The sequence below is a fragment of the Lolium perenne genome, chromosome 6, assembly GCF_019359855.2.
Source record: "Lolium perenne isolate Kyuss_39 chromosome 6, Kyuss_2.0, whole genome shotgun sequence".
In the NCBI taxonomy this organism is placed as follows: Eukaryota; Viridiplantae; Streptophyta; class Magnoliopsida; order Poales; family Poaceae; genus Lolium; species Lolium perenne.
Window position 1 is genome coordinate 218,895,518 of NC_067249.2, and position 72,089 is coordinate 218,967,606.

At 43.1% G+C, this 72,089-nt stretch overlaps 2 protein-coding genes and 1 long non-coding RNA gene across 17 annotated transcripts; 1 reads left to right on the forward strand and 2 right to left on the reverse strand.

Annotated features, from left to right (window-relative positions):
- Positions 1-27,177: 27,177 nt before the first annotated feature.
- Positions 27,178-36,730, reverse strand: LOC127306130 (uncharacterized). 11 transcript variants are annotated; one of them, XM_071822876.1, is made up of 7 exons: positions 29,948-30,260; positions 29,742-29,837; positions 29,532-29,655; positions 29,275-29,421; positions 28,849-28,936; positions 28,019-28,263; positions 27,178-27,686 (listed from the first exon to the last, which is right to left on the reverse strand). In XM_071822876.1, the coding sequence occupies exons 1-5, from the start codon at positions 29,974-29,976 to the stop codon at positions 28,862-28,864; spliced, it is 471 nt and encodes a 156-aa protein (XP_071678977.1). In that variant the 5' UTR covers positions 29,977-30,260; the 3' UTR covers positions 27,178-27,686; positions 28,019-28,263; positions 28,849-28,861. The 11 variants fall into 11 exon arrangements, 1 of the variants encoding a protein (XP_071678977.1); XR_007854475.2 differs by adding an exon at positions 36,444-36,730 and having other exon boundaries at positions 28,849-29,655; positions 29,948-30,068; XR_011747677.1 differs by adding an exon at positions 36,369-36,730 and having other exon boundaries at positions 28,849-29,655; positions 29,948-30,068.
- Positions 36,731-36,753: 23 nt separating this feature from the next.
- LOC127306131 (uncharacterized) lies at positions 36,754-41,863 on the forward strand. Of its 4 annotated transcripts, none has more exons than XR_007854482.1 (5): positions 36,754-38,431; positions 38,520-38,652; positions 38,760-40,428; positions 40,537-40,679; positions 41,571-41,863. It is a non-coding gene; the product is annotated as an uncharacterized lncRNA (long non-coding RNA). The 4 variants fall into 4 exon arrangements; XR_011747681.1 differs by having other exon boundaries at positions 38,760-39,668; positions 40,339-40,428; positions 40,537-41,863; XR_011747680.1 differs by having other exon boundaries at positions 38,760-38,961; positions 39,578-40,428; positions 40,537-41,863.
- A 3,599-nt stretch (positions 41,864-45,462) lies between these two features.
- LOC127306129 (RINT1-like protein MAG2) lies at positions 45,463-49,882 on the reverse strand. 2 transcript variants are annotated; one of them, XM_051336736.2, is made up of 4 exons: positions 49,456-49,882; positions 49,260-49,364; positions 47,518-47,615; positions 45,463-47,437 (listed from the first exon to the last, which is right to left on the reverse strand). In XM_051336736.2, the coding sequence occupies exons 1-4, from the start codon at positions 49,745-49,747 to the stop codon at positions 45,566-45,568; spliced, it is 2,367 nt and encodes a 788-aa protein (XP_051192696.1). In that variant the 5' UTR covers positions 49,748-49,882; the 3' UTR covers positions 45,463-45,565. The 2 variants fall into 2 exon arrangements, with proteins under 2 accessions (XP_051192696.1, XP_051192697.1); XM_051336737.1 differs by lacking the exon at positions 49,456-49,882 and having other exon boundaries at positions 47,518-47,629.
- Between the last annotated feature and the right edge of the window lie 22,207 nt (positions 49,883-72,089).

Below are 72,089 nucleotides of genomic sequence, written 5' to 3' on the forward strand. Positions count from 1 at the left end.
AACACATCATGTCCTAATTCAAGATAAAGTTCATAAAGATCTCTCATATTTTTGTTGTTTTCCATTATGCCTAACTAGTGTAAACAAGAAACAAAAAGTTGCAATTGCAGGGTCTAAAGGAAATAGCTTCGAATACTTACGGCACTGGAAAATAGCTTAGTAGCCGAGATCCGGAGTGTGAGTACCTTTTACCTTTCCTCCCCGGCAACGGCGCCAGAAAATAGCTTGATGTCTACGCCCCCTCCTTTTCCTGTAGACAGTGTTGGGCCTCCAAGAGCAGAGGTTTGTAGAACAGCAGCAAGTTTTCCCTTAAGTGGATCACCCAAGGTTTATCGAACTCAGGGAGGAAGAGGTCAAAGATATCCCTCTCATGCAACCCTGCAACCACAAAGCAAGAAGTCTCTTGTGTCCCCAACACACCTAATAGGTGCACTAGTTCGGCGAAGAGATAGTGAAATACAGGTGGTATGAATAAGTATGAGCAGTAGCAACGGTGCCAGAAAATAGCTTGCTGGCGTGTAGTTGATGGTGGTAGTATTGCAGCAGTAGTAACGCAGTAAAACAGTAAACAAGCAGCGATAGCAGTATTTAGGAACAAGGCCTAGGGATTACACTTTCACTAGTGGACACTCTCAACATTGATCGCATAATAAATAACTCTTTCTTATATGTGCTACATACACTCTTTTGTTGGATGATGAACACATTGCGTAGGATTACACGAACCCTCAATGCTGGAGTTAACAAGCTCCACAATTCAATGTTCATATTTAAATAACCTTAGAGCATAATAGATCATTGCAAAATAAACCAAGAACTAACATAGTGCACACACTGTCCACATTACACTATGAAGGAGGAATAGATCACATCAATACTATCATAATGATAATTAACTCCACAATCTACAAGAGATCATGATCATAGCCTACGACAAGAACCACATGGTGCACACACTAGTCACCTTTACACCATGCAGGAGGAATAGACTACTTTAATAACATCACATGAGTAGCACACAACTAGTAGCGATACAAAGCTCATCATATGGATCTCAATCATGTAAAGCAGCTCATGAGATCATTGTATTGAAGTACATAGGAGAGAGATTAACCACATAGCTACCGGTACAGCCCCGAGCCTCGATGGAGAACTACTCCCTCCTCATGGGAGCAGCAGCGGTGATGAAGATGGCGGTGGAGATGGCAGCGGTGTCGATGGAGAAGCCTTCCGGGGGCACTTCCCCATTCCGGCGGCGTGCCGGAACAGAGACTCCTGTCCCCCAGATCTTGGCTTTGCAATGGCGACGGCTCTGGAAGGTTTCTGTGGGTTTCGTCGAACGTGATAGGGTTTTCGCGACGGAGGCTTTAAATAGGCGGAAGGGCAGCCTCGGAGGGGGCCTGGGGCCACCACACCATAGGGCGGCGCGGCCCCCCCTCTGGCCGCGCCAGGGTGTGGTGTGGGGCCCCAGTGGCTTCCCTCGCGGCTCTCGGGTGTTCTGGATGCTTCCGGGCAAAATAGGAACCTGGGCGTTGATTTCGTCCGATTCCGAGAATATTTCGTTACTAGGATTTCTGAAACCAAAAACAGCAGAAACAAAGAATCGGCACTTCGGCATCTTGTTAATAGGTTAGTTCCAGAAAATGCACGAATATGACATAAAGTGTGCATAAAACATGTAGATAACATCAATAATGTGGCATGGAACATAAGAAATTATCGATACGTTGGAGACGTATCAAGGCGCCTCCTCGATTTTCGCACGACGTGGGAATAATGGGCCGCCGGTTCCACTCCTTCTTCAAGCGCCACGTGTACAGTCAGATCTGCCTCACCCCCCACGACGCTTTGTGGAGTTATGGCCACGATTGGGCACAAATTCTTACGGGATAAATAGGGAGCCTCCTCTCTTTTTTATCTTTTACCCCACTTACTGCTCATCTTCTTCCTCAAGCCTCCTTGTTCCTCTACCTCTTCAGCAGAAGCTCCGCTCACCATGGGCAGGCAACACCTCGGAGGCGGTCAAAGTTAGCCGTGATTGGAGCGCCTCCGCCATTTCCAATCGCGGTATCAACAAGCTTCGCGCCCTTGGCTTCATCTCCGCATCTGAGGAAGACATTTGTCTCCCAGGTTCGGTTACTCGCCCAAAGCCCCCGAAGGGTTTCACCGTCATGTTTGCTGCTTTCCTGTTTCGTGGTCTTTCTCTTCCGGCTCATGAGTTTCTTCGCTCCCTCCTTTTCTTCTATGGGATTCAGCTCTGGCAGCTGACCCCAAATTCTATCCTTCACCTTTCCATATTTATCACCGTCTGCGAGGCCTTCCTCGGCATTGAGCCTCACTGGGGCCTTTGGGGGAAGATCTTTTATGTGAAGCGTCACAATGACAGCAATGGCCCCCCTGTCGTCGGTGGCGTCGGCTTTGTCGTCAGGAAGGAGGTCGACTACTTCGACTATCCGATGAAGGAATCCGTCCAAGGCTGGCGCAACAAGTGGTTCTACCTGCGAGATCCCGCTGTTTCTGGGCGGCGTTCAAATCTCCCTCCTTTTGACGATGTCTTGGTGGCTCACAAGAAGAAGTCTTGGAACAACGCCCTTTCTCCCGAAGAAAAGGCGACAGCCGACGAGCTTTTCAAGCAAATTGTCACTTTGAAGAATTCAGGAGGCATGACGATGCGTGGTACTGAAGTAGTTTCAGTTTTCCTACAACGTCGAGTGCAGCCGCTGATGTCTCGCCCTCACCAGCTGTGGCTTTTCACTGGCAAAAACGACAAGTCGAGGGTCAACTCTGCCGACCTGTCGGCAGAAGAACTCCAGAACGAAGTTCGTCGCCTGACATGCCTCAGCAGCAAGGACACCATTATCTTGACATCGGCGCGCCCTCCTTATGATTTCAAGCATCTTCCGTCTGAGGTAACCTTATCGTTCTTCGTTTACTGTCATTACTTCTTTTTTCTTGTTTGTGCCTTACGTGTTTTCCATCCTTCCGCAGGTCCCCGCTGTCGCCCAATGTTATCCTCCCTCACCCGAGAGCGGAGTGGTATTAGAGGACGACGATGACGATTCTGAGGGAACCGAAGATGCTCCGCACGCCCTTGAGGACAGCGATGTCCAAGAAGAGGAAACTGCTGAAGATGACGCCTTCCTCAAGAGCAGACGTCGCAAGCAGGTACATGATGATCTTATCGCTTCGGCTGAATCAAGTTCTACAGGAGGAGATAATGATGCCGACGAAGCTGCTTCGCCTCCTCCTGCTAAGAAGGGTTCAACAAGTTTCTTCGTGGACGAAGATGATCTAGACCTGTGAGAATTTATACTCTTTGTTACTTTTATTTCTTGTCACCTTATATGCTAACTGCTCGCCGTACTTGAACAGCTCTACCGATGACGATGACGATGTTCCTCTCGCAAAGAGGGCTAAACTGGCCTCTGAAAGAGTAGCATCGGCTAAGGAATCGAACCCTTCTCCTGCCAAGTCGACACCTCCATCCCGAACGGGTGTAGGGAAGGTCCCATTATCGAGAGTTATTCCTTCTGATGATGCTCCCACCCCGCCGACTGGCCGCGATCATGTAAGTACTTAAACTGTCTGGCTTTGCTGAATCTCCATCACCTGACTCCTCTTGTTTTTTCCTGGCTGCAGCCGATTTACGCTACAGTCGATGCTGTGGCGGATTTTGCTGAACAATTTACTCGCCTAGAGGCCGAAAATGCCCAACTTCGGAAGGCTGTCAAGTCTTCGGCTGATCAAGCGATCGAAGCCAGCAGGATCGCTGCCGATGCCAAGAGTGAGAACGCCTTGTTGAAGGAGGAGGTAACGAGGCTGAAGCGTCAGATAAAAGATGATCAAGATGCCAGGCGTGCAGCGGCGGCTGCAATTGATAAGAAGGAAGGTGTCCTCCGCGAATCCGTCAAGGATTTACTGGGTAGAAAATCCTTATGGTGTTCCGCTCCTTTCTTGATGCTTTCTCCATTGATTACTGATACATCCCTTTTTCAGAGGCCGCCAATTTAACTGTCAGTCGACGTCATCAGCTTCGGGAGGATTCTACAGCCGACGCCTTGTCACTTGCTGCTGAGTCAAATGTCCAGATCCTCAGGTTGCTGCAGAAGTCCAAGGGAGCACTGTCGAAGTTATATTCGATGATCTTCCCTAAGGCGAAGCTGGACAAGACTCTCGACGAGATGGCTGAAGCCTTCCTTGTCGATCCCTCCGATCCTGTAGAGGTACTGAAATGTCGCAGCCGCTTGATTGGTGCGGTTCTTACTTTCCAGTTGCTTATGGGCCACGGGATGGGGTCGGAATTGGAAGAGTTCTCTAAGGCGTTGCCTGTTAATGATGAAAATCATCTGGTCAACCTTGAGCCTTTCAAAAGATCGGCAATCACTTGCGCCAACCGGCTTCTGAAGTTGGTGGATGAAGCACAAGCCGAGCCTCGCTCCCCGAGTCAGCCCCTGGTTCAACGTCGGCTAATCCTTGAACTGTTATTTGATTTGTTGTACATAATATTTTCGTAACACTTTTTAAATTCGGCTCTGTTGCCAAACATCCTTTTGCCTGTATGATGTGCACTCAATGCTCCCGATGGGAGTTTCTTTTTTATATTAATGCTTGGTCTGAAGTGAGGACGTGCTGCAGATTCCCTCATCTTCTTCTCGTGCCGAGCTCTTTTCGAATCCTTCGGGTAATGATGAATCAGGCCTCGTTCGTCAGTTACGTGACCAGGTGTCTAGTCTAAATAAAGACATTACTTCCCTTCGTGCGATGGCTGCCTTGGTGAAGAAAAAGGGAGAAATAGCGACTGCCATTGAACAATACGCTCTTGATGGTCTTCATATTGCTACCGAAAGTTTGAACTGTGAGTGTTAGCCCGCCTTCTGATTCTAGGTATAGCTTGAATGTTCTAACATTCGTTCCTTTTCCAGTCGTGGCTTCGGATGCAGCTGAGGAGAACAAAAAGATTCATGAAGAGTTTGAGGCAATGACTGACGTTGCGCACCCGAATCATGGTTTGTGGCTGCATCGTCCGAAGGCTGTCGTCATGGCGAAGTTTAAGTATCGGGTGGGAAAGGCGCATTATTATTTTGATAAGTTCCATGCTCATCTTACGATGGTTTGGAACACCCTGTTTCCTCTGGACCAGGCACCCGAAACCTTATCTGCCTTGTTCACCCAATTCAAGTCTCCCGAAAGGATTCGGCTGTTGGTGCGGAAGGAACTCCTGGCTGGTGCGGAGCTTGCTTTTGCTTCAATATTGGCATGTCATCCATCTCTAGATTTGGGAGCCGTGGCGAACACTGAGAGGAGCTTAGGCCAGTATTATGATGCTGCTAGAGGTCCTGCTTACACCATTGTTTCTCGGATGGAGTCGTGCCTTGAGAAGGATCTGAAGTCGCATTGGGACCGGGGAGCTCGACTATGAATGTAATAGCCTTATTTCCTGCATAAGATTACTTTGTGTAAATTTATTGCATACGTTGTATGCTATGTTAATTCAATTGATATTTTATTTGTCGGGGGCGGCTGAGTGATCAGTTCAACCTGCTCTCCCGACGACTTCGTTGGATTATGCAATGTTATTGCGAAGCCTCTGTGTAAGTTTTGTAAGAGCGAGACCCATCAACTTAGTCGAGGGAATTAGACGCTTGGCATCGTCACGCGGTGCACCGGTTTGAGCCTTGTTTTGTGATAATGTAACCATCGACTGCAGCACTCGCGTATTTTCTCGAGGCTTGGATTGGTTGTTTTCTTTTTGTGTGTCACTAATCTTAGCTCTCGTTGAGAGTATTTAATTAATGACACTGCGTGTTTCCTGGGCCAACGCTCCCGATGGGAGTAAGAGCCGAAGGTAGGGGCCCCAGTCGACCTGTTCAAGTGGTGGGGCCTAAATTGAAGAAAGGAGGCAGAAAACCTGATTAAAACTTTATTTATAAGGAAAAGCAACCTTAAGGGCTGTAAAAAGTAAAAACAATCGCGCCCTATGTATAGAACCGTCGCAGGTGTGCGACATTCCATGGATTTCCGACATCTTTTCCTGAAGTTGGATTTTTGAGCCTGTACGCTCCTCCTGGTATCACTTCGGTGATGATGTAGGGTCCCTCCCATGGAGACTCGAGTTTCGAGGGTCTTTTTTGCTTTAGCCGAAGTACCATATATCCAACGCTAAAGCATCGGTTGCGTATTCGTCGACTGTGGTAGTTCCTCAGCGCCTGCTGGTATACCGTGGTTCTGGCTAAAGCAATGTCTCGGGCTTCATCTAGTAGGTCTACAACATCTTGCAGTGCGATGTTGGAAGAGGGTTCTGTGTATGCCGTCACTCGAGGTGCTTCGAATTGAACGTCAGCTGGCAGGACTGCCTCGGCCCCATGTACCAGAAAGAATGGGGTGTAATGAGTCGACCTGTTCAGCGTGGTACGCAAACTCCAAAGTACTGATGGTAACTCTTCGACCCAAGCTCCTTCTGCGCCTGTAAGGCGTTTCTTGAGGCCGTCCCCTATTAGACCGTTGATCCTTTCCACCTGACCATTTGTTTGCGGGTGAGCCACTGATGCAAATTTCAATTTTATTCCTCTGTCGTCACAAAATTCTCGGAACTCTTTGGAATCGAAGTTAGTCCCATTATCTGTGATGATACTGTGAGGTACGCCGAATCGACATGTTATTTCCTTGAAGAATTGGACTGCTGTTTTTGCCTTCTGGTTTCGTACTGGCATTGCCTCGATCCACTTTGTGAATTTATCGACTGCGACTAATAAGTACGTGTGTCCCCCAGGCGATGATCTCGGCAGTGGCCCAACTTGATCGAGTCCCCATTGGGCGAACGACCACGCCAAGGGTATCGTCATTAGATCTGTTGCAGGAGCGTGTGGTTTTGGGGAAAACCGTTGGCAAGGGTCGCACCTCATGACCAGATCTCGAGCGTCCGCTGCCGCCGTTGGCCAGTAAAATCCTGCCCTGAAGGCTTTTGCGACAAGAGCCCTACTTCCTGCATGATGCCCACAGGTTCCCTCGTGTATCTCGCGCAGCAGTGCCCTTCCGTCGTCGATGGCGATGCACCTTTGGAAGATACCGGATATGCTACGCTTGTAGAGTTCACCGTTTACTATGGTGAAAGCTTTCGATCGCCTGACGATTCGTTTTGCTTCTACTGGATCCGCCGGCAGTTCCTGCCTTGTAAGATACGCCAGGAACAGTTTAGTCCATAACGGTTCAAGGAGGAGGACTTGTTTGGCTGAGAGAGCTGGAACTTCGTTGATAACTTGTTGCAGGTTTGCCTCTGCATCCTCAGTCGATGGTTTCAAGGGCGCCGATGTCTTCTCTTTTATTGATCGCTGAGTAATTACTTCGTAAAATACCCCGTCTGGGATGGGGGAGCACATGGAGCCGATGTTTGCTAAGGTGTCGGCTTCCTCGTTGCTGGCTCTGCAGATATGTTTGAGCTCACACCCCTCGAACTTGGCTTCCATATTTTGATACAGTTGCCGATAGGCGATCATGTTGTCGCTAACTGCGTCGCACAGATTCATCGACTGTTGTGCTACCAAGTTTGAGTCCCCGTAGATTTCCAGGCGAGTCGCTCCACACGCCTTTGCCATCTTCATTCCGTGCAGCAGTGCTTCGTATTCTGCTTCATTATTTGTCGGCAGAGAGAAGTTCATACGTAGTATGTATTTCATCTTATCTCCTTGTGGTGATATCAGTACTACTCCTGCTGCAGCGCCTGTGCTTCGCTTTGACCCGTCGAAATACATTATCCATGATCCCGACATGTCGCGTGCCGCCGGTGTCTGGGATTGGATCCAGTCTGCCACAAAGTCTGGGAGGATTTGGGATTTTATGGCCGTCCGGTTAACGTAAGTTATGTCGTGAGGTGCTATCTCGATAGCCCATTGAGACACTCGACCTGTGGCCTCTGGATTGGTCATTATATTTTTCAACGGCGCTTCACTCACGACGACGATCGGATGCTCTGTGAAGTAGTGCCGTAGCTTGCGGGCTGACCTCCATACTGCATATGCCAGCTTCTGATGATGAGGGTACCTCTGTCTTGCGGGTGTGAGTACTTCGCTGAGATAGTAAACGGGCCTTTGTACGCCATGAACTCTTCCTGCCTCTTCTCGTTCGACGACCAAGACGCTGCTGAAGACTTGGGCTGTCGCAGCTATGTACATGAGCAGCGTTTCCTTCTCGCGGGGGGTTACAAGGACTGGAGACGTCGACAAGATCTTCTTCAGATTGTCGAAGGATTCCTGTGCCTCCTTTGTCCACTCGAACTTTTCCGATTTTTTCATCAAATTGTAGAAAGGCAGAGCTTTTTTTTCCTAACTTGGCGATGAACCTGCTGAGTGCTGCCAAACGTCCTGCCAACTACTGCACTTGATGCAGATTCTTTGGCGGCTTCATGTCGAGAATAGCTTTGATTTTCAAAGGATTAGCTTCGATTCCCCTGGCCGAGATGAAGTACCCTAGTACTTGCCCCCCTGGTACTCCGAAGAAGCATTTTTTGGGATTTAGCTTGATCTTGTACCTGTCTAGGTTATCGAAAGTCTCCCGCAAATCGTCGACGAGGGTGGCAGTGTGCTTCGTTTTTACCACGATATCGTCGATGTAGACTTCGATGTTTCGCCCGATCTGCTCTCCAAGGCAAGCTTGCATGCAACGTTGGTAAGTTGCTCCCGCATTTTTCAGCCCGAAGGTCATGACGTTGTAACAAAAAACGCCGTGTGGGGTGATGAACGCGGTTAGCTCCTGGTCTTCCTTCTTTAATTTGATCTGGTTATACCCAGAGTAGGCATCGAGAAAGGAGAGGCGATCGCATCCGGCTGTGGAATCGACTATCTGATCAATCCGAGGCAGCGGGAAGTGATCTTTTGGACAGTGCTTGTTGAGGCCAGTGTAGTCGATACACATACGCAGAGCGGTGGTGTCCTTCTTGGGTACCATGACAGGGTTAGCCACCCATTCTGATTCCTTGAGCTCTCGGATGAATCCTGCTTTGCGAAGTCGATTGATTTCCTCACCAATTGCTCTCCTCTTGGGTTCAGAGAATCGACGCATCAACTGCTGCACTGGTTTGGCTGTCGGGTCAACATTAAGGGCGTGCTCAGCGAGTTCCCTGGGGATACCTGGCATGTCGGATGGTTCCCATGCAAATATCTCCCAGCGCTCACGGAGGAACTCGATGAGCGCGCCTTCCTATGCGACCGTGAGGTCAGCCGATATATTGACCGTTTTCTTCGGGTCAGTGGGATGCACCTGTAGCTTCTTGGCTTCCTTTGTAGCATCGAACTCGTCGGATCTTACGTTTCGGTTGTTGGCTGGTGGTTGCGTATGATCCACAGCTGCGTCGATCGCGTTGAGTTCCTCCTTAGCGCCGAATTTTGAAGCGATCTTCTGAAACTCCCTGTCACAGTTGTCTGATCGAGCAAAACTCCCGTGAACGGTTATTGGGGTCCCGTTGTTGCCTGGCATCTTTAGTTTTAGGTACGCATAATGAGGCACGGCCATAAACTTGGCAAACGCTGGCCTGCCGAGGATGGCGTGGTACTGGGACTCCCAGTCGACGACTTCGAACTCAATCTTCTCTTTCCTGAAATTGGTGGGCGTGCCGAAGACTACATCCAACGACGTTTTCCCAAGAGAGTAAGCGGGTCGAGTCGGTATAATGCCATGGAATCCTGTGTCGGATTCCCTCAGCATATCGACTGTTAAACCCATTGCTTTCATTGTGTTGGCGAATAGTAGGTTTAGGCCGCTTCCTCCGTCCATGAATACTTTGCTCATGTTGTACCCTCCAATCTGCGCCTCAAGGACTAGAGCTGCATGGCCGGGTCTAGGGACGGCTTTCGGGTGATCTGTCCTGTCGAAGGAGATACTTTGTTCTGACCAATCGATGAATTCGGGTGTGTCGATCATAGCGACTTCCGCGTACTTCACTTCTCGCGAGAATTTCTTAATTTCCCTTTTTGAAAAGCTGGTTTTATGAATCATGCTGACCTGCCCACGCGGTTCTGGGAATACCTCGGCTGGTACATATTCGTCCTTCTCCATTGGTTCGTATGGCTTCGGCACGTATGGCTCTGGTACGTACGGCTCTGCCCGATAGCTATAGGATCTCGCCCTCTTCTCCATCATGTGGACTCTTGATATAGCTTCACTCCTGAGGTCATCACAGAACTGTCGAATCTCCAAGAAGTGTCGGCAGTTCCTCAATAGGTGACTGGATTTCTCTCGACCGTCCTTTGGGTCGATATAGGAGTGGAGGTAGCACGGTGCATCGAGTTGGTCCGTGGCCGACAGGTGTGGTGAACGAGCGCGGCCATGGATCGATTGCATGCCCTCCTGTTCCCGTTCGGACTGGCGAGGGTGAGGCGCTGCACGTTCTTCTTCTTCATAGCACAAGTCCCTTCGCCTTTTCTTCCGCCCTATCGCGGAGTCAAAACTTCCTTGGCTGCTTCCATGCGTGCTCCTGGGTGGAATTCCCAAAGTTGCTGCCAAGGTATCCTCTGCCGAAACCGAGGGCCTGAAATCAGACGCATCCGTCCTTAGGAGGCGGAGAAAGCCTCCGGAGTCGACGATAAAGTGGACGCCTCCAAAGGTAGTGGTCATGTTGTCACACGATTCCGCAGGAATTGAGTGCGACGTTTTGGGGTGAGGTACGAACTCGAAAGATCCGCAGCGGATCGAATCCTTTGGATTTGGAGGCGTTGGCGACTCAAGCACGAACGCTGCAGATGTGACTGGTACTGCCGATGCCCTGACTTGTGCCGACAGGTTTCCCACAGACGGCGCCAATTGTCGAGGGTGCTCCTCGGCAATGCCCTCCGATAGGGGCTTAGGGTTGATGGAATCCTGCAAGCTGACACGAGACATCGGTACACAGATAAGCGGGGAGAGCGATTTACCCAGGTTCGGGGCCCTCGATGAGGTAAAACCCTTACGTCATGCCTGTCTGTTCTTTGATTATGATGAAAACAGGTTACAATGGGGTGCCGAATACTTCGGCTGAGATCTAGTCGAGATTGGTGTTGCTAGGGTTACCTAGCTCTAAGCTTTTCCTGGCTAAGGTTGCTAAGATTGTTCGTGTCCTTCGACAGCCCCTCTCCTGGCCTTTATATAGGAGGCCAGGTCTCAAGGGTCCTAACCGAGGACGACTAGGTTTACAGTAGTTTAGATCCAATCTTTCCTTGTTTTCTCGCTTCCTTGTCTTGCCCGTCAAGGAATCTTCTGATGCACCGACCTAGTGGCCCATCTCGCCTTCAGGTATCTTCATGGGCCTCCAATTTGTCAATATCAGATAGGGCAATACTGGTTACCCGAAGGGTAATGCCCACGTCACCAGCAGTTTTCTTCCTCCACCTCCACCACCATGCCGTCGTGCTGCTGGAATTTGGAGGAGATCTACCACACCTCCGCTGCCCGCTGGAACGGGAGAGGAAGGAGCTTCATCGACACTGTACGCGCGACCGAGTACGGAAGTGCTGCCGGATTGCAGCACCGGGGACGATCGTCTACACCAACAACGAGATTAATCTCGTAGGCTTTGGAATCTTCGAGGGTTAGTCTCATCTCCATCTCGTTGCTTCAATCTTGTAGATTAGATCTTGGGTGTTCCATGATGTCTACGCACGCTTCTATTCCTGTAGACAGTGTTGGGCCTCCAAGAGCAGAGGTTTGTAGAACAGCAACAAGTTTCCCTTAAGTGGATCACCCAAGGTTTATCGAACTCAGGGAGAAAGAGGTCAAAGATATCCCTCTCAAGCAACCCTGCAATCACGATACAAGAAGTCTCTTGTGTCCCCAACACACCTAATACACTTGTCAGATGTATAGGTGCACTAGTTCGGCGAAGAGATAGTGAAATACAAGTAGTATGGATGTATATGAGTGGTAATAGCAATCTGAATAAAATATGGCAGCGAGTAAACATGCAACAGAACAGTAAATAAACGGAGATTCGATGTTTGGAAACAAGGCCTAGGGATCATACTTTCACTAGTGGACACTCTCAACATTGATCACATAATAAATAAGTTCTCTTCCTTTGTGCTACATATACTCTTGTTTGATAATGAACACCATTCGTTGTGTAGGGCTACAAGAGCACCTCAATGCCGGAGTTAACAAGCTCCACAACATTCGACATTCATATTTAAGTAACCTTAGAGCATAATAGATCTTTGCAATTTAAACCGAGTACTAACATAGCATACACACTGTCACCTTTACACTATGAATGGGGAATAAATCACATCAATACTATCATAGTAATAATTAACTCCATAACCTACAAAAGATTATGATCATAACCTACGCCAAGAACTACACGATGCACACACTGTCACCATTACACCGTGAAGGAGGAATAGACTACTTTAATAACATCACAAGAGTAGCACATAGACTAATAGTGATACAAAGCTCATATGAATCTCAATCATGTAAGGCAGCTCATGAGATCATTGTATTGAAGTACATAGGAGAGAGATTAACCACATAGCTACCGGTACAGCCCTTAGCCTCGATGGAGAACTACTCCCTCCTCATGGGAGACAGCAGCGTTGATGAAGATGGCGGTGGTATCGATGGAGAAGCCTTCTGGGGGCACTTCCCCGTCCCGGCGGCGTGCCGGAACAGAGACTCCTGTCCCCCAGATCTTGGCTTCGCGATGGCGGCGTCTCTGGAACTTTTCTCGTATCGTGGCTTTTCCGTCTCGAAGATTTAGGTCAGGGACCTTTAAATAGGCGAAGAGGCGGAGTCGGAGGGGGTACAGAGCCGCCACACAACAGGGTGGCGCGCCCCCCTCCTAGGCCGCGCCAGCCCCATGTCTGGCCCCCCTGTGGCTCTCCTCTGGTGGCTCTCGGGTGTTCTGGAAGCTTCGTGGAATTCTAAGATGCTGGGCGTTGATTTCGTCCAATTCCGAGAATATTTCCTAACTAGGATTTCTGAAACCAAAAACAGCAGAAAACATGAACTGGCACTACGGCATCTCGTCAATAGGTTAGTTCCAGAAAACGCATCAAAACGATATAAAGTGTGAACAAAACATGTAGGTATTGTCATAAAACTAGCATGGAACATAAGAAATTATTGATACGTTTGAGACGTATCAAGCATCCCCAAGCTTAGTTCCTACTCGCCCTCGAGTAGGTAAACGATAACAATGATAATTTCTTAAGTGACATGCTACCAACATGATCTTGATCAATATTATTGTAAAACATATGAGATGAATGAAGTGATTCAAAGCAATAGTAAAGACAATGACTAAACAACTGAATCATATAGCAAAGACTTTTCATGAATAGTACTTTCAAGACAAGCATCAATAAGACTTGCATAAGAGTTAACTCATAAGCAATAAATTCTTAGTAGAAAGCATTGAAGCAACACAAAGGATGATTAAGTTTAAGCAATTGCTTTCAACTTGTAACATGTATATCTCATGGATAATTGTCAACATAAAGCAATATAACAAGTGCAATAGGTAAACATGTAAGAATCAATGCACAGTTGACACAAGTGTTTGCTTCTAAGATAGAAAGAAGTAGGTAAACTGACTCAACAATAAAGTAAAAGAATGGCCCTTCGCAGAGGGAAGCATGGATTACTATTTTTGTGCTAGAGCTTTTCATTTTGAAAACATAGAAACTATTTTGTCAACGGTAGTAATAAATCGTATGTGTTATGTATAAGACATCCTATAAGTTGCAAGCCTCATGCATAGTATACTAATAGTGCTCGCACCTTGTCCTAATTAGCTTGGATTAACACGGATTATCATTGCATAACATATGTTTCAACCAAGTGTCACAAAGGAGTACCTCTATGCCGCTTGTACAGAGGTCTAAGGAGAAAGTTTGCATTGGATTTCTCGCTTTTGATTATTCTCAACTTAGACATCCATACCGGGACAACATAGACAACAGATAATGGACTCCTCTTTAATGCATAAGCATTCAACAACAGATAATATTCTCATAAGAGATTGAGGATTTGTGTCCAAACAGAAACTTCCACCATGGTTCATGGCTTTAGTTAGCGGCCCAATGTTCTTCTCTAACAATATGCATACTCAAACCATTTGATCATGAAAATCGCCCTTACTTCAGACAAGACGAACATGCATAGCAACTCACATGATATTCAACAAAGGTAAAAGTTGATGGCGTCCCCAGAAACATGGTTACCGCACAACAAGCAACTTATTAAGAAATAAGACACATAAGTACATATTCTTCACCACAATAGTTTTTAAGGCTATTTTCCCATGAGCTATGTATTCTAAAGGCAAAGAATAGAAGTTTAAAGGTAGCACTCAAGTAATGTACTTTGGAATGGCAGAGAAATACCATGTGGTAGGTAGGTATGGTGGACAAAAATGGCATAGTTTTTGGCTCAAGGATTTGGATGCACGAGAAGAATTCCTCTCAATACAAGGATAGGCTAGCAAGGTTGTTTGAAGCAAACTCAAGTATAAATGGTACAGCAAGACTCACATATGAACATATTGTAAGCATTATAAGACTTTACATCATCTCCCTGTTGTTCAAACACCTTAACCAGAAAATATCTAGACTTAGAGAGACCAATCATGCAAACCAAATTTTAACAAGCTCTATGTAGTTCTTCATTAATAGGTGCAAAGTACATGATGCAAGAGCTTAAACTTGATCTATATGAGCATAACAATTGCCAAGTATAAAATTATTCAAGACATTATACCATTTACCACATGCGGCATTTTCCGTTTCCAACCATATATCAATGAACGAAGTAGTTCAACCTTCGCAATGAACATTAACAATAAAGCTAAGAACACATGTGTTCATATGCAACAGTGGAGCGTGTCTCTCTCCCACACAAAGAATGCTAGGATCCGATTTTATTCAAACAAAACAAAAATAAAACAAACAGATGCTCCAAGTAAAGCACATAAGATGTGACTGAATAAAAATATAGTTTCACTAGAGGTGACCTGATAAGTTGTCGATGAAGAAGGGAATGCCTTGGGCATCCCCAAGCTTAGATGCTTAAGTCTTCTTAAAATATGCAGGGATGAACCACGGGGGAATCCCCAAGCTTAGACTTTTCACTCTTCTTGATCATATTGTATCATCCTCCTCTCTTGACCCTTGAAATCTTCCTCCACACCAAACTCGGAACAAACTCATTAGAGGGTTAGTGCATAATTCATATATTCAGAGGTGACATAATCATTCTTAACACTTCTGGACATTCCACAAAGCTACTGAAAGTTAATGGAACAAAGAAATCCATCAAACATAGTAAAACAGGCAATGCGAAATAAAAGGCAGAATCTATCAAAACAGAACAGTCCGTAAAGACGAATTTTTATGGGGCACTTAACTTGCTCAGATGAAAATGCTCAAATTGAATGAAAGTTGCGTACATATCTGAGGATCACGCACGTAAATTGGCAGATTTTTCTGATTTACCTACAGAGAACCCTGCCCAAATTCGTGACAGCAAGAAATCTGTTTCTGCGCAGTAATCCAAATCTAGTATTGACTTTACTATCAAAGACTTTACTTGGCACAACAATGCAATAAAATAAAAATAAGGAGAGGTTACTACAGTAGTAACAACTTCCAAGACTCAAATATAAAACAAAAGTGCTGTAGTAAAATAATGGGTTGTCTCCCATAAGCGCTTTTCTTTAACGCCTTTCAGCTAGGCGCAGAAAGTGTGAATCAAGTATTATCAAGAGATGAAGCATTGACAGAGGGGTTTGGAGTTTTCTCAACTATGCATTGTATCTTATCTATGTAAGTTTCAGAGGCTCCTTTTTCATTATTCTTAGGCTTGCTATTCTCATCAAACAAATTTTCAGGAACAAGCCAACCATAGTTATTTTCTAGAGCTTCATGCATTCCTAGGAGCTTGCAAGGTATTGATGTCTTAATCTCCCCTCCATCATTAACATTATTAGTGTACTTTATTCTATCAATGTCCATCTTTTCAAGGGTACTAGCAAAGTTGGTGTAAGAGCCAAGCATTTTATATTTAATAAAGACTTTTCTAGCCTCTCTTGCTACACCACCAAATTCTTTAAGAAGGGTTTCTAAGACAAAATCTTTCTTTTCTCCTTCCTCCATATCAGAGAGTGTAAGAAACATATGCTGAATTATAGGATTGAGATTAACAAATTTAGTTTCCAACATGTGTACTAAAGAAGCAGCAGCAATTTCATAAGTAGGAGCAAGTTCTACCAAGTGTCTATCTTCAAAATCTTCAGATGTACTAACATGAGTGAAAAAATCTTCTATATTATCTCTTCCAATTATAGACCCTCGTCCCACCGGTATGTCTTTTAGAGTGTACTTAGGAGGAAACATGATGAAATAAACAAAAGGTAAATAAAGTGAATGCAAGTAACTAATTTTTTTGTGTTTTTAATATGGAGAACGCAAACAAGATAGTAAATAAAGTAGCAACTAATTTTTTTGTGTTTTGTCTTAGTGCAGCAAACAAAGTAGTAAATAAAATAAAGCAAGACAAAAACAAAGTAAAGAGATTGGAAGTGGAAGAATCCCCTTGCAGCGTGTCTTGATCTCCCCGGCAACGGCGCCAGAAATTTAGCTTGATACATGTAAAGCACACGTCCGTTGGGAACCCCAAGTGGAAGGTATGATGCGTATAGAAGCAAGTTTCCCTCAGTAAGAAGCCAAGGTTTATCGAACCAGTAGGAGCCAACAAGCAAGTTGAAGGTTGATGGCGGCGAAGTGTAGTGCGGCGCAACACCAGGGATTCCGGCGCCAACGTGGAACCTGCACAACACAATCAAAGTACTTTGCCCCAACATAACAGTGAGGTTGTCAATCTCACCGGCTTGCTGTAAACAAAGGATTAACCGTATAGTGTGGAAGATGATGTTTGTTTGCGAAGAACAGTAAAGAACAATTGCAGTAGATTGTATTTCAGATGTAAAGAATGGACCGGGGTCCACAGCTCACTAGTGGTGTCTCTCCCATAAGATAAATAACATGTTGGGTGAACGAATTACAGTTGGGCAATTGACAAATAAAGAAGGCATAACAATGCACATACATATACCATGATGAGTACTATGAGATTTAATCAGGGCATTACGATAAAGTACATAGACCGCTATCTAGCATGCATCTATGCCTAAATAGTCCACTTTCAGGTTATCATCCGAACCCCTTCCGGTATTAAGTTGCAAGCAACAGACAATTGCATTAAGTATGGTGCGTAATGTAATCAACACAAATATCCTTAGACAAAGCATCGATGTTTTATCCCTAGTAGCAACAGCACATCCACAACCTTAGAACTTTCTGTCACTATCCCAGATTCAATGGAGGCATGAACCCACTATCGAGCATAAATACTCCCTCTTGGAGTTACAAGTATCAACTTGGCCAGAGTCTCTACTAGCAACGGAGAGCATGAAAGAACATAAACAACATATATGATAGATTGATAATCAACTTGACATAGTATTCAATATTCATCGGATCCCAACAAACACAACATGTAGCATTACAAATAGATGATCTTGATCATGATAGGCAGCTCACAAGATCTAACATGATAGCACAATGAGGAGAAGACAACCATCTAGCTACTGCTATGGACCCATAGTCCAGGGGTGAACTACTCACACATCGATCCGGAGGCGATCATGGCGATGAAGAGCCCTCCGGGAGATGATTCCCCTCTCCGGCAGGGTGCCGGAGGCGATCTCCTGAATCCCACGAGATGGGATTGGCGGCGGCGGCGTCTCTGGAAGGTTTTCCGTATCGTGGCTCTCGGTACAGAGGGTTTCGCGACGAAGGCTTTAAGTAGGCGGAAGGGCGGAGTCGGAGGAGTCACGGGGGCCCCACACACTAGGGCCGCGCGGGCCCCCCTTAGGCCGCGCCGCCCTAGTGTGGCGGCTCCCCGTGGCCCCACTCCGTTTCTCCCTCGGTCTTCTGGAAGCTTCGTGGAAAAATAAGCCCATGGGCGTTCATTTCGTCCAATTCCGAGAATATTTCCTTACTAGGATTTCTGAAACCAAAAACAGCAGAAAATAGCAACTGGCTCTTCGGCATCTCGTCAATAGGTTAGTGCCGAAAAATGCATAATAATGACATATAATGTGTATAAAACATGTGAGTATCATCATAAAAATAGCATGGAACATAAGAAATTATAGATACGTTTGAGACGTATCACACTGCTATATATATTTTTTTTAAATTTTCTGCCCGAAATCTAATACCAGAAAAAAAGTCATGTTTCCTTTTCTATTTTTGAGAATCTAAAAAATTCTAAACACCCAAAAGGGGTTGAAATCGGATAGGAAATTTCACGTAGATACATTTCCATATAAAAAATATTTTCATCCGAGGTCATATGCAACCAAAACTCATGTTTTACCGAAACATTACGCCATTTCGCAAAAAAGGCGGAATTCATGTTTGTTAATTCTCATTAATACTAGATGACACAATACATGAGCATATCGAAGGATTTCAATTTTTTAAAATTTCTATCTATTTCTTTTATTTTTTTCAAAACCGAAAAGGCGATCCATAGGGGGGCGGGCAGAATTTTAGTACCCCTTAGCAATGGCGCACCATGATCTCATGGTGTGCCATTTCGAAGGGTTGTACCATTTTTCATCATTTTCAGAAGTGGCCAGAGTTATCAGTGGCGCCTATGTGGGATAAGAGTGGCGCACCAAAAAGTGGTGCACCACTGGTAAGCCTGAGAGGGGGGGTGTACCAAGTAGAAAGTTAGCAGTGGCGCACTACTGGCCAGGTGCGCAACTACTAACATACCTACCAGTGGAACACCATTTTTTTGGTGCGCCACTACTATCAATCTACGGATAGACGTTTTTTCTAGTAGTGTTACCACGCACCCGCCTTCATCGCAAAGGAAGCCATGAGGGAGCGGAGCCTTACACAAGGCCGTGCTCCTAATAGATTTATTAGGGTGGCTATAAAAAGGTTTACACAGGTGCTTCATAAGCTCCAGCATTGTCCCGAGCTCGATAAAATAGTCGACACTCTCGTGCCAGGTCTTACCCACAAGAGCCGGGTGGGAGCGCCGACAATACTAGCCACGTTAGATTTTGGCCGCGGGGCCCTCTTGGCCACCACACAAACATTCAACACCCATTTCTACTATACCGATCTCACCTCCCACCCCAAAAAAATTCCATCACTGTCATCGCCACCTCCTCCCCGTGCTTGCATCTTACCCAATCCCTCCTAGAATGTCCATCGCTGGCGGCGGTGTCACCTCCAGCCAACTACCCGTGTTGTTTGGATAGAACACCACTGTTTCTGTCATGGTCTGGGAGCAACCTGGAGCCGCCAAGCCCCGCACCTTATGTTGCCGCAACCATAGGCAGACGCAGCATCCCTGTCGCCCGGTGCTCGCCCGGGCTTCAGCCGCGCTCGTATGCATGAGGCTGATTCTAGCGATAAAATCCTTGATGACTAGGGGCAAAATATGTTGGCGTGTGGGCCTTGACCACCCACAGCTTGGGCAGTTGCTATTGGGCCATCTCACAAAGCAAACAGAAGCAGAAATAAGAGATGACATGAAAGGGAAATTGCTCGCTAGCGCCCGCGCTACCGAGTACCGGTTCGCTAAAGGGATGTAGTTCGTGGGCTCGGCCCATTTTCGCGCTCGTGGTATGTTTCTTTTTCTCTTGTTCCCTTCGGACATAACTTGTTCCTACATTGTTCCTATGTTCCTTATTCGTTCTTTTCGCCGCCACCACCGATTCCGTGCCCTGCTTTTCCAGCGTGTCTCCGCCGCCGCGCGCCCGCACGCATTACGGCGTGTATCCTCTGCGCGCCCGCTTCCGGCGTTTCACCTCCCATTGCCTGCTTCTAGCGTTTCTGCTGCGGCCACTCGTCCAGCGTCGCACGGAAGTTTCCCGTTCCCGTCGAGCACCTCCGCCGCACCGCTTCCCATCTCACCGGATTTCTTGTTGCTTCCTGTTGCCGTTGTTTCTCCTTTTCTTCGTCGGTACCTATGGGAGGTTAGATTTCTTCGCCCGTTGCATATTAGGGTTCTACCCGTTGTTTATCTATTGTTAATTAGGGTTCTAGCCGTTAGGGATCTAGCCATTGTTATTGTTAATTAGGGTTCTAGCCATTGTTTTATTATGGGTTTCCTGCTTGCTTTCTACTGCTGTTAGGCGCAATTAGGCACAAATTAGGATGGTTATGTTCTTATTGTTCTCCTACCAAATCAGGATGATTTATGGTCCCTATATGTTGTACTATCTTTTATACAATATGTTCTTAAATAATTTATATTCTTCAGATATGGCTTATGTAGAAGATGATCTAGGTGACACTCCTGTTGTTCATTTCAAGATGAGGTTTTCTATTCGGCTCTTCGAGGTTGCAATGAGAAATCTTACACCGAAACAGATTGGATTCCTTGTGAAATATGGATATGATCTAATTCTTGAACTCAAACACAAGGTTGTTTTTCCTATGGTCCTTATTGATTGGGTAATGGATAATATAGTGCATGAGCTTGCTATGTTTCGTTTATATGATTCAGCATTTTATTGGAATCCCTTCAGGTATTTATTTGTTTGTCTTGTTTCGTCACTTTCTTTTATATTCTTTTTTTGCAGATTGATGTCTACTGTATTATGTGTTTTCAATTTTGTTAACCTATAAATGTCCTATATTATTCTTAGGTGGTACCATAGCAAATTTGTCTCGCAAGGACTCTGTTATAGTAGATAAGGTAAATTTTCTCAAGTCAAAGTACATGGGTACTGGTAACAAAATCTACATGAAAACGCTTATTGATCAACTCAAAGGCGATGAGGATGAGGAATCATTTATGAGGACCTTCATGTTGGTTCTTCTGGGAACTATTCTTTGCCCTTCCACATCTGATACAATTGATTGGAGGTTTCTTTATTCACTGACTGATCTAGCTACGATGATTATTGTTGACTGGACTGCCCTTTGCCTTCAAGTGTTGCTCAATGAAGTTGCAATTTTTTTTTAAAAATGTTGAAATTTCCTAATGGCATCCCAACTACACCAATTTATGTTGGTGGCCGCCTTCCTTCTCTAGCAGTAAGTAGAAAGCAAAACTCCATTCTCATTTTCTATTCAAGCCGTTTTTGTATCTTTTTTTGTGTAGACTGACATTAATTATTTCATTTTTTCCCTGGTTGTAGGTTGTTTATGTGGACTTCTTCGAACTAAACCCATGTTCTATTCATCATAGTATTGACTATCGTGTTCCAAGCATATTCCATGTTGAAAATGCTGACTTCAAGCTTGTTACTTAGTTTGATAGAATTCAGTCTTCAGGAAGATTTGTTTTCGGAGCAATTGATGTAACCCTTCTTTTATCCAATGGATTATGTCATTTTTTCACCCTTTTTTTGATGGTGTTTATGAATTTCCTTTTTTTTTTTCTTTTGCTTACAATATGCAGTTTAAGGAGAAATCATGTACTCCTTACAGTAATCGTCAATTTAAAGAATTCTTGGATAATCAGTCCAAGCGGAGCAGTTAGTATCGTCTTTGCTTGGTTATGATTCAAATGTGCCAACTTCAAGCTAGGATAATATGAATTCAGATCCATTTAATGTATACTCAAACAATCTTGGGAATATACCTCTGGATGTTAGTTCCTCTTACATTTTTCTTGTAATTGTTTTGCTGATATATTCTCTCTCTCATGTACCTTTAAATAACTTGAAGCTTTTTTACATGCAGATGTTTTTTAGTTCTTTTTTCTGATTGCACCTTTATTGTCTAGTTTAGTTTTTCTGCAATTGGTATCTATGTTGCTTTAGTATATTTTCCCATGTAGTTAATTTGTCGTAACTATCTTCATTTTTTCCTTTTAGGTACAGAAAATTGTTGGTTCTATCATTAAATCACACAAAGAGAAGATTGCTGCTGATGTAACAAAATTGGTCGAGACAAGTTTTGATTTGATGTCCACAGAAATTTTCTCTGCTATTTTTGAACACTGTCAGCCACCTCCAGCTGAGATGCCCTTCAAGTCACCTTCAGATGAAATGCCCTTCAAGTCAACTCCAGCTGAGACTCACTACAAGCCTCCTTCAACTGACACGCACTCGCAGCCACCTACATCTGAGACGCACTTTCAGCCACCTATAGGTTACACAGCTAACAAATGCACTGATCTTGTAGAGCATAAATTTGTTGGAGATTCCAAAGTTGTTGCATGTTTGCTAGTGATGTAGATAACTATATGGGTTATCATCAAGTTCCAACTTTGGCTAGAGCACACTCCTTTTATTATTGTTTTCTATTTTTTTGAAGTACTACAAGCAAGTATTTGGTTTTCACAAATTTTCTATTTTTCTTTAGGTACTACAAGCAATATTGTTTCAAGCCCACAACAAGAATATGCAAGTGATTAAGTTCATTTTAGGGACGAGCATGAAGAAACTGTTGCCAAGAGTTCACATTGCAATGACTTTGTTATTGAACAGAATAAGGATCCTGCTGACTCAAATGTTACTGGTATGTGTTCTTTGTGACTGATAATATATATTAATCGGTATTATTTTTGTTTTCTGTAGCACATTTCTGATTCTGTTTTAATTTTACTTTTCTATTTTACCTTAATGAATTTATGAAGGTGATAAAAGGAACTGTGATGCTGATACTAGCTCACCTCAAGCAGATCTCCCTTGTGATATTGTTATGAATCAAAATGAACCTGTGTTGGATAAAGATAAGGATGCTGATGCTAGCTCACCTCAAGCAGATGATCCTTCTGTTCTTCTTATGAAGACCCATAATGAACCTGTATTGGATAAAAATAAGTTAAAATATGACATGTCTGCAAGTAGTAAGTGTTTTTTAATTGCATTTTTTTTCGAGCTGTTCTTTCTTTTAAAACAAGCTGACACGCTTATATGTTTTTGTCATTTTTGTAGTTGACATCAGAGATGCGTAACCTGTTCATAGTCTCGACCCAAAACAGTCTCCATCTGCTAATCTTCCTAGTGTAGATGATTTTTCTCATCATAACTATGATGAGTCGGCAACTTCTAGTATGTTCTCATTGTTGCTTCTTAAATTTATTTCATTTTGGAAGTCTACTATATGATTATATTTCATCTCTTTTAACTTTCATTGTTTATTTTATGTCTTTTAACTTTGAAGGAGATTTAGTAATCAAGGAAAAATACTTTGCTAGATGATGCTAGTGCTAGTACACCTCAAGAAGATTTCCCATCTGATGTTGTTACTAACACTCATCATGAACCTATTTTGGATAAAGATAAGTTAAAATCTGACACATCTGCAACTAGTAAGTGTTTTCTTTTTAATTTTAATTTTTTCCTAGTTGTTCTTTCTTTTGAAACAAGATGCCACTCTTATATGTTTCTTATCATTTTTTTTTCTGTTTTTGTAGTTGAGATTAAGGGTGCTATTCCTGTTCATAGTGTGGACCCAAAACAATCTCCATCTTCTAATCTTGTCATTCCAAATCAAGATTCAGTTGTTTCAATATCCAGTCCAGCTAACTTTTCTCACCCTCACTATGATGAGTCGGCAACTTCTAGTATGTTTTCATTTTGTTGCTTTCTAAATATACTTTCATTTCATAAACTCTACTATATGATTAGATTTTCACATGTTTTTGATTTTTAATTTTTTTCTTGAAGGAGGTTCACTCATGAAGGCAAAAACTCTTCTTGATGATGCTACTGCTAGTCCTAAATATCTTCACTTTGAAGATTCGGGTGCGAGCATAACTGATGTAGTTTATATTTCAAGCCAAGAAATGGAAGTAGATCATTATGTGGAAAATGTTCCCATTGGTGATGTTGCCTCAGCACCTCCCTCCTCATCACCCAAAGTTGAAGCACATTTAGATACTATTAAATTAGCAGCTAAAGGTATTTTTCTTTTTGAAGTTGCTATTTCCTTTTTATGTTTCATTGATTTACCTTCTGTTGCAACAAAGGTGATTTACCTTCGTCTTATTTTTTTTCTATTTTTGTCAGATTGTGATGAGATAGATGTAAATATAGGAATTGATATCTCTATGTCTTATGCATCTGAAGATCCTCAATCTCCATTCTCTAATGATCATACACCATTATGCAGTATGTATTTTCACCTTATCCTTTGTGATTCAATTAGTTTAGATTAATTATCCTTTTTTATGTTGATATCTAATACTATTTTTTATGTTGATATCTAATTTTTTTTCAGCTAGTAGTGCTGAAGTGCAATCAGATGATGTTTCGAACACTGGCCCTAGTACTATTGACAAGAGAAAGCGGAAGAAAAGATATGCAAAGAAACCTTGTAATTCTGAAGAGAGGATTAATCTGATTGTTGATCACTCAGCTGAATTTTTTTATGATAAGTATGTGGCTAATATGTTGTTTAAAAATTCTAAAAAAAACAAGAGAGACAAGGTGAGTATAGATTACCCAATCCCTTTTTTCACAATATATGATTTACATTATTGTAGCTTTCATTATTTTTTAATTTCCACTATTTTTTATTTCCTAGAATTGTTGTGGATTTAGATGGCCACACGGTAACCTACGAAAGGTTCTACCAATCACTGAAACCAAGAGGAGAAATAGCTAATGAAGTCATGGATGCCTTTCTGCAACTATTCAATGAACGAAATGATAATGTAAAGATGACAAGAGTTCTTTAAGGAAGATTTATTTTAGTCCATTTTTTGCGATCTGATTTCTTATCCTTTTATTTTGATTTAATCCAAGTTTATGTACTTTTTCATAACATAGTTGTTTCTTATTTTTATTTTCCTGAATCACGAATACCTCATTTTTTTGCAGTCGAAGGTCAATGTGCCACCTCAGAAATTTAATGCCAAATCTGTCAGTAGAGAACTTGGAAAGATGAACAAGAAGTTTAACCTTGCTAAGTTTGATCTGGTATTACTGGGGGATTGCTTTTTTTTCCTTTTTCAGAATGTTCTGCTTTATTTTTTATAATCATAATTACTTTGATTTTTTCCTTTTCCAGTTGCATTTCCCGCTAGTGAATGATAATCACTGGACAATAACTTCCATCAATTTGCTCTTCAAAAAAATCAACTTCCTTGAATCACTTCAAGACAGCAACAAGGAGAAGAAGGCTATAATGGCTAGCAATATGGTAACTTTTTTATCCCCTGTGTTCTCCACTAATTATGATTAATATTGTTTCCGTTCAAGGTTTTCATATATTATGTACCAGAAACCCCGCATAACTTGCCTCAGAAAAATACAACGTATGTTTACTTTATCTTTGACCTTTTTTGTTTTATTTTCTGATCCAAAACTTCTGGTTTATCACTCCTAGTTTATCACTAAATTTTTCAGGTTTGATTGCTGTGTTTTCTCAATCCTTTACATGGAACGTTGGGAGGGCCAGGAATTCAAGATGTTTGAACCTGTAAGGAAATTACTAAGTTTGAGAGGAACTGTCCTTGACCAATCTATTTTTGTTTCTTACTTTCAAGTTTTCCCATGTATATTTTTGTGCAGGCTTTGATCAGCATCATTCGGAAAGTTGTGGCGCATGCACTTGTTTCATCGAAAATGAATGATATGACTATAGAAGTGGAGAGTTTCAAGAAACAAAGACTTTCCTGAAACTTCTTTCGCTAAACTCTTTGAAATGAGACTTGGCTTGTAGATATACCAGTAGTGTTAGCAAGCTTTTGGGATATGTATATTCCCTGATGAATATGTCATATTCATGTAGTCACATACCTGTAGTATTTGTAAACTTTTGGGATATGTATATTCCTTGATATGGATATGCTTTTGTAAGCATGTGTGATGCTTTTTGTAAGCATGTGTGAATATGAATATGCTTTTGTGAAGTATATACTGATGCTTTTGTAAGCACTCGTTTTTCAATGTGAATGCACTGCGTCATATATACTGATGCTTTTGTAAGCACTCATTTTCACACAATTAGTTGTATGTGTGAAGTATACTGACTCGTTTTCAATGTGAATGCACTGTGTCATATATACTGATGCTTTTGTAAGCACTCATTTTCACTTTCTATAGAACTAACTAGCAAATGATTGGCGCGGCGGCACGCCGCGCCAGTGTGTGATAAAAAAAAAGGTGAGGTATTAATAACAAGGATACAACATTTAGATTGTACCATGTATTTTGCAACAAAAAAATGTATAATGGCTAGGCCAGTCAAACAATGACGAATATTGTGTGCTATCGTATATCTATGGGGGGAATCCGCCATGGGATCAGACATCAGAGAATATGCTACACGTAAGTATGCTCGAGCATGGAAAGACCATGATATTGAGACTGTTATGAGACCATATGATAGGAACGGAACACACTGAATCGCCGATTCTGTTGAACCAAAGCAAGGCACATGTGCAGGGAACTATGACATAAAACCTACTACGCTAGGGGGAAGTGCAATCATTTTTGCCCCTGGTGCTATCGCCGGAAGGAAGGATGATGTTGTCCATGTATTTGTCCACGGAATTGATGGATGAAACGTATGCTCCTTCTAGTGTCGAGGGCTCGTTTTGTTCATCGCTGGAGTTCCCAACGTTAGACCAGTTATGGACTTATTCTTTGAAACTAAGAGCAGCGGAAAACCAAAATCTTAGAACAAAAGGGAGATAAGTATATTCAATATAGGCTATGCACGCATTAGTTTAATTGAAGAGCACACATTGTATATTAAACTATATTACTTTGTGGTGAAGAGCATTGCACTACCTTCCATCGATACGATCAACAATCCATGGATACTTGTACACTAATTTTGTTTGACAATATCTTTTTTTGGCTGACATTATAATCATGTACTTTCCCTAAAATGCAACATAAAAGGTCGGTTTTGGAACTTCAGATACGTATTGGACTGTCTACGGAGACAATATAACGCCATAGCACCTGGATCTCCATATCTCTGACAATAATAAATGTTCACAGCCATTCAGTATTGCTAGACCAGCATGAAACTTTGAGATCATTGCAGCATGCATCCAATGAAAATATGAAACGGTATGAGAAGAGAATAAGATGCTAGGATGTGCTAACTCAGAATCTTTTCGTGGTGCCAGATGGCCAGACTAAATAAATGAGGAGGTTGAAGATGGTGGTATAGGAAAATAGTAGAAATAGCGGAGTATATTTTCTTTTGACAATGAAACAGTAGGAGAGGCTCCTGTGGTATATATATTAATACGGAAAGATATTTACATCGTTGGGTGTAACACCCTCTGGAATCCCAGGATTACAAAGTCCAGATGCTATCTACAACAAAAAGTATAAAAAAGTGAAAGTCTTGAGAGACTTTGTATCTAAGAAAGGTGCAGATCAGCTGCCACTCTAGCTCTCCAAACAGCCCTGGAAGGCCTTACGCCCTTGAAGATATAATTATTCCTTTCTTTCCAGATATCCCAGGCTTCAATTATAAAAATTTCAAACAAAATCTCTCCTTGAAAAGAATTCTTTGCTTCAGTAATAGCTTCAAATCAGTTGAGCTGAAGATTCCATTTTATGTGCAATATGTTCCCACTAAGTAGCAAAGGAGAAATGAAGAATAGGTGTTCCAGTGTCCCTCTTCCCTCTTCACCAGAATTGTACAATGGTCATGAAAGTTTGATTTACAATATTATAGTGCCTCCTCTTAAGCATGTTTCTGGTGTTCAATCTGTCGGAGAATAATAACCATGCAAATAAATCAAGCTTAGGCCATAAATTAGACTTCCAGATCCATATAAAAGGTGCAGCAGGTGGGTCAGTAAGTAATACTTATAATATTCCTAGAAAAATAGTTGCTACCCGAAATATAATTCCATTCATCAACATCAGAGTAGATTAAAGTATGGTTGGATTCCATATGTTAAGGAATCACGCATAGCTTTTCCAATACAGGGCAATATGTTAGAGCTACATCTCTTTATTCAAATGACTTCTTAATTTGAAACACCATCTAGAAATAGAAGTTATTTTGGAGAGCCTATGTAGTTTCTACCAACTTACCCACATGATTTTGATGTGTGCATCAAATCAGAATCCAATGGAACCATAGCATATAACTGATCCAAGAAAGTGATTGCTAAGAGCACATCATCGAGTGTCTAGAGTTCTTCTGCTCAGTGTCCGGTGCCGTGCAGAAATATAACTCTGGCATGATTGTCACTCTAGTTCTGCTCTTGCATGTAGATAATGGGCATCACAGGTCAACAGGAGGTGCATAATCCTTGTTTGAACTATCTCTTTTCATCCTAGGTCAATTTCAGTTCCAAAAGAAGCCTAATAAGTCGTTTTCTAAGAATATTGTAGTACATAAATATAACAGGTGACACCTACATCTGATCTCAAAGCAAAAAACAAAAGATAAGAGACTGAGCAGAGCAGAGCAATGTTCTGACAGCTCGTATCTACTATCTATAAGAAGCTACAAAAATATTAAGCCTAAACATACCAGTGCACGGGACAACTAAAACCAAGAACCTAACATGTGTACAACTAACCTAATATATAATCCCTAATCAAAATGCATGAAAAAGGCAAAAGCAAGGATCTTTCATGATTTATTTGAATTGATCGTGGAAGAGCTAAAACTGATCCGACCAAATCCTTTGCAACTGGCAAATAAATATAGGTCTAACACTGAAATTGCTCTCAATGATTATCTATGAAGACATTTAGCAAATCAAAATTGATTTATAGATGTTAAATTTAGTAATGATAATATGAAGCCATTTAGGAAATCAAAATTGATTTATATTCAGTAACGATAATACATACTTTCAAACTACACTATATTAAAAACCATATGTCCTAAGATGGGGAACAAACATTATTACCCACGGCAATATCCTATTGCATGTAGAGCTGAAATGAATGATATAGAGAGATGTTTGTCTCCTCCATCTCCTCCAGATGCTCTCTCACCTAGATCTTAACAGGAAAAACTATTGAAGATACATTCCCATCTCATATTAATGTTTAAAATAATTATTTTTCAACACGCATTAGTTTTGGACACCACATGTGAATTAAACATGCTTCATCTTATAAACTGAATTTTAGTGCAAGATAGAACCCCGTGCATCCTTAACTATCAAAAGGTCTATCTTCAGCATATATATGCATTATCTCTAGAATAACACATGTCTTGACATGGAAAGATCACTTGACGAACTACTCAGGCATCCTACTACTCGGAGGAACTCTAAAGTGTATCTTAGTTGAAAAGAACAACACATATGCAGTTGAATGTATATAGTTACCCTTTCAAGATAAAGCATTAAAAAGAACTTCCACTGAGTGTTCGATATAGCCCTCGATGAGCATATCGCTGCACTCTGTTCAGAATCCTCCTCAAGGTACGTCCTCCTCCATTTCCCCTTCACATCTATCCGCTGCAAAAAAAAGGTCTGCCATATATATATTGCAAAAAAGCTCTAGATTTATTGTAAAAGTCACTGCCATAATGTTTGATATGGCCTGCCATCTATTGCAGAAGAGCTCAGGTTTTAGAGCTGACCAAGTAGCGTCCTCTCTTCTCATACCAAGCCGTCAGTTTATTTGCCACGCAAAAGGTGTAAAGCAAGCCTTTGGTTTCAAATAAGCAGCTACTTTTTGTCTGAAGTCTGAACAACCTAGAGCATCTAAAAACAGCAAAATGAATATGCTAAAAATTTCAATGTATTCATAAATAAAGGAGAGCAGCCACTGCTTAGAAAGGAGCAGTCACCTTATGCCATCCAATTCATTCTTCAACGACATGCCCTCGAGGTAGCCAGCTAGTTGAAGAATAAATGATGCTCTCATGTTAAAATCCCAACGGCCACTGTAGGTGTGATCGAAAACCAAAATAAATCAATTCCTTTTAACAGCAGGGTCAAGAGTCAAGAAGATAAAATACAATTTAGTTCACTGATGCGCAAGAAACAAACTAACCAATTTCTCCAATTTGGCATGGCGCACATGAACGAAAAACCAAAAGAGATGAAGAACACCAGGACAGACGCGGCAAACTTGCTTGTGTGCTTGGCGCTACTGTGGGATTGAAGGAGCAAACCTGGAATAAGTCCATGGAAAAATAGGGTCGTGGTCAACTGGTGGTGTTCATTGGATTGAAATTATTAGAGGTGGGTAAGGAAAGCACTGTAGAGGAGAGCGGAACAGCAGTGCAGTCAATCTGACGCGTAAGGGAATCTGCTATCGTTGAGGAGGGCTCATACAACATGAAATTTGTATCGATAATGAGCAATCAAACCTGAGGACAGAGGGATCAGATGGGAACACACCAGGTCTCGGCGTCCACACCGATTGCGACATGCCTAATCCCCTTCTCCGTCGGCCCTCTGGGCAAATCCTATACACCGACCAGGTCGGCCGCTACCGCGCGCCGCACACCCCCCGCGCGCGGTATGGGCCGGCCTGGTTGGCCCAGTTTGCCTATTTTTTCTGTTTTCTGTTTTCTGTTTCTGTTTTCTTTTTCTTTTTTCTTTTTTCTTTCCTTTTTATTTTTTATTTTTCTGTTTCTTTTTTGTTTCTTTTTTTGTTTTGTTTATTTTCTGTTTATTTTTATTATTGTTCAAATTTGAAAATAATTTAAATTAAAAAAAATCAAAATTGAAAATTGTTCAAAATTAAAAAATGTTCAATTTTTTTTTCGAGAGTACGCCAAATACGTACCTTATCTTTATAGAAGGTAGAGGTTTGAATACAAGAAAGCTACCACCCGTAGCACGAACTCCACACCAGCTGAACCAAGTCAGCCACCAACGACAAAACAACAAAAACACGAAAGAACCTATCCTAAGCTAAACAACAAAACCGCGTCTCGACCGACGCTAGCAACCACCGAAGAAAGATAACTCCAAGAGGGCTCTCCTTGTCAACGCACCATGAAAAGAGAACATGGCGGAACTCGGTCGGCCCCGAGAAGGCATCGTCTTGGAGTTGCCAGCTATGGCGTGCATAGCGCTCCTGCAGCCAACCTCGGACAGCGGGGAGCACCGGAAGAAAGCACCAGGACCATCATGCCGTATCTCCAAACGCGAAACTCCCAACAGAGGAACGACGTCGAGGACGCCGCCATCGCGCCGATCCAAAGGACCTAGGCTTTCGCCCGGAGACAACAACCAAAAACAGGCGAGAGCGCGGGAGACTCTGACACACCTCGACGACGCCTCCAATGAGGGACACGACACCCGCGGGCGCCGTCGCCGCCGGCCCAACAAGTCAGGCAGGTCTTTCGACCGTATGCCGCTCGACTCCGCGCCTCCGAGCTTTGGGGCAATCCTATCCAAGGAGAAACACACCGCCGCCACCGCAGCTCCTCGACATCAACGTTGCAAAAAGCCATGGTCTCCAGCACGACGGCACGAACCACCAGCTCCAGCCTCCACAAGTTCAAATTTGAAAAACATTCAAATACAAAAATGTTTAAATTATAAAAGCGTTCAAATTTGAAATCCGTTCAAATTATAAAAGCGTTCAAATTTGAATCCGTTCAAATATATAAAGCGTTCAAATTTGAAAAAATGTTCAAATTCGAAAAATGTTCATAACTAAAAATGTTAATTTTTGGGAAAAATAAATTTCACAAATTTAAATTATGTCCATATCAAAAAATGTTCAAATTTCGAAAAATAAAAATAAAAATCTGAACATTTTAAAAATTTCGAAAATTTCAAATCTGAACAGATTTTGAAATTTATTCTCCGATTTTTTTAAAGTTAGATATTGAAAACAAAAAAAATAACAGAAACGAAACAGCAAAAAAAAAAAGACGTACCTATTGTTAATGGGCCGCGGCCCAACCCACCGACCTGGTCGCTGGGGTGTGCGGTGCCCCGAACATGCCGACCAGGTCGGTGTACAGCAGCTCCCGGCCCTCTGCCGCTCAACCCACGCATCCACAGCGAGAGCGGGCCAGGCCTCGGTGAGATCACCGCTTTGTCCGACCCTGCGGCCACAGCCCTCCCACGGCGATGCCACTCCCGAGCACGGCGCCCATGGCCCGGCCAGCAGGGGCGAAGCCCAATGGGCTGAGCCTGATGCACAGGCATCAGGGTTAAAAAAAAAATTTAGTGCTACTTACCATCAGAAACTGGCCTGTGCAGCAGGGTGGGCTGGACCTCGTGCATCAGGGTGGGCTGCGCGCTGTGTATCACGGGCCGAAGGCCACTGGCGCTGGGTTGCCGAAGGCCAAGCTTGTATCCATGTATCGCTGTACCTGTAGGCACGCGCCCACGTCCCGACGGGAGGTGCTATATGCCGACCCGCTCGGTGCGGGAGGAGGTGCCGCACACCCCGCGTCCCGTGCAGGAGCATTATTGGGCCAGGCCCAAAACATGTAATCCCTTTTTTCGTTTTTTCTTTTTTCAGATGTATTATTTCTTTTGCTCTTTTTTTTTTAAAGTTTTGTAAAGTTTGAAAATATCTTAACAACCTGAATATGAACGAATTTGAAAATATGAACAAATTTAAAATTTAACATTTTTTTAAAGTGAACAATTTTTCAGATTTGAACATTTTTAAATTTGAACAAAAATGTATTTTTTTCTATGAACAATTTCCGAATTTGAACATTTCTAAATTCGAACAAATTTTATATTTGAACAATTTTCGAATCTGAATGATTTTCATATTAGAACAATTTTCGAATTTGAACAAATTTCATATTTGAACGGTTTTCAAATTTGAGCGGTTTTCAAATTTGAACGGTTTTCAGATTTGAACGATTTTCAAATTTGAACATTTTTGAATTTAAACATTTTCGCAATTTGAATGTTTTACGAATTTGAAAAAAAAGGAAAAGGAAAAATGAAACAAAAAACAGGGAAAAAAACAAAAAAGAAAAGAGAAAAATATACAGAAAACGGAAAAAAGAAGGAAAAAGGCCGAAATGGGCCGGGCCCAATAGCCGACCAGGGGTGTGCGGCAACCCGCGTATACACCGACCTGGTCGGTGTATAGGATCCGCCCGTCCCGACGCCCTCGCCCACGCGTTGGTCGCAACTCGCGGTCGCAGTTCTCGCAGTTTTCTCGATCAGCACACAGCAGCGATCCAATCTATCAATTCTGGGGACGGAGGAAGAAGGGGATTAGGGGAACAGCAGACGCACGGCCGGCCGCACGCACGACAGCCGGCAGGCGTGCAGCTCCTCCAACGAGGCTTCCAGCGCCCCAACCGTATTAAGGTATAGTAGTTCCAATCCTTCTGTCTCTTGTCTTCTCTCTGAATCAACAATTAGATCATCAATCGCCAATTTATAGTTATACAGATTTAGTTCCTCCTGCTAGTAAATACTATGTACCTAATTTCGCATCTTTCTTGTTTCGGAAATTGCTGGTAGTAGATGATACGTAATGATTATTGTGTCTAGGGTTTATATACGTTTTACCTGTACTGTCCATATATTTTTCTTAGATGAAAGCTAAAGTATTTGTTATCAAATATAGGTACATTATGGACAGGTTTCTTATCAAAAGAAAAACATCATCACAAGATGTTCCGGGAGATATGAATTGGAAAGAGAAGATTGAGTATGATCCAGGCAAGAGAAAATTGATAGAACATTATCATCCTAATTTGAAAGAAATGGCAAGAAGAAAGTACTTGGTTAATGGTCCTTGCCAGCCAAGAGATATTGCTTTTCCGTATTCAATGTTTGGGGAAAAAAGGAAGGTTCAGTCCTAATTGGTTTGACGACTATGGAAGTTGGCTTGAATATAGTGAATCCAAGGATAAAGCATATTATTTTTGTTGTTTCTTGTTTAGGGATCATGGCAACAAGAAGGAAGCTGGGTATGAGGCATTTGTTGTGAATGGATGGGATAGTTGGAACACTCCGGCGAGGCTAAAAGATAATGTTGGTGATGTCGACAGTATCCATAATCAAGCAATGAAAAAATGTTTTGATTTGCTAAAAAGAGACCAGCACATTGATGTTGCCATTAACATTCAGAGTACGCACAGATGATAGCTTTTCTAACATAGAAACAATCACTAGTCTTTCTAAGAAAATGGTGGAGACAAGGAGGCATCTTATGTATCCTTTGTTTTATCGGTTGTTGAAACTAGTTATTGTGTTGCCTGTTGCCACTGCTACAGTTGAGAGATGCTTTTCAGCCATGAAACTGGTGAAAACTTTTTTACGCTATCATTTCAATGATGAAAGCTTCAGTGATGATGTTATTTGTTATGTGGAGAAAGAAGAAATGAAGAAAATCACTAATGATAAAGTGGTTAAGTATTTCATGGCTTTAAGGAATCGGGTGTACAAAGATTGAAAGGTAATATGAACATTTTAACTAGTTGACTACTATAATTTCTGTCAGTCTACTTTATCTCGTTAAAAATTAAGTCTACTTTATATCTTGTAGGTTATGAACCTTGCATTTGATGATCTACTTTGGAATTTGGAAGCGCAGGAGATATTTTTCAAGTAACTTTGTGTTTTATTTTATCAATATTGTAGACATTTTTATTTTATAATACTAGTTTATTTTGTATTTGCACGTTGTCTTAAAGTATGCCATATTATATGTTAGAAGCTATAAACTATAATTATATATAGTGTATTGTTTCCCCAAAATAATCAGTTATATGTAGTTGTGCATCAGGGTGATTGGAGTTCCAGCTCTGCCCCTGCCGGCCAGGAACACCGCCGCGCCCGCCGGCGAGGAGGAAGACATGAAGAAGCACCCTACCAGTCCTAGGATGTCGGTCGCGCCCCGGAGCTCCAGTGGTGAGGGAACCAGCTCGCAGTGCGCCCGCGCCGCGTGAAAGCCGACACGCACAAAAGCACGTCGCGCCCATCGAGCTCCTCCAGGACATGGGCGCGCATCACGCTGGGACACTCGTGCGCGATCACCACCGGCGGCTTTGAGCCCCGGTTCTTGGATCCGGAGCACAGCTGCGTGCCCGGCCTCAGCCTGCACGGCTGCCGGAGATCGTCCGTCGTGGCAGCTGCGTTCGCCATTCCCAGCGTGTCGAACCCTAGATATCCTCACCCTGGGCTTCGTCATCGGCATGGTATATGAGGAGGACGCGCCTCCTAGGTCCTAGGGGCGTGTCCGAGCACCACTATGGAAAAGGAGGAGGAGGCGGCACCGAACATGGCCACAGAGAGGAAGGAGGGCGGCGGCCCTATGGCAAGGAAGCTGCTGGCGGCGATGGGGAGCAGCCCAGAGCGGTGGAGATAATGGGGAAAGAATTTTGATTCTTGCAAGAATTTTGCTAGGGAGAGGAGCGGGCAAAGGCCTATGGGGAGGGGATCTTGAGCAGCGTCGCCTGCCCTCCGATGCATCCGATGAATCGGACGAAGAGAGCGTGTAGCGCCGCCCGAGCTCCACACCGCTCCTATCCGTCCGCTCAGCTGGCGAGCACATGCACCTTCGCTACACTTAAATCCGCATACACCACACGGAAGCACACGCGGGGCGCGGCGGCCTGAGGCCCTAGAAGGATAAGGCGCCGGCGGTAGTGGAAAAAAGGAGAGAGGAGACCAAAAAGAAAAAGGTGAAGAGGGGAACCGTCCAGAAAGACGGTCAAGCGGCGGCCGCACCAGTCGACGTCCCAAGCGGGACTCACCCGGCCTCAGCAGCACAGTAACGAAGAAACACTACACCCACCCGAGAACACACACAAAAGGAAGAACCGAGAGGAGAGAAAATAATGACAAATAGCAATGTGTCCCCCAAAATACACACGGAGGCTGAATGTAGCAACGAATAACACGGGTGTCAGCAGGCGAAGTAGAGTAAAAGAAAATCCCAAAAACTGTGAAAAAATGTTAATGTTGAGGTTTAGTATAGTCTTTATTGTTCATTTGAACTAGTTTTGTGGGCATCATTTGTAGTGTTCATCTTTGTGTGAAAAATAAGTCTATATGTTATATGGATCATATTTTAACGAAAGGAACACATCATGTCATATATCTAACCACATGCATTCTAATAATAGATGACTGTATAGCGAAAAAATAGATAACCACAGTGCCTTTTAATTTTTCTGATCGCACATTGCCTTCTAAAAATAGATGACCAGGCAGCGCATTCTATTTTTTCTTGATGAACAGTGGCTTCTATTTTCTTCTGGCCGCACAGTGCCATCTAAAAATAGAATTCTCACCGCATAGTGTCTTCTAATTTTTTCCGACTGCATAGTGCCTTCTAAAAATAGATCACCGCATAGCATTCTATTTTTCTTATCACCGCATAGTGCCTTCAATTTTACATGACCGCATAGTGCCTTCTAAAAATAGATGACAGCACACTACCTTCTAATATTTTTTCTCACCGCACAGTGCCTTATAATTTATTCTGACCGTATAGTGCATTCTAAAAATAGATGAGAACATGCCTTCTAATTTTTTCTGACCCGCGTAGTATCTTCTAATAATAGATGACCGCACAATTCCTTCTAATTTTTTCTCACCGCATAATGCCTTCCAATTTTTTCTGACCGCATAGTGTCTTCTAATAATAGAGAATTTTTCCACTATAAATATGTCTACTTGTTACCGTGTCTGGTCACTTCATCATATCTTGGCTGATTTTTGCTCCTTGTGCTCCTTGTAAGTTTTTGGTTTGTTCTTCGATTTTATAAATTTCAATGTACTATCTGCATGATCTTTCCACTTAATATGTTTCATTTTTTCATGTAGTCTTGTTTGAAAATTTAAGTGTTGCATTCAAGTTATGGCTGCACAAACTCCATGCTCCATATGTTCGCAACCTAGAAGTTTCTAGGTTGCGAACATATGGAGCATGGAGTTTGTGCAGCCATAACTTGAGTGCAGCAGTTAAATTTTCAAACAAGACTACACGAAAAAATGAAACATATTAAGAGGAAATATCATACAGATAGTACATTGAAATTTATAAAATCGAAGAACAAACCAAAAACTTACAAGGAGCACAAGGAGTAAAAACCAGCCAAGATATGATGAAGTGACGAGATACGGTAACGAGTAGACATATTTATAGTGGAAAAATGCTCTATTATTAGAAGACACTATGCGGTCAGAAAAAATTGGAAGGCATTGTGCGGTGAGAAAAAATTAGAAGGCATTGTGTGGTCATCTATTATTAGAAGATGCTATGCGGTCAGAAAAAATTGGAAGGCATGTTGTCATCTATTTTTAGAATGCACTATGCGGTCAGAATAAATTAGAAGGCACTATGCGGTGAGAAAAATTATTAGAAGGTAGTGTGCGGTCATCTATTTTTAGAAGGCACTATGCGGCTAGAAAAAAATAGTAGGCACTATGCGGTGATAAGAAAAATAGAATTCTATGCGGTGATCTATTTTTAGAAGGCACTATGCGGTCAGAAAAAATTAGAAGGCACTATGCGGTGAGAATTCTATTTTTAGATGGTACTGTACGGTCAGCTTCATCAAGAAAAAATAGAATGCGCTGTCTGGTCATCTATTTTTAGAAGGCAATGTACGGTCAGAAAAATTAAAAGGCACTGTGTAGTTATCTATTTTCCGCTATGCGGTCATCTATTATTAGAATGCATGCGGTTAGATATATGACATGATGTGTTCATTTCCTTAAAATATGATCCATATAACATATAGACTTATTTTTCACACAAAGATGAACACTACAAATGATGCCCACAAAACTAGTTCAAATGAACAATTAGTTCTATAGAGATTGAAAATGAGTGCTTACAAAAGCATCAGTATATAACGAGTCAGTATACTTCACACATACAACTAATTGTGTGAAAACGAGTGCTTACAAAAGCAGTATATATGACGCAGTGCATTCACATTAAAAAACGAGTGCTTACAAAAGCATCAGTATATACTTCACAAAAGCATATCCATATTCACACATTGAGAACAAGCAAGTGCGTGGGTGCTTGGCCTATGCCAGAGCGCTCCATGATAGCGATGAGGCGCGCGCTGGTTGGGCGCTGGTCTCCCTTCACCTCCACCGATTGGGGAACGTGTCGTGACCTGGTTGGCTCAGCAGAGGGAGGAAAAAAACATCAAGGTGAGAAAAGGTCCCGATCTCGACCCAGCAAACCCTATCCAGTTTTCCTCCTGCGTGCTGCCGCTGCCTCGGGCTCCTATCGCGCCTCCCCCTCCTCTATGCGCCAGCGGGGTCCCACCCCACATCGTCTACCTCCTCTCATCCCCGCGCCTCTAATCCCCTGGCTGCACCGGTTCCTACTTATGTGCCTCCTCTGCGCAGCCGCTGGCGTCATTTGCTTCCCCTTCGTGGCCGCCTCAATAGCAGTTGTTGCCAGAGGTCGGTGCAGGGGACGATGGATGGATGATCAGGGCCACGGCTCGAGGTGTACAACAAGGTGCTTACCCGCCTAAGAGCTGATGCTGCAGGCATGTCGGAGATCTCCCAGCCTCCGAGGACATGCTCTGGGCGCACATCCACCGCCTATACCCGCCCGGTGAGTTCCTCCTCCCCAACCTACCGATTCTTGCACAGTGTACTATCGGGCGGTGCCGCTAATGCCTGTCCGTTGTCCGTGCTATCAGGAACGCGCTGGTTGTAAACATGGAGAGGGGGGAGGACGTGGTGACGCATAGAAACGAGATCTGCACGGCTGACCCGCCTTTGCGGTGGGCGCCGTTCAGGTTTGTCGTCTTCCAGGGCAACACATCTCCTCAGGTTGCACTGAACTTTTCCCCCTACTTTTCATAGTACTTGAGTTGTTTTGAATGCAAATCATCTTTGAAAAATTGAGCATAATGTTGCTACCCTATTTTTGTTTACAGATTACAGAGATATATATTATCAAATCTAGAAAGAAAGGATGGAGGCAAATAGAGATTGTGTTGGCTGCAAAATAAGAAGATTTATAATGTATTGCAGCAACAATAGGTGGAAATATTCTGCTCATGCTTCAAATATAGTGGAAGTCCCATCCGATTTTCGTCCAAGCAGAAGTTACACCACTACCGCTTCTTCGAGCCGATGGTATTGGTGCCTCTTCTTGACCAAGGATGTTTTTATCCTTCAGAATCTGATGGAATTTTGTTTCCTCTGTTTTGATGAGTTATATGTTAGGTTGCAAGAATTAATTAGTCAATATGTGTAAACCTGCAACTTTGTGGCAACAAAATTAGAGGTTCTAGGAGGAAAGCCTTTCTTGGGCACTACTGGGAGAAAAATGAGAATTAATTGGGGCTCATTTTGTTACTGTTGATTAGTTGCTCTTGCCGCCGGAAGGAGGAGATGCCATGGAGGAATCGCTGGTGCTTTTCTCCTTCAAAGCTCACAACTCAAGCAATATTTTTATTTATTTTGAACTACCTTGTCTATTCCTACTATTATAAATAGACCGGCCCCTTCTGTTTCAGTTTCAATGCAAATGATATGTGTGACGTGCATGGTATAGAAGAACTATTTGGTTTATGTGTCTGAATAATACAAATATAGTAATAATTCTTTTGCTTTGATCAATTTAGTCATCATGGATAAAATAGCTTACTGCCAGTCTTGCTATAAGTAATGCAGTATAACTAAAAGAATCTTTTCTCTTCCTTCCATTTCTAGTGATAGATAATAATTCACATTTATTGTTCTCCTAAAGCTCCAGGAAGGTGAGGTGTGTTTTTTGCAACACATTTAGAGATTGTGATCAGTTATAGCTGGAAAGGAAGTTATAAATAATTTATTACAAGGTAAATTCAATTTTGTTTTCTTTTTACATACATATTGGTAATTTTGTATAGATTAATAGCAAGTGGATATTTTTAGGAGTCTTTGCAGGTACGTGCAAATTGTTTGATGTAACATTCATTATGTCCAGAGATTAATTGATATGAGTTCTGTTTGCGGATCATTCCTGCTCATCTACTTTAATTGTAATAAAATAAATAAACCACATTTGTTAGGACGCGGCCTCTCCAGATTTATGTTTCCTTGTTGAATGGCTTATAGCAGTAGTAAATTACTTTTCTATATTATATTTTCATGTTCCATCCATGTGGTGCTCTTTTCTCGCATACGTTGTTTAATTACATTTACAATTTTATTTTTGTTTTTTCGGGTTAATCCCTCCTGTTTTTCTTCTCTATTATTTTTATTTACCACATAGAAGTTTTTATTGTTGTACTGATCCATACTGTGCTAGCACTATTAATAAGGGTGCATTGTCGGTTTTATGTGTTAACGGTTATGCTTTTTTGTTTCCATTTTATAAATGCAACTTTTTTCTAGATTTAGCTTTTGCACATGTTATATTTACATATTTTCCCTTTGTTGAGGTTATCTTGCCATGCTCATATGTAATGTAAATCAGTTTATTTCCTGTTGTTATTGCCTTCACATTTGATATGATCTTTTCTTTAGCAACTACAAAGCTTTTGTAACCTATCGTTTCTGTAGTTGGAGCCTAAGAATTGGGTTCAGTCCAAGAGGGAGGCTTAAATTATGTTCCAGGTAACACTTGACAAAAGAATCCCTTATCATAGTTAGTTGTCTACTCTCCTAAGATGTTATCTCTTGGAATACTCTAAACAACCAGGACAGTTATGTTTTTAATTTCAGCTGGACTGAGATAGTCCATCATTCAGAAGTGTAAAGTATATGATCCACCATGCACCATTTTATTAAGAAATAAATACGAAGAAGGCAGCGAGGAGAGTGGTGTATAGTTCTCGCCTCCATCTTTTGGGCAGTGGAGGCTCAAGGTAAGCATAGCCTTCTCCAACCCTGACTTCCTTATGTGTTAATGCATAAACTGTGTTATCCACCATTGATGCTTATGTGCTCTTAAATGTATGCAACATCTAGATGTCCTATGATTAGTTGCTTGTTTACCTGCTTAGTAGGGAGAGACAAAACTTGCTACCTAGGGGGTTAGTATATGGGGTTGTAGTATGTTCGTATGAATTATCATACACTGCTGCAAATTATAGTATTTAATTGTTATACCATGAAGGTTCTCTGCGTGAAGTGTAAAATGTGCCTGCTTAGTTTCTTTGTCCTTACTAATAACCAAGTAACATGTTGTTTATTAATTAAAGGTTGTTTATTAGTTCAAAGGTATTGCTGTGACTATAGGTGCAGGTTGTGTCTTAGTTCAAACGCATTCTTGTGACCTCTGACCACCCCTGCTCAGGCTTCTAAAATTTTATACCATTAATTGCAAAACTGGGCATCTTGCTATATTTCATCGACATGGTAATATGTACATGAGAATGTACATATTTGCAATAATACATCAAATCTAAAACTTGCTTAGCCTTGGCATTTGTGTTTTATGACACACAAATTTGATCGATTATGTGAACTTACTAGGATGCTTGTATGAAGAATGCAGGGAAACAATATTTTGTGACATGGGTAATGCTGCTTACTTTTTACAAAGAAAAATCCTCCCCTATTTCATTGTTTTTATGCAATGCAGATTTTCAATCATCTACAAGAGACCATTGCTAAATGATATGCTTGTTCAGAACATGATTTAATTGGCTGCTTTTTGATACACTACCGAGTTTGTAATAGGGAACTTTCCTTATTTTATGCATCTTTCCACTATAAGAACTAATTAAATATTCACTTGTGATATTTTTTTGCAGGGACACTTCTGAAATTTTAGTTACTCTCTTATTCCGAGTGTGTTATGAATTGATGCATACACAGTTGCCTTTCGTGCATTGTTAGATTCTAGACTGCAATTCTTTTGACCAACCAATGGACTATCAAACATTGATGCATCAAGTGCATGTCTTTTAAATGTTTTGGGCTTTTTAATTTCTATGATTTAGTGACCTGAATATCGTTAGGAGATGATACACACTCTTCAATTTTTCTTACCTAAACAATTGCTCTGACCTTTTTATGGAACCATAAGTCTCCCGTCCATTCCTTACATTGTGTGTTCGATGCTTGTGAGTTGGCTATCAAAGGTTCTTTGGCTCTTTTTATTTATCCATAAGGAATTATTTGGTTCATTTGATTATGTGGGTTTCATGACATTCAAAAAGGCATATCACTTTCTTTTCTGTTGTAAATTAGCCTACTCTTTTGTTTATTCTTCTTTTCCTATACTAAACCCATTATGCTATTCAGTAACAAGGTGGTTCGTTGCTCCACTTTTAACTGTTTGTGTTGGCTTTTTATTTTTGTCATCAGTAAAATGTATGTGCTGGAGAACACCAGCCGAAACATAGTTTTTTTGCAGCCTCTTGTTTGATGGGCCTCCACAATGAGGATGTCAATTATCGGTATTCTTTCTCACAGCCTTACCTTAAGTAAAAGACTGACTCGATTTCGTATGAGACAAATAGAAACAGATCCAAGAAAAAGGAGTTCTTACAAAAAGCATCACACATGCTTACAAAAGCATTTCCATATCAGGGAATATACATATCCCAAAAGCTTACAAATACTACAGGTATGTGACTACATGAATATGACATATTCATCGAATATACTATCCCAAAAGCTTGCTAACACTACTGGTATATCTACAACCAAGTCTTGTTTCAAAGAGTTTAGCGAAAGAAGTTTCAGGAAAGTCTTTGCTTCTTTAAACTCTCCACTTCTGTAGTCATATCATTCATTTCCGATGAAACAAGTGCGTGTGCCACAACTTTTCGAACTTTGCTGATCAAAGCTTACAAAAAGAAACATACATGGGAAAACTTGAAAGTAAGAAACAAAAATAGATTGGTCAAGGACAGTTCCTCTCAAACTTAGTAACTTACAGGCTCAAACATCTTAAATTCCTGGCCCTCCCAATGTTCCATGTAAAGGATTGAGAAAACACCGCAATCAAATCTAAAAAAATTAGTGATAAACCCGGAGTGATAAACCAGAAGTTTTGGATCATAAAATAAAACAAAAAATGTCAAAGATAAAGTAATCATACGTTGTAGTTTGCTGAGGCAAGTTATGCGGGATTTCTGGTACATAATTGTCCAGTATAAAATTAAAGCACTTACTCTCAGTACATGCTTTTTGAAAATTTGTAACCTGTAACAATGTCCATTTACTCTCAGTACATGCTATATGAAAACCTTGAATGGAAACAATATTAATCATAATTAGTGGAGAACATAGGGGATAAAAAAAAGTTACCATATTGCTAGCCATTATAGCCTTCTTCTCCTTGTTGTTGTCTTGAAGTGAGTCAAGTAAGTTGATTTTTATGAAGAGCAAATTGATGGAAGTTATTGTCCAGTGATTAAGGAAAAATCAAAGTAATTATGATTATAAAAATAAAGCAAAACATGCTAAAAAAAGGGAAAAACAATCCCCCGGTAATACCAAATCACACTTAGCAAGGTTAAACTTCTTGTTCATATTTCCAAGTTCTCTACCGACAGATTTGGCATTAAATTTCTCAGGTGGCACATTGATCTTCGACTGCAAAAAAATGTGGTATTCGTGATTCAAGAAAATAAAAATAAGAAACAACTATGTTATGAAAAAATACATAAAATTGGATTAAATCAAAATAAAAAGGATAAGAAATCAGACCGCAAAAATTGGTCCTTGACCACCCACACCTTGGGCAGTTGGTATTGGGCCATCTCACAAAGCAAATAGAAGCAGAAATAAGAGATGGCAGGAAAGAGGTGATGGGCAGAAAAACCGCCAATTTAACTAGTCGCCCGTTATCTGGTTTCCTTTCCTTCCCTTTTTGTTTTTTGCTCGCTTTTGCTGCCGCCTTCTTATTTCGACAAAGGTAATATATTAATATCGTGAAGATACCAATTACACCCAGCCTCTGCAACAACGTACTTCCCTAATAGCAATATGGATGCACACAGCTCAAAAAAAAGAATTACAGAAAAGAAAAGTCTCACTACAGTAACCAATTCCTTGGCGCGTCCCCCAAACCGCGCCGGATTAAGCGTTTTGGGGACGTGTTTCGTTCGTGTCGCGTTTGGGGGACGTCGCTCCCCAGCCGCATCCCTCAAACGCCGCCCCAAAACATTAAAATACTCTTTTTTTGTTTTTTTTGCATTTTTATTTCAATAAAAAGAAGAAATATTCTACAAACTAATACATAATTTGGAACGTGGTTTACATGAAGATATAGTTTGGAACATGGTTTTCCACAAACTAATACATAGTTTGAACCATGGTTGACACAAATATAAAACATTGCAAAAAAAAAACTAAACCTAATTAGGCCGGACATCGAATATTTCGTGTGTTCGCTGCCAAGAAAGAACACTCGAGGGTACACCCAGTCACCCAAACTGGAAAATCCAGCTGGTGAGGGTGCCCCTATTGGTTCTTTCGAGGAAGAACAACCAGAGACCTTCGTGCATATATTCGCTGCGAAGAAACAACACTCTTCAGTCATCGTCCTCGTCGGTGTTATCGACGTGGTAGTTCCGACGGCAATGCGTCTCATCGAACACCTTGACGCTCATGTCCCTGTCGCCAAAGTAGGAGAACACGAGCACGAAGCCGGCTTGGAGGCTGTGGTGGCGCACGAACTTCTCCCAGCCGATGTGGAGGTACATCTTGCCGCGCGCGTTGTAGATCACGTCCACGATCCACCGGTAGTAGCCGCACGAATCCTCCCGTAGATGCAGCGTGCCCGAGCGGTCGTCGCCGGCGACGAAGTCGGCGAAGCTGTCCGGCAGCCTCTGGATGCCGCGTGGGTCGCCCTTGAGGACGAGGACGAACTTGAACAGCACGGGCCCCTCCTCATCCATCTCCGACGATGAAGACGACGGCGTGTGTGCACCTTTGCCGCGGCCACGGCCACGACCACAGCCGCGAGCTCGGCCTGCGCCTCTACCAGCCATGGCGTCGACTCTTGAGATGGTGGCGGCTAGGGTTGGGGAGAGAGGCGCTAGGGTTTGTGTGTGAGAGGGACGATGAGAGGCGACCCTTTTTATAGGCCGGAGGGAGGCGGGGAGCGGTGGCGCTCATTAACACCGGCACGCAGAGCAAGGCGCGACGAGACGCTTCGTTGCGCCTCTGCGGGAACTGCACCGTCGTTGCGCGCCAATAACTTCCGTCGCGAGACGTCCCCGGTGCGTCTCCTGTGGGGCGGGGACGGCCTCGGGGAGCCGGACACCGTATCAGGACGCGTCGGACAAAAAGTGGCTTTGAAGGATGCTGCTGGGAACGTTTTTTCGTCCGGTGCACCCCAAATCTCTTTGGGGATGCAACTGGAGATGCTCTAAGGAGGAAAGGGAAACGCATGGTTCCCACTATGTCGAAACACAATAATTCGATCAGCACTCACCGCGTTCAGTTCTTAGGAGAGGACCGAAGCCGCATTACAACTTTGAGAAAAAGCTGCTCCTGCTGTTCTACTCCATCTGACCGAGAAAAACAGGCTTCCTTGGTCAACCATAGAAAGCTCTTTCAGCGAGGGGGCGCTAAACATCCTTTTTGTTACACAAGGGTAACGCAACATTTTACAATCTCATAAATCAAGCCGCATTCTACATATTTCTGGGAGTAGGCATACAGCAATCAACGAGGGAGAGATAAATATGAAAATGAGAACAACACAAATTTGTATTGAAGTAAAAAAAATTGTAAATTCGTTTCAACTTGACAATACATTTTTTACCATGTGATATCTACCATATTATATTCATGCATCATATACCCTATTTTTTATTATCTTTTCAGCCTCAGCAGCTGTCAGATGCCTAACACCATGCTCCCTCAGCCAATTCTTATCTGTAATCATCCTATCTCCTAGTTGCTTCTCATCGACTTTTAGCAATTTCAATCCATCAGACAGTCTCGGGAAGAAGCCTTCAGGCCTCAGACACCATGCTTGAAAAACAGCAAACAGAACACTCAGATCAGCGTGAAGCCTTTCCACACCACCGTTACTAAACTTTGGGGTTCCAGTGAAAATTCCTGCGAAAAGCATCTGGTCTACTCCACTTGCCACAGCTCTCCATAATGTTACAAAATCTAGCACATTTAGGCCAACTTCCAGTTTAGATAGTCTTCCTTGCATGTAGCCTGAAGATTCGATGATGGCCCTGGATATAGCTGGTTCATCTGAATGCTCCTGCCACTGCCTTTTGTTCTTCAGATAGTCCCGGGAGCGACCATCAAATCCCCTAAGAATGACAGTGGAAATCTTATCCACCCATTCTGATCTGAACTCTTTCAGTTGGTTTATCTCTTGCTGGAATACACTACCACCTTCACCAACTAGAGATAGATTTTCCATTTCAAGAAAGAACACATCCTCGCACCATTGTGCCAACGTGGATTCCACGTGCCGAGCTGCATTAATGGACTGTGATACTTTGATCAAAGCATCATCATCTGCTAGAGCAGTTAGCCCCTCTGCTTCTTGGCACCTCCGAAACATGAAACCAAGGAATTCTGATATTATGGGTGAAGCAGAACTCCTAATGAATTCTTCCCTAAGTGCAATGCTAGGAATAGGTCTAGCACGCTCAATTAGCAAAGACAAGCCCTGCTGAACAGCACCGGTTATTGCTGGAGATTTGTAGTCATCTGATCCGTACTCAAGCATTGCTCCTTCAACCCTCTTGCTCCAATTTTTCTCATTCTCCATTGCTGATTTCAGGTTATTAAAAATCTCTTGTCTCTCAATCTCTGCCCATACTTCAAGCCAGTCTGGCCGATCGCAGAAGACAGAGAGCACTGAGACCCTCTGCCAATTGTCATCATCCTTTACTGAAAGTAGCAGTCCTGTACCCGAGAGCAAATCTTGAGTTCGCTTGTCAAAAGATATCATCAGATCCACAAGGTTAAGCCATGAGACTCTTGCCTGAGACAGTGCGCTGCTTGCATCGCTTGAACTACTTTCTTGAATAAGTTCAATCTGCTTCGGAAATATCTCTTTCGCCAAGTATGTAGACAAAGCAATAACTATTCCCGAAATCCACTCCTCTCTGCAACTATACCCTACAAGATTGGCCTTATCTACAAGGGGCTGTAGTATCTCATCCATGGAATCAACAAAATCTCTTGTTATCTTAAAAGCAAGAGCAAACACAAATTCAGGATTCTCAACCCATTTGGAAAAATGCTGTTGTGCTGCAGCAGATAATGGATTTACTAACTCCTCTATTACCCATAATGGTTGACGTAGTTGGTTGTCCACATTATGCCCTTGCAATTGCCTAGCTTTTCTGCGTTTCTGTAATTCCTGTAGACTGCATAGCGAAAGAAAGCTTTCAGAATACTTTCTTGTCAGGTCACCCTTCATTGAAAATAATGGGTTCACTGTCTCTACTGATTTCCCGGAATTATTATCAGAAATTTGTGTTCCAGTAAGGGAAGGAGGCCAGCCAAGGGATGAAAGAAGAGCTCGATGGTCAACAATAGCTTGTGGTCTTAGTAAAGCTAAAGATCTGTCCACTCTGTGATCCACTGCAGATATAAGGCGAGTCCATTGTGGTCTGGTCCTTGTAACTGAAGCTAAAAGATCTTCTATCGTTTTGAGATATTCAATAGCAACATGATGGGTTTTCTGGAGTAAAAATGACAATGGCAAAATCAGCACTTGACAACTTAACTGTCCCCCCAAACACAGTATGACATGAATCATACCTCTGAATTTTGTCCACGGGATTTAAGTTTTGCAGTCACAGAAGAGGAAACGGCGTCTTCTACATCACCGATCAAACTGTCAAGCTTTAGAGCCATTTCTGTATATGACAACCTACCGTTAACAAACCATCAATTGCAAAGTCAAATATAAACAAGAACTCAGGCAACTTAAATAAAAGTAAACTAGTAAGCAGTATTCACAGAGAAAACAAAAGAAACGAACCATGATAAACACCTAAAGCCATCTAATCTAAAAAAAAGTTGGGGGTTTTTCATCACAGTCAAGTCAATTAGCTTTCATTCAATTCATCATCCTAATCCTCCATGATGAACCACTTATGTAAACTTGTTGTCATCTTTAGTACTCTTTCACCAGTACAGTATCTTAGAGTATCTCCAGTCGCGTCCCCCAAACCGCCCCCCAAAGGGATTTGGGGCGGCGCCGGACGTTTGACCGTCCCCAGCCGCCCGCCCCAAATCCCTTTTCGGTCCGGCACGGCCCAATACGGTGTCCGGGTAACAAACAAAATAATTGAAATGCAAAACTCAACACACACACAAGCAGACTGGAGCAAATATTTGAGAACAGGAGACAAACAAAATAATAAATATTGCACTCAGGGTAACAAACAAATTTAAAGAGCTATAGTATTCCTCTTTCCCCTAGCAGTAGTTCAGTTGCGGTGCCAATCCTGTAAAACAGTGACCAGTTGACTAACTCATATAAGGAGATTAGTAGCGATAACTAGCACCGTATGGCTAACAAGTGGGCACTATAAAATTCTTTACACATTATCACAAGGTACTTTTTATGCATAGAACATAAAGAATACCCATCAAAGTGTGTACCAAGTTTGCCTGAGGTGACAAAAACCAAATTAGAGATTCTGTTAGTACTTCCCTGCTATACACACGTTCACTCGTTAATTTGACATTCCAAATCGAACACACTTATTTTTTGTCCTCTTCATTATGCAAGTGAGAATTCAGTGTAATCTCCATCGTGTAATGTATTTATTCAAATATTTTTCAAGTGTAGCCATTTCAAAACTAAATTTTCAGTCAATTACTCCAGCACCCAAAACATCCCACTACCTAAGAATATTGTCTAGGCTAAGGACGGGCGACAACAGGAAAATATAATGGATGTTGTTGTTAAGTGGTTTCAACACTCATATCAGTGGAAGGTCGTCATAGACAACCCAAAGATTCACATGATCAAAATGAGGCTGCCTTCCAAAAGCTTCCAGATCCATGTCCACTAATTGAGGGCCAGAAGAGATATCATCATCCATCCTAGTTGTACTGAACTAGATCTGTACAAGCCATACCTAATTATTATTAGCCTAACCAGCCTTCTCCTGCAAACATGCTATGCAACCCATTTCCCATCACATCAAGCACTTCTACAGTATGTTACCTAAAATAAAATCAATCTTCACACTGTAACAGACGGATCATATAGATATAAAAATGCTTATAAACCATAACAATATATCTGCCGGATTGAACAGAAGTCCTATTTCCCACATGCCTACCATAATAGCGCGATATATAATTGTACGCTTTAGCAAGCAGCTGCCGATCTCAACTTAGGAATCACAACACATTATCCTAAACATAGATAACCACCATAAGAGGAAAATCGAGAGCATAGCAAATTGTCACTATAGAGTTTACTGTCCGAAAATTGAGCCACGGAACAGAACAGGAGTCCAAATACGGCATGTTCACATACTCACCAGCGTAATCCCTGACCATGTCCACTCTCGCCACGTCGGTGGCCAGGGGAGGGAGCTGCTCAAACAGCATCTTCTCGCTTCCAGCCTCCACATCTTCTCTGGCCCCTAGAGAACCCCAGCAAATAAAATTACAGCTCTGCAGATCAACTCGAGAATCCCGAAATTCGGCAATCCCATGAGCATTTGCTTAAGATACCTGTCTTGGCGGTGGAGGCTTCGAGGGCGGCGAGGCCACCGCGCACGCCGCGGAGGGCGGAGCCAGCGGCCTCGAGGGAAGAGGCGTAGGACGCGGCTGCATCCGCGAGGCGGGCAGATAGCTCGGCTACCGAGGACTCGAGCTCCGCGCAGCGCCCGCGGATCTCGGCCTCGACGTCGGCGGCCGCGGCGAGGTCGGCCGGCGAGCGGAAGCGGACGTCGAGGAAGCGCCGGAGCTCGGGAGTGATGTCGGGAGGTCTAGGGAGCAGCGGCGACGGGGCCGCCGCTTCCATGGCGTGAACGGATCCCGACGGCTTAGGGTTTGGATCGGGGAGAGGAGTGGAGATGGGAGGAAGACGACCGGAGAAGGCAACAGAGTGGTAACTTTTTTTTGGTTCGGGCCGGGGAATTGTAAGTTATAATCTTGGGCGTTGATTTGAGCGGGTAACGGTTGATGTAGCGGCGATGCGAGTTTTGACGGGCGGTGCTAAGCAATGGTTTATAAGGCATGGACAATGCGGTGATGTTAACCTTCTCTTAGGATTGCCATTTCAGATTTTTGCTTAGTTGCAGAAAAGAGAAGAAAGAAAGATAAGATTGTCTTCTCTTAGCTAAGAGATGATCGCTTATGAAACAAGAGAAGATTATTTTCCCATTGTACGACTTGCCTTCCCTTACACAATTTCCTTCTAAAATAATTAATTCTCATTTACTGTAAGGGATAACAATAAGAGATAATGCATTGCACCACTAATACTTAACGTTTTCTCTAGATGACATGGACTACTAAGAGAAGATGTGCCTTCCCTACCATTGTACATACCCTAACCATTGCTAAGGAAACTGTTAATGGGCCTGGCCATTAGTTCGGTTATTTTAAAAAAATCAGATTCGAAAATTTGCTTAGATTTTAAATTTGTCTAGATTCGAAATTTGTTTAAATTTAAAAATTGCTCATATTCGAAATTTACTTAGATTTGAAATTTGGTACTCCCTCCGTCACAGAATAGTTGTCGGACCAGTATTTTCGCGAAAACGTCCCTGATGGTTTCCCGACAAACCAATCCATCCTCCCGCCGTCTCGCTCTCTTCCTCTCGCTTGTCGACGGCCACCACCTCCCGGCGCTGCTTCCCCTCCGCCCCACGCTGCCTCCTTGCGCGCACATCCCGCGTCGCGGCGTTGCCTCCGCCCCACTCTCCTTGTCCCGCATCGCGGGCGGCCGCTCCTTCTCTCGTGGCCCGGCACCCACTGATTTAGTGCTTAAATTGGGGATTTTTCTACCGGAACTCTCGGGGTGGCGGTGGTGACGGCGCGGCGAAGCTCGATTCGAGTTGGTGGAGATCCAATCGCTGTGTTGCTACTCGTGGCGGCACCGTGGAGCTCCAATCCGATGTTGTTGCTGGATTCAGGAAAGGTCGTGGTAAAAATGGCTTCTTTGCTGGATTCGGCCGAGACGCGGAGGAGAGGGAGCCGTGGTGCTGCAGTGAGAGGGCCGAGCTGCGACGACAGCTGCCCCGACCTGGACAGCATCGTCCAGGCGCGCGTGTACGAAGGCCGAGACTCCACTTCCACGACTCGTCAATGTGACGCCCCAGAACCGGTATCCTGAGGATTCTAGGGATCCCGCCAAAATCCGCACGATATCGATTCTGAGACGCCCTCTGACACGACGTGCGCGACAAGTCACACACATGATACCAGAGGAATTAACACGAGCGGTAACATTACAACATGATTACAATAGAGCCCACAAGAAACATATATTACAACAACGACTCCAACGAGTCAAGATACAAATAGATACATACAAAGATCTGAATCATACAAAAGATCAAATACGTCTGAGTACGAACAAGATACAAATTGGACTAAGAGTCCTGAAGATAACCAGTGGCGTCCATAACCCTCCCCAGGTCAAGCCGGAAGGGTAACCTTGCTAACGTCGTCATCTTGTACCTGTCGAAGTCGGGCCACCGGTTGCCGACAAAAGGGGGGAAACAGAAGAGAAAAAGAAAAGGCGAGAGTAAATACCAAGGAACGAACTCTGGCACGTACTTAGCGAGACTAGAAATGGCTATGCTCGTCGGGCGAATATATCACCTAGGGCTATATGGTAGGTTTAGCGGCAGCAAAACTATAACCAATAGAGACACGCTACAACATCCGTCTAATCAGAGAAGGTAAGAGAGCGCACAAGGTAACAGATAAATACTACACAAACATAACCCAGCCAAGTACACATATCCCCTTCAACAAAGCGAAGAGGCAATGTAAAAGGCACTCAACGGTGGACAAGTTTTATTAGGTATCGGTTGTAGTAATGCTATATTACTACGCAAGTTATTAGCAGATTATCAGCTACAAGATAATGGTGCAAGTTGTTCTATGATCAAGCTATACAATTCCAAGTCGTCCATAACCGCGGATACGGCTTATCGATAAGATGTACACCCTGCAGGGGTTGCCCAAATGTAATCATACGCATGCTTGACCCGCTTCTTACAAGCGATGTCTCACAACAAGACCGTTCCCAGTTCAACAAGAAAGTCTAGGGGGCCACCCAACTAAGCTACCCGTGACGAAGTTCGGCCGTACTTCGAGATGGACCCAGAGGTTGCGTAGGCGTCTAGGCGGGCACTTACGACCAAACACTAGATAAGTCGTCTAGCAATTATGCAGTGCAGTACAGAATATAAACACCCGAGCGCAATAGGAAGTAAACACCCGAAGGCAACAATATATAAACATGCATGCGCCAAATAAAACCAAGGTTGTGGCCCCCTTTTCAACTGACTTGAGAAAAGTTAATGGGTGAGGGGGGTCCCAATAATCGTCCCCACGCATGGGTAGAGCGCTCAATCTCGGAACAGATAACAAGAACTCGGATCCTAGGGGACATTAGGAAATCAAAATTCCGATGCTTTCGTAAAGGGGCTCACAGATGCCTCAGCTTACAAGTTTAGTTGTTAACAATTAAGTAAAGCATGTGTATCTCTAACAACTAATATAGCACGTGATAACCTCCCAACAACCCAACATATCCTGATAATCGATCGAGATAAACAACACAGCCTAAACACGCCTACTGTAGGATAACGTTGCATAGAAAACAAAAAAATTCCTACCGCGAACACGCAATCCAAGCCAAGATGCAATCTAGAAGACGGTAGCAACGAGGGATTATCGAGTCTCACCCTTGAAGAGATTCCAAAGCCTACAAGATGAGGCTCTTGTTGCTGCGGTAGATGTTCACTTGCCGCTTGCAAAAGCGCGTAGAAGATCTTGATCACCGGCGCCACGAACGGGCAGCACCTCAGTACTCGGTCACACGTTCGGTTGTTGATGAAGACGACGTCCACCTCCCGTTCCAGCGGGCAGCGGAAGTAGTAGCTCCTCTTGAATCCGACAGCACGACGGCGTGGTGTCGGTGGTGGTGGAGAACTCCGGCGGAGCTTCGCTTAAGCACGCGGGAGCTATGGAGGAGAGGGGGCGGCTAGGGTTTGGGAGGGGGTGGCCGGCCACTTGGGGGGTGCGGCCAGGTGGTGGTCTTGAGGTGGCCGGCCCCCTCCCCTTGGCCCCTCATTATATAGGTGGAAGCCCCAAGTGTTGGACTACAAGTCTCCGAATAAGACCCGAACCCAAAACCTTCCATATGATAGGGAAACCTACCCAAGCTAGGACTCCCACTAGAGGTGGGAGTTCCACCTTCCATGGAGGGGGTGGCCGGCCCCCCTTGGGGGAGTCCACTTGGGACTCCTCCCCCTCTAGGGTTGGCCGGCCATGGAGGTGCGGGACTCCACCTTCCTTGGTGGTTTCTTCCGGACTTTTCTAGAACCTTCTAGAACCTTTCATAGAACCTTCCGCATCATTTTAATTCACATAAAATGACATCCTATATATGAATCTTATTCTCCGGACCATTCCGAAACTCCTCGTGATGTCCGGGATCTCATCCGGGACTCCGAACAAATATTCGAACTCCATTCCATATTCAAGTTCTACCATTTCAACATCCAACTTTAAGTGTGTCACCCTACGGTTCGTGAACTATGCGGACATGGTTGAGTACTCACTCCGACCAATAACCAATAGCGGGATCTGGAGATCCATAATGGCTCCCACATATTCAACGATGACTTTAGTGATCGAATGAACCATTCACATACGATACCAATTCCCTTTGTCACGCGATATTTTACTTGTCCGAGGTTTGATCTTCGGTATCACTCTATACCTTGTTCAACCTCGTCTCCTGACAAGTACTCTTTACTCGTACCGTGGTATGTGGTCTCTTATGAACTTATTCATATGCTTGCAAGACATTAGACGACATTCCACCGAGAGGGCCCAGAGTATATCTATCCGTCATCGGGATGGACAAATCCCACTGTTGATCCATATGCATCAACTCATACTTTCCGGATACTTAATCCCACCTTTATAAGCACCCATTTACGCAGTGGCGTTTGGTGTAATCAAAGTACCTTTCCGGTATAAGTGATTTACATGATCTCATGGTCATAAGGACTAGGTAACTATGTATCGAAAGCTTATAGCAAATAACTTAATGACGGGATCTTATGCTACGCTTAATTGGGTGTGTCCATTACATCATTCATACAATGATATAACCTTGTTATTAATAACATCCAATGTTCATGATTATGAAACTAATCATCTATTAATCAACAAGCTAGTTTAAGAGGCATACTAGGGACTCTTTGTTTGTCTACATATCACACATGTACTAATGTTTCGGTTAATACAATTATAGCATGACATATAAACATTTATCATAAACATAAAGATATAAATAATAACCACTTTATTATTGCCTCTAGGGCATATCTCCTTCATTCTCCCACTTGCACTAGAGTCAATAATCTAGATTACATTGTAATATACCTAACACCCATGGCATTCTGGTGTTGGTCATGCTTTGCCCTAGGGAGAGCTTTAGTCAACGGATCTGCTACATTCAGATCAGTATGTACTTTGCAAATCTTTACTTCTCCATCTTCGATGTACTCGCGAATCGAGTGGTAACGCAGCTTGATATGCTTTAGCCTCTTGTGTGACATTGGCTCTTGTGCATTGGCGATGGCACCCATGTTATCACAGTAGATGATTAATGGGTCCAATGCACTAGGAACCACACCGAGCTCTATAATGAACCTCTTCATCCATACCGCTTCTGATGAAGCCTCTGAAGCCGCTATGTACTCTGATTCTGTTGAAGACTTCGCCACTGTGTACTGCTTCGAGCTTGCCCAGCTTACTGCAGCACCATTCAATATAAACACGTACCCAATTTGTGACTTAGAGTCGTCGGGATCGGTGTTCCAACTTGCATCGGTGTAACCACTTACAACGAGCTCTTGGTCACCTCCATAACAAAGAAACATATCCTTAGTTCTTTTCAAGTACTTCAGATATTCTTGATCATTGTCCGATGTTCCATTCCTGGATCACTTTGATATCTGCTAGTCAAACTAACAGCATGTGCTATATCCGGTCTAGTACATAGCATGGCATACATGATAGATCCTACTTCCGAGGCATAGGGGATATTACTCATCCTTTCTCTTTCTTCTGCCGTAGCCGGTCCTTGAGTCTTACTCAAGACCTTGCCTGGTAACATAGGTAAGAACCCTTTCTTACTTTTGTCCATTCTAAACTTCTTTAGAATCTTGTCCAGATATGTACTCTGTGATAGCCCTATTAGGCGTCTTGATCTATCTCTATAAATCTTGATGCCTAATATATACGATGCTTCACCAAGGTCTTTCATTGAAAAACTATTATTCAAATAACCTTTTACACTGCTTAATAGTTCTATATCATTTCCGATCAATAATATGTCATCTACATATAATATCAGGAATGCTACAGAGCTCCCACTCACTTTCTTGTAAATACAGGCCTCTCCATGACACTGTATAAACCCGAAGTCTTTGATCACCTTATCAAAGCGTCGGTTCCAACTTCTTGATGCTTGCTTCAGTCCATAGATTGAATGCTGAAGTTTGCATACTTTGTCAGCATTTTTAGGATCGACAAAACCTTTGGGTTGTACCATATACAACTCTTCCTCAATGTCTCCATTAAGGAACGCCGTTTTGACATCCATCTGCCAAATCTCATAATTGAAAAATGCAGCTATTGCTAACAAAATCCTCACAGATTTTAGCTTCGCTACAGGTGAGAAAGTCTCATCGTAGTCAACTCCTTGAATTTGTCGGAAACCCTTTGCGATAAGTCGAGCTTTATAGACAGTAATATTACCATCAGCATCTGTTTTTCTCTTGAAGATCCATTTATTCTCGACAGCCTTTCGGCTATCAGGTAAGTCTACCAAAGTCCATACTTTGTTATCATACATGGATCCCATTTCGGATTTCATGGCTTCTTGCCATTTGTTGGAATCTGGGCTCATCATCGCTTCTTCATACGTCGCAGGGTCCTCATCATTGTTATCCACAATCATGACATTTAGACAAGGATCATACCAATCAGGAGTGGCACGCTCCCTTGTCGATCTGCGAGGTTCAGTAGTTTCCTCGTTCGAAGTTTCATGATCATTATCATTAGCTTCCTCTGTTGTCGGTGTAGGCGGTACAGGTACAACTTCCGATGCTTTGCGCTACTCTGATCAACGAGTATAGATTCATCAATCTCATCGAGTTCTACTTTTCTTCCAGTCACTTCTTTAGTGAGAAATTCTTTCTCAAGAAAGGTTCCGTTCTTAGCAACAAAGATTTTGCCTTCGGATCTGTGATAGAAGGTGTACCCTATAGTTTCCTTAGGGTATCCTATGAAGACGCATTTCTCCGCTTTGGGTTCTAGCTTGTCCGGTTGTAACTTCTTTACATAGGCTTCGCAACCCCAAACTTTCAGGAACGATAGCTTAGGTTTCTTATTAAACCATAATTCATACGGTGTCGTTTCTACGGATTTTGATGGTGCTCTATTTAAAGTGAATGCGGCTGTCTCTAATGCATAACTCCAAAATGATAACGGCAAATCGATAAGAGACATCATAGAACGAACCATATCTAAGAGAGTTCGATTACGACGTTCGGACACACCGTTTCGTTGTGGTGTTCCCGGCGGTGTCAATTGTGAAAGTATTCCGCATTTCTTTAAATGCATGCCAAACTCATAACTCAGATATTCACCTCCACGATCAGATCGTAGAAATTTAATCTTCTTGTTACGTTGATTTTCTACTTCACTTTGAAATTCCTTAAACTTCTCGAAAGTTTCGGATTTATGTTTCATGAAATAGATATACCCATATCTACTCAGATCATCCGTGAAGGTTAGAACATAACGATAACCACCGCGCGATGCTACGCTCATTGGTCCGCACACATCGGTATGTATGATTTCCAATAAGTCGATGGCTCGCTCCATCATACCGAAAATGGAGTCTTAGTCATTTTACCCATTAGACATGCTTCGCATCTATCAAGTGACTCAAAGTCAAGTGATTCAAGTAATCCATCGGTATGGAGTTTCTTCATGCGTTTCACTCCAATATGACCAAGGCAGCGAGTGCCACATATAAGTAGAATTATCATTCAATTTAATTCGCTTAGCATCAATGTTATTTATATGTGTATCACTACTATCGAGATCTAACAGAAATAAGCCATTCTTTTGTGATGCTCGACCATAAAAGATATTATTCATAAAAATAGAACAACCATTATTCTCAGACTTGAATGAATAACCGTCTTGCATTAAACAAGATCCAGATATAATGTTCATGCTCAACGCGGGTACAAAATAACAATTATTTAGGCTTAAAACTAATCCCGAAGGTAGATGTAGAGGAAGTGTGCCGACTGCGATCAGATTGACCTTGGATCCGTTTCCAACGCGCATCGTCACTTCATCTTTCAGTAGTCTTCGTTTATTCTTTAGTTCCTGTTTCGAGTTACAAATATGAGCAACCGAACCAGTATCAAATACCCAGGTACTAGAACGAGAACCAGTGAGATAAACATCTATAACATGTATATCAGATATACCCTCTTTCTTCTTCTTGACAAGGCCGCTCTTCAGATCAGCCAGATACTTGGAGCAATTACGCTTCCAGTGTCCCTTCTCCTTGCAGTAATAGCACTCAGCATCAGGCTTAGGGCCGTGCTTAGGTTTCATAGGAGGTGTGGCAGCTTTCTTGCCACCCTTCTTAAATTTTCCCTTAGACTTGCCCTGTTTCTTGAAACTGGTGGTCTTGTTGACCATCAACACTTGGTGCTCTTTCTTGATCTCAATCTCAGTAGCTTTTAGCATGCCAAAGAGTTCAGGTAACTCCTTGTTCATGTTCTGCATATTGTAGTTCATCACAAAGTTCTTGTAACTTGGTGGCAGTGATTGAAGGACACGATTAATCCCCAGTCTGTTAGGAATCACTATTCCCAAGTCACTGAGTTTCTTTGCATGCCCGGTCATGGCGAGCATGTGCTCACTAACGGAGCTGCCTTCTTCCATCATACAGCTGAAGAAATATTTCGATGCTTCATAGCACTCCACAGCCGCATGAGTCTCAAAAATAGCTTTCAGCTCTTTCATCAACTCATGAGGATCGTGGTACTCAAAACGTTTTTGAAGATCGGATTCCGCATCGCACAGATGGCACACTGAACTTGAGAGTACCGAGTTTTCCGAGTCTCGTAAGCAGCTTTTACTTCATCGGTTTCAGTTTCTGCAGGAGGGTCACCTAGCGGTGCATCAAGCACATATTGCAGATTTCCGCCAGAGAGGAAGATCCTCACATGACGGAACCAGTCGGTGAAGTTGCTACCGTTGCTCTTAAGTTTTTCTTTCTCTAGGAACTGGTTAAAATTGATTGGGGACGCCATCTCTACAACATATATTTGCAAAAGTTTAGACTAAGTTTATGACAAATTGAGTTCAAATTTTAATTCAACATAATTAAAAAAATCTAGGTGAACTCCCACTCAAAACAATATCCCTCGCATTGTCTTAGTGATCACACGAACCAAATCCACCGCACCTAAGTCCGATCATCACGAGACAAGGTGTGATTTCAATGGCGAACACTCAAAGTGTTCATCATATCAACCATATGATTCATGCTCTACCTTTCGGTATCACGTGTTCCGAGACCATGTCTGTACATGCTAGGCTCGTCAAGGCCACCTTAGTATCCGCATGTGCAAAACTGTCTTGCACCCGTTGTAGTACTTGTTGATTCTATCACACCCGATCATCACGAGATGCTTCGAACCGACAAGTCTTGGTAACGGTGCTACTAAGGATGAACACTTTATTATCTTGAGATTTTAGTGAGGGATCATCTTATAATGCTACCGTCGTGATCTAAGCAAAATAAGATGCATAAAAGGATTAACATCACATGCAGTTCATATGTGATATGATATGGCCCTTTTTGTCTTTGCGCCTTTGATCTTCATCTCCAAAGCACGGACATGATCTCCATCATCTTCGGGCATGATCTCCATCATCGTCGGCGTAGCGTCAAGGTCAATGGCGCCGTCTTCATGATTGTCCTCCATGTAGCAACTATTACAACTACTTTGAAATACTACTCAACATGAAATTTAAAGACAACCATAAGCTCCTGCCGGTTGCCACAATACAATAATGATCATCTCATACATATTCATCATCACATTATGGCCATATCACATCACCAAACCCTGCAAAAACAAGTTAGACGTCTCTAATTTGGTTTGCATATTTTACGTGGTTTAGGGTTTTCGAGAGAGATCTAATCTACCTACGAACATGAACCACAACGTTGATACTAATGTTTTCAATAGAAGAGTAAATTGAATCTTCACTATAGTAGGAGAGACAGACACCCGCAAAGCCTCTTATGCAATACAAGTTGCATGTCGAACGAGGAACAAGTCTCATGAACGCGGTCATGTAAAGTTAGTCCGAGCCGCTTCATCCCACTATGCCACAAAGATGCAAAGTACTCAAACTAAAGATAACAAGAGCATCAACGCCCACAAAACCATTGTGTTCTACTCGTGCAACCATCTATGCATAGACACGGCTCTGATACCACTGTAGGATAACGTTGCATAGAAAACAAAAAATTTCCTACCGCGAACACGCAATCCAAGCCAAGATGCAATCTAGAATACGGTAGCAACGAGGGGATTATCGAGTCTCACCCTTGAAGAGATTCCAAAGCCTACAAGATGAGGCTCTTGTTGCTGCGGTAGACGTTCACTTGCCGCTTGCAAAAGCGCGTAGAAGATCTTGATCACCGGCGCCACGAACGGGCAGCACCTCCGTACTCGGTCACACGTTCGGTTGTTGATGAAGACGACGTCCACCTCCCGTTCCAGCGGGCAGCGGAAGTAGTAGCTCCTCTTGAATCCGACAGCACGACGGCGTGGTGTCGGTGGCGGTGGAGAACTCCGGCGGAGCTTCTCTTAAGCACGCGGGAGCTATGGAGGAGAGGGGGGCGGCTAGGGTTTGGGAGGGGGTGGCCGGCCACTTGGGGGGTGCGGCCAGGTGGTGGTCTTGAGGTGGCCGGCCCCCTCCCCTTGGCCCCTCATTATATAGGTGAAAGCCCCAAGTGTTGGACTACAAGTCTCCGAATAAGGCCCGGACCCAAAACCTTCCATATGATAGGGAAACCTACCCAAGCTAGGACTCCCACTAGAGGTGGGAGTTCCACCTTCCATGGAGGGGGTGGCCGGCCCCCCTTGGGGGAGTCCACTTGGGACTCCTTCCCCTCTAGGGTTGGCCGGCCATGGAGGTGGAGTCCCTCCGGGACTCCACCTTCCTTGGTGGTTTCTTCCGGACTTTTCTAGAACCTTCTAGAACCTTCCATAGAACCTTCCGCATCATTTTAATTCACATAAAATGACATCCTATATATGAATCTTATTCTCCGGACCATTCCGGAACTCCTCGTGATGTCCGGGATCTCATCCGGGACTCCGAACAAATATTCGAACTCCATTCCATATTCAAGTTCTACCATTTCAACATCCAACTTTAAGTGTGTCACCCTACGGTTCGTGAACTATGCGGACATGGTTGAGTACTCACTTCGACCAATAACCAATAGCGGGATCTGGAGATCCATAATGGCTCCCACATATTCAACGATGACTTTAGTGATTGAATGAACCATTCACATACGATACCAATTCCCTTTGTCACGCGATATTTTACTTGTCCGAGGTTTGATCTTCGGTATCACTCTATACCTTGTTCAACCTCGTCTCCTGACAAGTACTCTTTACTCGTACCGTGGTATGTGGTCTCTTATGAACTTATTCATATGCTTGCAAGACATTAGACGACATTCCACCGAGAGGGCCCAAAGTATATCTATCCGTCATCGGGATGGACAAATCCCACTGTTGATCCATATGCCTCAACTCATACTTTCCGGATACTTAATCCCACCTTTATAACCACCCATTTACGCAGTGGCGTTTGGTGTGATTTACATGATCTCATGGTCATAAGGACTAGGTAACTATGTGTCGAAAGCTTATAGCAAATAACTTAATGACGAGATCTTATGCTACGCTTAATTGGGTGTGTCCATTACATCATTCATACAATGATATAACCTTGTTATTAATAACATCCAATGTTCATGATTATGAAACTAATCATCTATTAATCAACAAGCTAGTTTAAGAGGCATACTAGGGACTCTTTGTTTGTCTACATATCACACATGTACTAATGTTTCGGTTAATACAATTATAGCATGACATATAAACATTTATCATAAACATAAAGATATAAATAATAACCACTTTATTATTGCCTCTAGGGCATATCTCCTTCACCTACGACTCGCGAGGCTCAAACATCAAGCAACGGCTATGGGTGAGGAATGATATATATAGGATTATTATGGTAAACAAGTGGAATAGGACACATGACTCGATAAAGAATCGCAACATATGGATAGCAGTGCGAGGGAGAGCAAAATATAAAATAGGTGAAGAGGGAGGGCTCGCCTGTGAAAAGCTGCAGAAGAACTTGTCGTATCTCACATCACCACTTCACGATCCTATCCGGGAAGAAGCAAATGCTAGAACAAACAACAGATGCACCACTTACTACTATGAAAGAAGAATTGGCATGATGAAGATGATATGCATGGCATGACAACGATGGTGCAATGCAACTTATCCAATTTAAACGGAGTCGGAACCCCGGACAAACAAGTTAGGTTGGAGTTGCAGTTTCTATCGTCAAAGTTAAGGGTGGATTAGCATAGCAAACATGGTAGGGGTGAGCTACAACAAAGTTAAATGGAACCGGGATAACATTTATATAATATTCCACATATTCCATATGTTACATATTATGTGGTAATGCAAACTTGCACGAAATTATATGATGCATGATGCAACAGCAAGCATGGATGGCATAATCATGTTCCTCTCATTTTTTTGATCAATTTTCATATATAACACTTTTTAATTGGATTTACAGATTAAAAGTTATTAAAGAAATAGTTTTTAGTGTTTAAAATAAATAAAGCAGATTTTATTTAAATAGAAAAGGACCTAGAAATAATTTTATACAGGGGGGAGGACCCCGGGTTGATTTTCATAAATTCCAGGGGGTTATCATGCAAAGCGACAAAGGAAGGGACTGCGGGTTTAAAGAAAAGAGCTGCAGGGGGTTTTTGCAAAAGAAAACAGATCTGGATGTGCGCGACGTTTCTCACCGAGCGGTGTCTTAGCCCGAGCGGCTGATGGGTGGGTCCAGCACCAAGTCAGCGGCCAGCGTGGCGAAGCTTCTGCTGTTGCTGCTGAACCTGACGAAACTGAACAAGTTCAGATGCTGCACGCGCTGCGGAAGAAAACCGCGTCGGCGACTAACTGGTGGTGGCACGCGGCGGTAGAAAAGGGAGGTGAAGGGAATGGCGAGGCTCACCGAGGGTTGACGACGAGCTCGGCGTCGGCGGGGCGTGCCGGAGGCGAGGAAGGGGAGGCAGAACGAGGTGGTGCGCGCGGTGACCACGACGGTCGATGGCGGGCTCGTTGATCCCGAGGGTTCTAGGGTGAGCGAGGGGGCTCCAGGAAGGCGCGAGATCACCATGAAACTCCACGTACAAGCGCCGGTGCCGGAGGAGGAAGGAGATCGCCGTAATTGGAGAAGAACTGCGGCGGCCGACGGAGGGGAACGACGAGCGCCCGCTCGATTTAGCGAACCCCGCGCCGATTCCTTGGAGGTAGATGGTGAGGGAGACGAGGCGCGTCGAACGGCGGCGTCAGAACGGGTTGGGGTGGCCGGAGTCGACGACATGGACAAGAAATGTGTGGCGGCCACCATGGGGTTTCTCCCCTCTCTTAGTGGCTTGTAGAAGAAGGAAAGAGGCGAGAGAAAGGCGTGGGAGCGGAGCAGGGTTGTTGGGAGGATAAGGAGGAGCATGCGTGGTCCAAAACAAAAGCGAGGAGAGGGAGAGGAGGTTCACGCACGCAGCGTGCTGGTGTCGCTGTCCATGGCGATTACGAGACAGAGAGAAAGGGAAAAGGAGGACGAGGCTGAAACGGTATTTGCTTGGATCAGAGTGGTGGGCTGGACTCCGCCCGCAGCGGAAGGAGGTGGGATAGGGGAGGCTACTGGCTGGGCTGCTGCGGTGGTTGAAAGCTGAGGAGGGGAGGTGGGCTGCCGGGCCAGGAGGGGGAAAAGGAGAGGTGGGCCGGGGGAGAGAGATGAAGGGTTGGGCTGAGAGAGGAGAGGGCCCAGGGGAGAGGAGGGTGGCCTGGTTAGAAGGGAGGAGGGGTTTTCTGTTTTATTTTTAAAACTGTTTTGAAAACTATTGTAAAAAACAATATAGAACAAAACCAGTTTTATTTTAAAATAAGAAAATATATTTGAAGGTATTTTATTTTGGTTTGTAGTATTGGTTTTTAGGGTTTTGTTAAATGAAGGACATAGAGGAGGTTTAATAATTAGACCTTATGAGAGGGAGAAAATCAAAATAATTAGGTTTTATAAAATAGTTTTTATTTTATTTTGCAAAACCATGGATGAGATACATGCATGATGACATGATGATGCATAAACCAAAAAGAACAAGACAAACTATTAGGGTTCCTACCCTGGGCCGTTCTGTGCTCTGAATGCCATGTACTGTGCACTTCATAACCTGAATAGTCGCTAGCATTGCTTCCATACAACCCTGAATGCCATGTACGGAGTACAAGCTGAATTCTACTCCATAATCTGAATGTACCCTGCACTTCATAATCTGAATGTACTCTGCACTTCATAATCACCAGAGCTGCGACGGCTAGATTCGGCCAAGACGCGGAGGAATTGCCATCCCAAGCTTCTCCCCAAGCTGCTGTCCAGAGCTGCTGCTGCCTCCCCGAGCTGCTGTCGACCACATCCACATGAAGATGCTGCAGGTGAGGCCCCTTTTCTCACAAGGAGATGATTGTCATTCATGTGGTTTCCTTTTATAAGGAGATGCAAGCCTGAAACTTTATGGAGATGAAAGAGATGGTTCAACTTAAAATTGGAGAGATTGGCCACCTTGGGTACAAAACATGAATCAGCTTCACTAGAGTAGGGATCAACTTCACTAGAGTAGGAGTATCCAAAATGCCATTAGGAGAAAATCTTTTACAGTTTTGCTTCCCTGATGAAAGAAATGGGGCTATGATCAGAAAATTTAGATTGAAATTGCTTGCATTACTGTCAGTGCTAGGTGATTATTGGCTTATTGCCATGTACCCAATATTGTGCCATGCATTTTGAAGCTACATGATGCTCTTGTTTGCTGAAATATTAATATCCACAAGGCATATCCATTAAGCATTGTCCAGGGCATTTCAATGTGCTACTCCAGGGAGTAGTTAGGAAAAAAACCAAAGAGCCTTTTGTGTTGGGATATTCACTTTGGCTCATAGGAGCATTTGCTCCCACTATGTGAATCTACATTTCGAAGTGTCAAAAAATTCTAAAGTAAATTTTTTCATGTACATCTACACATTTTATGTTCGTGCACAAGTTTTCAAAAGAAACTAAAAAAAATTGTGGCTTTTGTAAAAAAGACAAATTTTGATGCTATAACACGATTACGTACAGGACATTTTTTTGTCTTTTTTGTACACGCCACATAAAATATTGTTTCTCCATGAAAACTTGTGCACTAACAAAGAATGTCACGATGTACACCAAAAAATTTATGTCAGAATTTTTTGACATTTTTAAAATTGTTTTTAATTATTTTGTATAATGGGAGCATTTGCTCCTATGAGCCAAAACGCCACCTCCCTTTTGTGTCGTGCTACTGTAATTTAGATTACAATCATAATCAAAGATCATACTCCATCCCATTGTGCTACTGTAAATAGCCAAGTATGTTGTCTGATCATAATCAAAGTAGCTACTGTGCTAACCATGGAGTATGTTGTGTTTCAACAAAGCACTACATTTGGTGAATCTAGTCTCTTCAGATAGCATTTTCTTTTTGCAGACGTCATATCCGTCGGTAACCGCGATGCATTCTGATCCAGGGAAGAGCTTTCGGAAGATGTAGACAAATAAGCAGCCTTTGGCGTCTTCGTATCCGTTTGATGTTCAGTCACTGCAGAAAGGTATTAATTAGTTGCTGTAAATGTTATTTGTAAAAACATACTGCTAAAGTTTATTTGTAAAAACATACTGCTAGTTATTTGCGGCTCTTGTATTTTTTCATTTTAGAGAAACAAACTGCTAGTTATTTGTTTTTCTTCCTTGTGGATATGACCTTGTGACTACTGAATCACTATATGTTGCTGCCCCTTGTGGAGTACATGCACTCATCTGGATAAACTCTTGTTGCATTTCTAAACTGCAAGTTAGTTCCATTCTAAAACTGAAACTCCAGTTAATCAATGTTCAGTTAAAAACTGGGAGTATGAAACTGAAACTGAAACTGAAATGTTAAATTTTGCATACAACTGTCATTGCACATTTAGATGAATATGGCTAATCTTTTTAGTAAAGGACCAGCGGAAATTTTACTGCAACATATGCATGACAAGCAGAAACATTAACTAGCAGTAGCACTGCCATGTACTTTTGCTATATCTTCTCCGTATTTTTACTATACATTCAAATGTATAATCTGTATAAACATCTCTGTATTTTTTCTGTACATTCAAACGAAACTGAAGTTGAACCCATACATTTAGAAATTCCATTGAAACTGAATTTGAACCTATACATTTGGAAATTCCAATGAAACTGAATTTGAACCTATGCATTTGGGAATTCCAAAGAAAGTGAATGTGTACAATGGCACATCTGCAGGTCGGGCTCTCCATGGATGATATGTGCCAGAATGGGTACCTGCACTGGCTCTCCATTGACGACGGCAACTTGCAGGTCTTCGACGGCCAAGACGGCAAGATCGTGGACTTGAACCAGTCCCCCAACACCGCCACCCGCCTCCTCGAGCTCCTCGAGCACCAGCGGCGGAGAGAGGGGACCTCCAGCACTGGTGGACAACAGGTTACATCAGCGGCGGCGAGAGGCGGCTCCTCGAGCTCCAGCAGCTTCGGGTCCATCCTCCTCGAGCTCCATTGCTGGCGAGAGGGGAGCTCCAGCAGCGTTGAAAAGTGGGCTCCATCAGTGGCGGCGAGAAGCGGGCTCCAGCAGCGGCGACGAGAAGTGGCTCCAGGTGCCGGCAAAGCGCGGGAGGCCGTTGTCGGCGTGCGGCGTGAGAGATCGCCGACGTGGAGGCCGTCCGCCCGCGTGCGCGAGACTCCGTTTGATGGGCGCGCGATTCCAGCGGCGGTCGACCGCGAGGGGCGCGCGATTCCGGCGGCGATCGACCGCGAGGGGCGCCCGATTCCGGCAGCAGTCGACCGCGAGGGGCGCGTGAGTCTCCGGCCGGAAGCTCCGATCCCGAGCGCGCGAGTCCACCGGCGCCCGCGAAGTTTCCTGGTTAGATTGAGGATGTGTTGGTGATGATTTCGAAATACAAAGGGTGGAAATGGAAAAGTTCATTTACACTAGCGCTCTGACATGTAATTTGTAATTCGTAACAAGGGAGATTAAAAATTTGCTTACTTTGAAATTTGTTCGAATTTAAAATTTGCTTAACTTTAAATTTTGCTCCACTTTAAAATTAACTAAAAAGGAAAAAACAGAAAAAGAAAAAACCCAAAAATCAAAGAAAAACGAAAAAAACCAAAACGCAGAAAAACTAAAAAAACTAGACAAAAACCGAAAAAACCGAGGCCCAAACTCTCTCCTCACGTGAAACCACGCGAACGATGGTTTATACCCATCACTCGCACGTGATGAATAGGATTTGCTAGTTTTGACGGGTTCGGCCGTTGATAAGAGCTAATATGGTCTGGGCCGTCGCAAATTGAGAGTTATCTACATGGGCCAACTTTGATAACTGCATGAGGCATTCGAGGCGCCTAATCGAAAAATGGGCTTTACATGTCAAAAAAAAAACAATGGGCTTTATAAGTCGCGACAAGTCAGTTGGGTGTTGCACGATTACTACTCATCACCAAAACTTCAGAGTTTTCAGGTCAAAAGAAAAACTTCCGAGTTTTTCTTTGTTCTTGGAGCAAGGGGTGGATCCCCGATAAGCAGGAAAAGCGAAAGCAACCAGCATAAACAGCTAGCTAAACCAATACTGTCCAATCTAAAACAGAGTGTCTCACGAGATGCCAAACAAGCAGCAGACAACACAACCTTGTAACGAAGGTAAGCTATAAGAAACTCAAAGGAACGCCTTCAGACTTAGTATTCATCATTTTTTTCAGCTGCAAAAATATAGACGGTCTTCCAGGCATCATCGTAGGCTGACCTTCATCTCTAGGTATTCATCTCGCTGTTGGCCACCAGACATTCCCCACCCGATAAACTACACTTTGATACTTGATAGCCGTGCGACAATTTAGTTCTCCAACTGAGCTTCTCCTCTTCTCTCCTTTTCCTGTATTTCAGGCCAAGACAAAATACAGTGAACTTTGCTAGTCAATGTTATTATATCATATGTAAATCAACTATGGAACCTCACATAACATGCCTATATCATATAACATCATACCAAATCACCAAAGTTCATGGATACATTTTCAATGTATCAATTTCCAATTTATTAGATGATATTATGCGATGCCTTGATCTTTCCGCAAAGGAATGTGGCTCTTGCAAAATTCATTCTTTTCCTTACACCCAGAGGAAGCTTATAAAAGGAAATCATGTGTAGAGGAATAGAACTAAGGCTAGACCTAATAAGGATTAATCTGCCACCAATAGGGTGAATTTCCTTTGCCACTAGCTTAGTTTATTCCCAGTCTTCTCATGAGCTGGTCTCCAAAAACTACTTTCGAACCATTTGTTGTCTATTGGAACCCCCAAATATTTTAGGGCTAATTTTTCAATAGAATGAGAGAAAATCTAACCTTAGTATTCATTTTAAAGAAAATCACCCCCCCCCCCCCCACACACACATATACACAAATAAAACAATACAACTCACTTTTGTAAAAGTAATTTTAAACCTAGCAATAGTTTAGATACACAACGAAGGAACTTAAAATGTGCGACATTTGCTATATCGTCATCCACAACAAAAAATTGTGTCATGTGCATATTGAAGTATGGCCAACCCACCGTCTACTAATTTTGGAACAAGAACTTTAACCAAACCTTCTATTTAGCTCTGTCCAGAACAGCACCAAGCACATGTACATCAAGGTAAAAAAAACAATTGAAGATAAAGGATTTTCATGTCTCAAACCTTGGTGCGTTTTTAAATAGGACCCCACATTGACATTAAACCTGATCCTCACATCACCTCATGTAATTTTCTTCATCACCCAATCACAAAAAACACTAGGGGGCCTTTCAGTTTTAGGACTTGATGATGAACAGATGTACGGATTATTTTTTGAACCTTAAACATTAGGCCATGTTTTTCCCTAAACCTACCGAGTTTGAAGTTTCATGCAAAATCATAACACCCTCCATGATATATATTTTTTTTTATTGGAAGTTGTTTGAGTAGTACTGATCACCTAATCCATTACATGAGTTCGCATATTCATCAAAAATTCAGTAATGATCTTAAAACTAAAGTTAAGCAATCAAATTGGCCTGAACTTCTTAGTGTTATCAGTGTTGACATTTCGGCCCTAGGGTAATGATCATACAGTTCAGCCTTCAATGTCCAAGACTCCAAAGAAGAAATTGTCCACCAAAGTTTTAAAATGAAACTTGCAAATTTCTCTAAAAAATCTTATAAAACTAAGAAATAAAACTATCCAGACCTACCGCTTTGTTGTGTTTTAAGATGAAAATAACTATGTCAATTTCTTCGATAGAATTAGAAGAGGGTTCAATCAAAGATGAAGCAATGCTCCCATTAATATGATTCATATTTCCCAAATCCATGGAAATATTTGTAACATATGGTTGCCCAAACAGTTTTTTTTAACTTTAGACTTCTTGAGTTTCATCTTAGAGCTAACCATTGCATAGCCACATCTCATTTATCTTATATGGTTTGTCTGAATTAAGCATGTTTTTTTTTATTTTGATGGTGAGTGTGAAGGCCCTCACTAATGGCAAGAATGACAAAAAAAGAGTCATGCTTGTGAGGCTGCTAGTTCATATGGGTGCCAGTTGTATTGTGTGGAGTGTGTATTCGTAAGGGTGCCAATTGGATAGACAGAACCTCCCGTTCGTAAGGACACCATCTATATATGTATTTAGCATAGGTTGCTCAATTTGTAGCTACTATTCTATTTACGCCCTAACTATTGTGATTCCGGATAGAGGCACATAATCAAAGCCCCTAGTATCTCAGAGGATCCTACCAGCTGAACTTAATTTGCCATGGAGGTTGTGGCGTTCTACAACACGGAGTGTTCCGCGAATTAGTGGGGTCCAAAGTTGGTGGCTTGAATGAACAGTCAAGATGGTTGACCGCGGACGATGCAATCATAGCGTGACAATATGAATATCAAAACATAGAGAATGACACGATATGAAACATGTAGAAGGATAAAAGGACGTGATTGGTTTCCTGGGCCTCTTATAGGGCTCCCTAGCGCATGCCACTACAAGAAAAGTTCTGATAGACAACGTCTCAAAATCGTCCGCTAAGGGGTATTTTTCGTCGCCTATGGGCCTAACCCGACGATATGGGTTCTGTTGTGGAAACTGCGTCAGGCAAAGTCCTACGACGATTTTTTCGATCCGTCGCGCTTGGGCGCCCTTCCGCCACGGAAAATCGGACCGTTGCCCAAGTGTTTCCGGGAGCCCGTTGACTGCTGACGTCATGCAACCGACACGTGCGTACGCCGTTAATTGGCAGTTAACGGCGTTAACCGGCTGAAACCCCGTGGTAGATGGTAGGCCCACACGAGGCCTGCCACGTCTTAAGCGGGCCGGCCCATTAAGTTTGCGGGCCGGGCCAGCTGACTTAGTTTGACCGGTCAACTATATAGCTGGGCTGGTCCATTAGTTAGGTCGGGCCTAACCTCTAAGGTTGACTGGTCAAAACTTTAATGGGCCGGCCCACTAAGCATGTGGGCCGGGCCGAATGCACTCGTTTGACCGGTCAACAGGCAAAAGGGCCGGCCCACAAGACATGTGGGACCCACTTTTCTGGTATCGGGCCGGCCCATTTACAAAGTGGGGTCCACATTAAAGCAACTGGGCCGGCCCAAGAAGTTAGTGGGCCGGCCCAACTAGCATGTGGGTCCCACTTTCTGCTATCAAGCCGCCCATTTAGTACGTGGGGTCCACATTAGATCAAATGGGCCGGCCCAACAAGCCGATGGTCCGGCCAAAAGCACGGTGGGTCCCACTTTCTGTTAAAGGGCCACCCATTTAGTATGTGGGGTCCACTATATAGCAAGTGGGTCGGCCCAACAAGATAGTGGGCGGGCCAAAACACAGGTGGGTCCCACTTTCCAGTTAAAGGGTGGCCCATTTAGTATGTGGGGTCCACCATATAGCAAGTGGTAGGCCCAACAAGATAGTGGGTAGGGCCAAAACACCGGTGGGTCCCACTTTCTGTTAAAGGGCCCCATTTAGTATGTGGGGTCCACCATATAGCAAGTGGGCCGCCCAACATGCTAGTGGGCGGGCCAAAAACACAGTGGGTCCCACTTTCTGTTAAAGGGCCGGCCCATTTAGTATGTGGGGTCCACCATATAGCAAGTGGGCCGCCCAACACGCTAGTGGGCGGGCCAAAAACACAGTGGGTCCCACTTTCGTCTTAAAGGGTCGGCCCATTTATTATGTGGGGTCCACCACAAAAGCAATTGGGCTGGCCCAACTAGTTAGTGGGCCGGCCCAGTAGTGGGTGGGGTCCACCTTAAAGCAAGTGGGCTGGCCCAATAAAAGTGTGGGGTCCACAGTAAATCAAGTGGGCTGGCCCAATAAGTAAGTGGGCCAGCCCGTTTAGTTGCTGTTTATATGCCGGCGTAATAGGCGCTTTAGGATTTTGCGGGCCGGCACATATGTGATTTCGCTTAATTGGGCCGTTTAAGGGATGGGAATTCGTGATTTAGATATCGAGAATATTTACGCAAAGATTGATTTACGTGGATAGCCTCACTTACCACAAGCACCAAAGAAAAAATGCGCGAAAGAACTATAAAAACTAACTAAATATTACATCAGCTGCAAGGCATTGAAAAAATATTACAGAACCCAGAGAAATCGAATGGTAATTAAACCTAGCAATACAATGAAGGGATCCGGCAATCTTTTAAGTTGTCCATGCAGCACCTATATCTGAAACAAAGACATTACAAGTTAAGACAACAACAATGGAAAGGCAAAGACACTACAATATTGTTTGCCAAAGAATTTGGAACTCATCATTTCGTCGTTATAACAAGATCATTGTAATGCGCACAATAAGCAAACAAAGAGTGCATGCCGCATACCAATGACCAATATAACGAGCATGTTAGAATGAAACAATGACTTACTACCGTCGAGTCCCATGCAAACCAACATGTTCGGGGAGTACAAAATTGGCATGAACAACATAGTAGCAAAGCTATAAATTTTGTAACAACGATTGAGCAAGATGAAGTTATGATGGCTACATCTACAGAGCAGGGAATGTAAACCAAAAATAGAAGTTACGATGGCAAAAGCTAAAGAGGAGGGAATGTGAACCAACATGTGCCAAGTGCAATTACTTCATTTTGGCCGTGAACTAAATAATACTCCTGAACTTATAGTGAAGGGGATGCAAATCAAGATGTTTCGGGATATAAACTTGTAATGAGCAACACATAGAGGATAGTTAATGCTGGAGCTTAGGATGGACCAGATACGTAATATAGTGGGATCACCTGTGAACTTGTATAAGAGGGAATGCAAACCAATATGTTCAGCTTTCCATATGTGAGCGTCATGCCAAGTCGAGAAACAAGTCAATAATGCAGTTTTTGAAGAACAAGATGGCACGCAAAATTATTATCTAGTAGTATGACAAGTTTATTTGTACTACAGGCTAGATAGCAGAGTGATAGCATGCCAAACTAAGTCCTTACTTTGTTAGCTTACAATGAACTAGATACAAAACAATGGCATCACCTGTAGTACAGGGAATGCAAGCCAACATGTTCATGGAGTAAAAAATTGGCACA

What these genes read in the sequence shown, in the direction of transcription:
- LOC127306130 (XM_071822876.1), bottom strand. Translation starts at nt 29,976, where the DNA reads ATGTGCGCCATGCCAAATTGGAGAAATTG. An exon ending in AGAAGAGAGGACGCTACTTG is followed by an intron (nt 29,422 to 29,531) that starts GTCAGCTCTAAA and finishes TATATATGGCAG; the next exon opens with ACCTTTTTTTTGCAGCGGAT. An exon ending in TAATGCTTTATCTTGAAAGG is followed by an intron (nt 28,937 to 29,274) that starts GTAACTATATAC and finishes GTTAAGATCTAG; the next exon opens with GTGAGAGAGCATCTGGAGGA.
- LOC127306129 (XM_051336736.2), bottom strand. Translation starts at nt 49,747, where the DNA reads ATGGAAGCGGCGGCCCCGTCGCCGCTGCTCCCTAGACCTCCCGACATC. An exon ending in AGCCTCCACCGCCAAGACAG is followed by an intron (nt 49,365 to 49,455) that starts GTATCTTAAGCA and finishes GGGGTTCTCTAG; the next exon opens with GGGCCAGAGAAGATGTGGAG. An exon ending in CCCGTGGACAAAATTCAGAG is followed by an intron (nt 47,438 to 47,517) that starts GTATGATTCATG and finishes TTTTTACTCCAG; the next exon opens with AAAACCCATCATGTTGCTAT.